This window comes from Panicum virgatum, chromosome 9N, assembly GCF_016808335.1.
Source record: "Panicum virgatum strain AP13 chromosome 9N, P.virgatum_v5, whole genome shotgun sequence".
NCBI classification, from domain to species: Eukaryota; Viridiplantae; Streptophyta; class Magnoliopsida; order Poales; family Poaceae; genus Panicum; species Panicum virgatum.
In genome coordinates, this window is record NC_053153.1 from 62,568,325 (window position 1) to 62,638,310 (window position 69,986).

The 69,986-nt window shown below is 48.0% G+C and overlaps 6 protein-coding genes and 1 pseudogene across 6 annotated transcripts; 3 read left to right on the top strand and 4 right to left on the bottom strand.

Annotated features, from left to right (window-relative positions):
- Positions 1-4,381: 4,381 nt before the first annotated feature.
- On the top strand, positions 4,382-8,874 carry LOC120692947 (heat stress transcription factor B-4d-like). The gene is made up of 2 exons (XM_039976335.1): positions 4,382-4,887; positions 7,956-8,874. The coding sequence occupies exons 1-2, from the start codon at positions 4,600-4,602 to the stop codon at positions 8,613-8,615; spliced, it is 948 nt and encodes a 315-aa protein (XP_039832269.1). The 5' UTR covers positions 4,382-4,599; the 3' UTR covers positions 8,616-8,874.
- A 749-nt stretch (positions 8,875-9,623) lies between these two features.
- Positions 9,624-10,874, bottom strand: LOC120689234. The gene is made up of 2 exons (XM_039971548.1): positions 10,107-10,874; positions 9,624-10,019 (listed from the first exon to the last, which is right to left on the bottom strand). The coding sequence occupies exons 1-2, from the start codon at positions 10,872-10,874 to the stop codon at positions 9,624-9,626; spliced, it is 1,164 nt and encodes a 387-aa protein (XP_039827482.1).
- A 593-nt stretch (positions 10,875-11,467) lies between these two features.
- On the top strand, positions 11,468-12,737 carry LOC120689235 (the record flags this gene model as incomplete). Its single annotated transcript, XM_039971549.1, has 2 exons — positions 11,468-11,821; positions 11,865-12,737. Coding segments are annotated over 2 exons (1,227 nt in total), but the record flags the coding sequence as incomplete, so codon positions are not given.
- Positions 12,738-14,010: 1,273 nt separating this feature from the next.
- On the bottom strand, positions 14,011-17,094 carry LOC120692108. Its single transcript, XM_039975336.1, has 6 exons — positions 16,727-17,094; positions 16,475-16,561; positions 16,150-16,383; positions 15,932-16,034; positions 15,032-15,261; positions 14,011-14,687 (listed from the first exon to the last, which is right to left on the bottom strand). Exons 1-6 carry the CDS (start codon positions 17,041-17,043, stop codon positions 14,477-14,479), a joined length of 1,182 nt encoding a protein of 393 aa, XP_039831270.1. The 5' UTR covers positions 17,044-17,094; the 3' UTR covers positions 14,011-14,476.
- Positions 17,095-20,898: 3,804 nt separating this feature from the next.
- On the bottom strand, positions 20,899-28,191 carry LOC120688357 (calcium/calmodulin-dependent serine/threonine-protein kinase 1-like). The gene is made up of 11 exons (XM_039970648.1): positions 27,092-28,191; positions 25,281-25,411; positions 23,552-23,593; positions 23,352-23,460; positions 23,063-23,141; positions 22,688-22,984; positions 22,483-22,595; positions 21,841-21,948; positions 21,707-21,769; positions 21,451-21,618; positions 20,899-21,377 (listed from the first exon to the last, which is right to left on the bottom strand). Exons 1-11 carry the CDS (start codon positions 27,611-27,613, stop codon positions 21,243-21,245), a joined length of 1,767 nt encoding a protein of 588 aa, XP_039826582.1. The 5' UTR covers positions 27,614-28,191; the 3' UTR covers positions 20,899-21,242.
- Positions 28,192-61,670: 33,479 nt separating this feature from the next.
- LOC120692204 (10 kDa chaperonin, mitochondrial-like) lies at positions 61,671-64,182 on the top strand. The gene is made up of 3 exons (XM_039975448.1): positions 61,671-61,870; positions 63,220-63,359; positions 63,889-64,182. Exons 1-3 carry the CDS (start codon positions 61,766-61,768, stop codon positions 63,935-63,937), a joined length of 294 nt encoding a protein of 97 aa, XP_039831382.1. The 5' UTR covers positions 61,671-61,765; the 3' UTR covers positions 63,938-64,182.
- LOC120692206 lies at positions 63,659-65,013 on the bottom strand (annotated as a pseudogene).
- Positions 65,014-69,986: the final 4,973 nt, after the last annotated feature.

Sequence of the window (69,986 nt, forward strand, 5' to 3'; positions counted from 1 at the left end):
AGGGGTAGACAGGGAAAAATTACCTCTAATTAATGATTCCTTGGTTACCACAACCATGTCCTAAACGTCAAGAATTATGGGTATGGAGGGAGTATAGCTTTGTATATTCCACTCCTATGATTATCCCTCTCTCACTTCTAATTCCTGTGTCTTGCATAGAAGTCACGGGTATGCCTTGAAACTTGAGAAAAAAAATAAAGACGTATGCCCCTTGTTCCTTTCTCTGGAAACAAAACAAGATACCTCTGAGGAACCATATAGCTAGAAGATGATGTGGTTGTGAAGAACACAATTTGGTCACAAAATACCACGGGGATATATACCATACCAGTCAGGACTCTGGGCCAGTATATAGTACACAACATATATGTTCATCTTCTCTGAAAAGAAAAAAAGGAAATTTTATATGTGCGTCCTCTATGAAATTTGATGACTCCAGAGTTGAGAACCCAAGCATGCATGCATTTATCCCCTCTTGTGTAACTGTACTTTGCCCTGGCCTTACATGCAAGCCAGTGTGCTATCACGTCAAATCATAGTGCTTATAAATGTAGCTGTGTATTTATGAAGGTGACTTTTGTATCTGTTTTAAAGAGGAAAAGGTTGTAGAAATAGGAATCCATAACCTCAGTTGTTGAAAATGATCTTCCTTTAATTTGCAGTAGTTATATATGTGTCTTGACATTATCCTACTCTCTGGTGAACTACTGAAACGAACATGGCACCATTTATGTCATTTCGAGTGATTTTGGTGATCGAATGACAACACAACACTTGGACTAATATGATTGTTAAGATGACCATTCTCAGGATTTTAGGTTCAAGTGATGACAAAGAGAAAGAGAAGATAGGTTAGCGGACGGGGGTCGAGGGGGAGCCGCCCCTCGCGGGTCTCAGAGCAGCGCCCTGAAAGCTCTTCGGATCAGGAGCACCGGAAGAACCGATGCTTAAGCATCGGTGCATCTGACGCTTGTCGGAAGAACTGACGCTATGATGTTTGGTGCAGGAGGGAGCCGAAGCCAAGTCAGCCCATAGGCACCGGTTGAATCGACAGTCCAAGAAAGGGCATCGGTGCATTGGGCGCACTGTGTACCAGAGACGATGTCAAGTGCCCAGGAGAAGTTTCTTCAGCACCGGTTCAACCGACGGTGCATCGGATCATACCATCGGTGTAATGACGTCAGCGCCCAGGAGAAGATCCTTAAGCACCGGATGAACCGGTGATGCATCGGTACAAAGCATCGGTTCAACCGGTGGTTACTGTGTCAGCTGTCAGGAGTTCAACGGCTACTTCGTCTTATGAGTGACCGGTTGAACCGATGCTACCCCAGCCAGAGGCATCGGTTCTTCCGGTGATACGCAGATTTTCAGCTGACCGTTGGAGCAACGGCTACAAGACTTGGTGGCCTATATATACGCCTCACCCCGGCCATTTGAAGCTTGCTGGAGTTGCTGAACATCCCACACACAACCAAGAACATCTCCAAGCCATACAAAAGCATCAAGATCATATCCTTAGCCTTTAGCACACTTTGAGAGTGTTGTGTATAGGATTAGCTCTTAGTGAGTGAGATTGCAAGGCTTCGAGCCTTTGTGCTGTGGTTCATTAGCGAACCAAATCAAGAGCTTGTTGCGCCGGCACCTTGGAGCGTGGACCTCGCCGGCAACGTCATCGACCCTCCGACTTGGTGTGGAGCGGCGACGACATCTTTGTGCGGGGGACGTGGAGACCCCCATCCTTTGTGGAGAAGCTCCTTAGTAGAACCCGGGGCCAAGGTGACCGTGATTGTGTTCACGGAAGAGACTTGGTGGCCGAGTAGCAATACTCTTAGTGAGTGCTACAACAACGTGGATGTAGGTGTGCCTGTGTGGCTAACCGAACCACGGGATAAACACCCGCATCAAGAGTTTGCTATCTCCTATCCCGCTCATTAAGCTTCCGCATTTCATAATAAGCAATTTGTGTTCCTTTACTTTCATAGAATAGTTTCTTGATAGGAAAGGCTATAGGTTGCTAAACTCTTTTGGGATAGGGGTTTTCACACTAGAACAACCTAGTTGCACATCTAGATAGCATGTTTTAGTTTAAGTTTTGTGCAAACTAGTTGGAGCTATAGGTCTAAGTTTTTAGAGTGCCTAATTCACCCCCTCCCCCTCTTAGGTTAGAGCACCCGATCACTTTCAACTACTATGTCTTTTTTACATAAGAACTATATACATTCATGGCAACTAATTTGTCTATGATGCCACCAATGTGTAATACTAATTCATATATGGAGTGGTATATAGCGTGGTAAGATATATATGGGGAAAAAACATTGCTGGGATAATAATGTACTCCAAATATATACGTATATGTTTCTATGGACATTAAGTACTAGAACCAGAATATAAGATTTAGGGTTGAAGAGGGCACCCACTATGGCTTCCACCTGCTCATAAAACAATGAAACATTGTTACTCCCCTGAGAACCGGTTCCAGGGAGTTTCATGGCCATACAGGTTCAGTACTTCCCTTCTCGTGGTTGAATTTTTTTTATGGACAGTAAGTCCAAACATTGAAATGTTAGCTTTGGAAATTCCTGTGGCAAGTTTTAGTAGGTTTAGAAGGAAGAAAATATTGGTCCCTTTGTTGGTCAAAGTTGCTTCAGTTGGAATACAAAAGTTGCTTAAATCGAATTGCTCAGCATGAGCTGAATTTCTGATTCACACAAATGGTGTTGTGTTTAAGATGTGGGCAAAGTTCATTTTTGACCATCCAACAATCCCCTGAGTTCGATTTTGGTTATCCAACTCCAATATTCTTGACTATCAAATTATCAAAACCGTTCGTATTTGGCCATCAGACATTTTTGCAGCGTGGTTTGGGTGAGGTGGATGCCAAGTGGTGGTAGTTTCTATGATGTGGACGTCTCATGGTGGTGGGACCGACCTATCAGCCCTCCACTCCCTCATCACTCTTAAAATTGAATTCAGGTGATAGTTGGATGGTCAAAATGGACTTTACTCTTAAGATGCAGAGACATATGAACCTAAGCTATATATCTCTATCTCGTTCAGAACTCCTCGGGTCCTTTAAAGAAAACTCTTCAATGCTAGCATCTTCTTTTATTAGAGCAATATAATAGAAATTTCAATCCTAGCTAGATCCCACATGCGTGGAAACATATTTATTGGTGACATTAATTGGAGTCATATATATTAGATCTTTTTGGCGTAAATATTTAAAAGAGAATCTTACTATTTCGGAGCACTAAATAAATTATATTTATAAAAAAATTTACACGGATGGGTTGTAAATCGCGAGACGAATCTAATAAGTCTAATTAATCCATGATTAATTCATAATTAGCGGATGGTTACTGTAGCATCACTGTTGCAAATCATAAATTAAGTAGGCTCATTAGATTCATCTAGCGATTTACAACTCATCTGTGCAAAAAATTTTACAAATAAATTTTATTTAGTACTTCATGCATGTGTCCAAACATTTGATGGGATGTTTTTTGATGTAAAATTTTGGGATCTAAACCAAGCCTGGCTAGCTTTTTACTATTTTAACTCTGTGACTGGTAGTACGGCATAGTACATTGATAATACATACTACTAGCTCTAGACCTGCAGCAGATCGATGATGATGAGCGTCATTGCCAATGTCTGGGGGAAAATCCTTGGTTTGAACAGTTAGGGTTCTGCTGGTACCATCAACGTACTATACTAGTGTTTGTAGTTAAGGCATAATCTCCTTATGTAATTATTACTACTCACTACAAAAATTACGAGCAGTTCCATTGCAGGAGCCAGGCATAGGTGCCATGGAATTCATTTCCTCGTGAGCACTGAGCAGCCCCTCCTAAAAAACAAGCGGTGCCTAGTACGTGCCAAGCGGGAGTGCGTGCAGAGGCAGGCTCGCACAGGTATCCATGCATATGCATGTATAACGATGAGAGAGAGATTGCAGCTCTAGGCCCTATTTGGTTGCGCGATGTAAAAATTTTGAAAAGGTATCTTTTTATATTTGAAGTATTAAATATAAACTAATCACAAAAATAATTACAGAACTCGTCTGTAAATCGCGAGACGAATCTAATGAGCCTAATTAATCTGTCATTAGAGGTTATTTACTGTAGCATTACTGTAGTAATTTAGCGTCTGATTACAGACTAATTAGGTTCATTAGATTCGTCTCGCCATTTACCGACAGCAGTCGCAATGCTTTTTTTATTTCGTTTAGATTTAAGTCTCCATGCAGGTGCCGGAAATTTTTTTTGGAATTTTGAATATTCCAACTGAACACGGGCTAGCTCGAGCTAGAGGTCGACAGTGACCCACCCGGCCACCCCAGCGAGAATATTTGAAGGTGGCGCCCTGTGCCTGCATGTGTGTGTACTCCAGTCTCAGTGTCTCACACAGTGAGACTCACTGGAGAGATATAGCTCTGGAGACAGTGGAGAGAGAGGAAAAGGCCTTCTTTCTCCTGTCTCCTCCCACCTTCTCGATCGATCTCTTTCTCGCTCTCAAGCTTAGAGATAATAAGCAGTGCTGCCTTGCTCTCCAGCTAGTTCGTCCTTCTTCTTTCCCTCCTCTATCTTCTCACGGATGGCATTCCTTGTGGAGAGGTGCGGCAGTGGTGGTGGAGAGATGGCGGTGTCCATGGACGTGGAGACGAGCTCGCAGTCGCACGCCGCCAAGCCGGTGGTGCCGGCCCCCTTCCTGACCAAGACCTTCCAGCTGGTGGACGACCCCTGCACCGACCACGTCGTCTCGTGGGGGGAGGACGGCGCCACCTTCGTGGTGTGGCGGCCGCCGGAGTTCGCCAGGGACCTCCTCCCCAACTACTTCAAGCACAACAACTTCTCCAGCTTCGTCAGGCAGCTCAACACCTATGTAAGTGATTGGCTACGCGTGTGTGTTCATGTGCGTGCCAGTGCCCTCGATCTTCATTGTACATTTATTTTTCTCACTGCTGACTGATTCTTGCTTGGTTTGATTTTGGGCTCCTGTGTTTCTGTGCAACTTAATGGGGGTGGTTCTGATGTTCTGATGAAGCTATTGTTTGGTTCTGGTTTTGATCCTAGATAAGCTTCATTTAAAAAGCAGAGCACTGCTGACATTTTATTTGTTTTGTACTCGGAAATGTGTTCTTTTGAAACGAACTCAGGAGTGTGTTGTAATAACCACTAATAATTTGGTGGCGAAAAGATGAGCGTGAAATATATGCATGTCTGAAGATCTTATATATTGCTGTACCTGACTATTACCTGTTGGTTGGACACAGATTCAGTACCTTTGCTTCACAAAGGCACATTGTAACTTTGGCTCCATATCCAACCATCCATTCTAAATCTAACGGATCCCATTCTTCCCAAAGCAAAGTTGATTCCCTTAATATTTTTCAGCTATTATGGCCTAGCAAATCCACTAACACAATATGTATTATCATTTAGACAGTGTGCATTAAACATTTAGCATGCATAACAGCGCAGATTTCATTAGAGACTAACATGCACATAACATAAAAAAAAGTTTGCATTTTGAACCATTCCAAGTGACATTCAAAGTACATCAATACATGGCACTTTCAATCACTTAAATTGATGGTCTGACACACCAAATGCTATCACTTGGCCACTTCATTTATACAATTAGGCCACAAAATACTATATTAACTCACAAAATACTATAGTTAGGTCTGTCCAAAATACTTGATAAGTTAGCTAAAGAAACAAAATTTTCATCAAAACTCAAATCCAACATAGGAATGGGTTCCCCTCGCGCTAAGAATGCTTGCCGGCCTCTTCTCTCTTACCGGAACCTCGCCGCCAGCGAGGAATCGGTCGATCAAACTAGCGGCCGACATTTTTGACCTTGACGCTTGGAGGCAGAGGAGGAAGAGAGCGGTGCTCGTGATTGGATTTAAAGAGATTGTTAGATTTCATTACTTTTTTTGCTAACTATTTTGTTTTACATAATAGCTAAATTAAAATTTTAACTATCATAGATACAAGAGCTCTTGGATGCTGTTAAGCCAATTTTTTTTCGCGCGTGCTTGGCAGGCGGGTCGCACGAGGAGCGGCCCGGGGAGCTCCGCAGCCGGCCTTGTTTGGTTCTCCCTAGCACAACTTGCGCTGCGGTCCCCGGGCCGCTCCTCGTGCGACCCGCCTGCCAAGCGCGCGCGAAATTTTTTTTGGCTTAACAGCATCCAAGAGCTCTTGTATCTATGATAGTTAAAATTTTAATTTAGCTATTATGTAAAACAAAATAGTTAGCAAAAAAAAGTAATGAAATCTAACAATCTCTTTAAATCCAATCACGAGCACCGCTCTCTTCCTCCTTTGCCTCCGAGCGTCAGGGTCAAAAATGTCGGACGCTAGTTTGATCGACCGATTCCTCGCTGGCAGCGAGGTTCCGGCAAGAGAGAAGAGGCCGGCGAGCATCCTTAGCGTGAGAGGAACCCATTCCTATGTTGGATTTGAGTTTTGATGAAAATTTTGTTTCTTTAGCTAACTTATCAAGTATTTTGGACAGACCTAACTATAGTATTTTGTGAGTTAATATAGTATTTTGTGGCCTAATTGTACAAATGAAGTGGCCAAGTGATAGCATTTGGTGTGTCAGACCATCAATTTAAGTGATTGAAAGTGCCATGTATTGATGTACTTTGAATGTCACTTGGAATGGTTCAAAATGCAAACTTTTTTTTATGTTATGTGCATGTTAGTCTCTAATGAAATCTGCGCTGTTATGCATGCTAAATGTTTAATGCACGCTATCTAAATGGTAATACATATTGTGTTAGTGGATTTGCTAGGCCATAATAGCTGAAAAATATTAAGGGAATCAACTTTGCTTTGGGAAGAATGGGATCCGTTAGATTTAGAATGGATGGTTGGATATGGAGCCAAAGTTACAATGTGCCTTTGTGAAGCAAAGGTACTGAATCTGTGTCCCTGTTGGTTGGTGGTGACATTTCATCCTTTGGATTTCGTGTCTCCTAGAATGTGACAAGGGATGGGTGGTTGTGGACGTACTGGAGTCTTGTTGCTAGATTTGAAGGCACTGCTAGTGTGCTTCCCACCTGCAGATTTTTTTTTATTTTTCGTGTCTTTCAAGAAGCCATCTTTTGTATTAAAAAAACTCTGTTACCTTTTGCCTTTTTTTGGTTTAGTAGTCACAAAGGAAGGAAGTCACAGAATGTTTTTTCCTAAAACATAACAAGGAGAGGGCACGCTGACGTCTATCTTGTTCTTCCATGCGGTTCTGTTGGGCTTCTCTTTTTTATCATTTTTTTTATTTTTTTAGGACTGAGTTTGATTCTTTTGAACTAAGCTCATCAGTTCGATTCTTGCTATTTATGCTTTCTCATACCCAGTTTTGTCCTCAGCTCCTCTTAATTACTTGCAAACCAATACTTTGCCACGAGTTCACAGCAAGCCATTATACATCACATTTACAACATCCATCATTCTTCACCCTCCTCTTTTTTTTTTTGAAAGGATCTTCACCCTCCTCGCATGTGCAGTTAGCATGCCATGTCATCTCATCAAGCACCAGTTAACAGTACATTTTCTCAGTGATAGTAATATTCACACTTGCAATGTAGGGGGCGTTTAGTTTTCAAAAAAAATTGCGCACTACCCGTCACATCAAATTTTCGAACACATGCATGAAATATTAAATGTAGTTGAAAAAATAACTAATTACATAGTCTAACTGATTCCTACGAAATGAATCTAATAACGCTAATTAATTCATGATTGGACATTAATTATCAAATAACAACGAAATGTGCTACAGTAGCCAAACCCAAACTTTTTCACCAACTAAACACCCCCTAGCATCAGTCCATGTAGCATCGATTTTCACTCTGGCTTCTCAGATTGTGAGTCTTGTGACAACTAAGTAAGCATTCATTAACATGGGTAGTCTTCCTGTGATTATCATGGCTTTTGCAGGGGTTCAGGAAGATCGTGGCAGACAGGTGGGAGTTCGCCAACGAGTTCTTCAAGAAGGGCGCCAAGCACCTCCTCTCAGAGATCCACCGGAGGAAGTCCTCGTCGTGCTCGCAGCCGCCGCCGCCGCTGCAGCCACTCCCTCCGCACCAGCCTTACCTCAGCCTCTTCTCGCCGCCGCATCCGTCCCCGCCGGCGTACTACCGCGTCCAGGAGGAGGACCACGGCGGCGGCAAGGACTTCCTGGCGACGCTGTCGGAGGACAACCGGGAGCTGCGGCGGCGCAACTCGCTGCTGCTGTCGGAGCTGGCGCACATGAGGCGGCTCTACAACGACATCATCTACTTCCTGCAGAACCACGTGGAGCCGGTGCCGCCGCCGCCGCCTTCGGCCACCGGCTGCAGGCTGGTGGAGCTCGGCTCTGCTGATGATGACGCGTCGCCACCGACAACGCGGAAGCCACGCGGTGACGACGACGACGAGGAGGCGCCGGTGAGGCTGTTTGGCGTGCGGCTGAACGACAGCAAGAAGAGGAAGGCGCAGGCGGCCGAGCTGCTGGAAGAAACCGGCGATGGTGACCACTGTGATGGGATCGGCGATGGCGAATTGGCGACGGTGACCACAATGGCCATGGCGATGACCAAGGAAGTGAGACGTAGGTGATTGCGCGTAGCACGTAGATTGTTTTTGTAGATACAGAGGTAGCACGTACGATTGCCAGTGGCTAGCTAGCAGCAGGTAGGCACGCATCCATTTCATGCGATCGAGTTGATTCTTGATTGGAACCTTGCTTAGAGATAGAGGAATCACACCATTACCCTTTTTTACCTTCGCATGGTCTCATTCTGCATGCATGTATGCATGCGTGGCATCATTAATCTTGCTTCTTTTTTCAAAGGAATGGCTCGGGTATTGGTGAAAATTTAGACAGGACCAGTAATATAACTCGCCTTTCCAAAAGGAATATCATTTTAGTTTGGAAAAAGTCCGGTTTACACCTTTAAATTATCGCAAAAGTCTGATTTTTAACATTAAACTACAAAACCGGACAAAGATGGGTCATTCAACTATCGAAACCGGATAAAGTTGGCCCTTAGGATAGTTTTATTTTTTTTAAAAAAATAAAAAAATTCTAATGAGATCTATAAAATCAAAACTAATTCATTTTAAAATAGAAAAAAATATGAAACTAGCTTCAATTTTTTTTAGAAAATGTAATCTATCTATTATTGCTCTATTTGAATCTTATTTATTCAAATATAATAGACATAACTACAAGCAACCAAATACTATGAACATAAAAAATGGATTTGAATAAACTATAAGTACAGTGCCAATGGATAGGTTACATTTAGAAAAATGTCCATACCCATTTTGTATTTTTTGATTTAAAATGAATTAATTATGAATTTTTTAGTTTAAATCTGAATATTTAATTTTTATATAATGGAAAACCATCTTCAAAACCACTCAAAGGGTCAAATTTGCCCGGTTTTGATAGTTGGATGGTCTATTTTATTCGGTTTTGTAGTTTATTAAGCTTGAAATTTTTTTTGACGGTCAACGGGATGGAAAGGTTCCCCACCTGATTTTCATTAAAACATGGCTCTCTAGTAGCCAAAGATACAGAGTTTTTGGGGTGTTACAGAGGGGTTTTTCCTAGTGTGTGTATTACATTGGAGACAGAATGTTGCACCAGGTCTCGGCGAGCTCAGCGTCAGCTCTTGGTAGTCGCCATGCCCACAGCCTGCTGTCTTCCTGGCAATTGTTCTTGAGAAGTTGCAGGGATGGGGGCATCTTATCAAACACGACTCGGTTCCTGTGTTTCCATATGTTCCAGCAGCATAGGGAGATAAACACTGAGAAATGGCGCTCCGGGATGTGATCTGGGCGCTTGAGCTTGTGCAGCCGGTGGACGTGGCTGGGCTGTTCGACGCCCACTGATTGCCACAGGCTGTGGGCGATCGAGCAGTGGAAGATCAGATGCTCGACAGTCTCATCTGCGGCATGGCATAGCTCACGGATCGCGTCAGTAACGATGGTCTTCTTGAGGAGGTTGCATCGTGTCTGCACACGATCTTGGGTCAGAAGCCACATGAAGAACTGGACTCGGGGGGGGGGGGGGGGGGGGGGCGGTTCAGGGTTGTTGGCTGCCATCAGCGTCTTGTATAAGAGTGCTGTGTTGAGGCGGCCATCTGTGTCTTGGAACATGCTGATCCTTGTATCTTCGGCGACGGTCAGCTGCACCGGTTGCAGCAGAGTGAGCAGCTGTGCGCGTTCTGTAGAAGCAGCCCGTGTTCGTCGCGAACGGAGGTGCTGGTCGAGGCCGCACTGGAGAACGTCGGAGACAGTGGCCGCTGGTTTGGTGGCATGGCTGTACAGAGCAGGGAACGCTTCCGATAGGGGGTGGTCCTGCAGCCAGCAGTCTTCCCAGAAGGAGGTTGATGCCCCGTTGTGCACATCCACAGTGGTGATCGCCCTGTACAGTGGCAGGAGTTCTTGCAGCGACTTCCAGTGCGGCCCCTGCAGTTCCCCGGCGAGTGTGGCGAGGCAGATCCGCTGCCTAGCCCAGCGCGCCCAGGACGAGGCACCAGGATTGTGGAGACGGTGGATAAGTTTCAAGAGCAGGCATTGGTTTTGGGTGGCTAGGTGTTTCAGTCCGAGGCCACCGAGCTCCTTTGGCAAACACACCGAATCCCACGCGACCAGGCATTGAGCACCACTAACCTTATCTTGGCCGGACCACACAAAGGCCCGGCGGCGGCTGTCCAGTGCTTCAATGGTTCCCTTTGGCAGTTCGATTGCACCCATTGCGTATATGAGAAGGTTGCCAAGCACCGCATCTGCAAGCACTGCACGACCCAGGGTGTTGAGAAGAGCAGCCTTCCATCCGGCCAGGTACTTATCTGCCTTACTGATCATCGGCGCAAAAGTGTTTAGCTTCAGTTTCTCATGTGACAGTGGGAGCCCCAGATATGATTGGGGGAACTGTTCCTCACGGCAGCCAAGGATGCTTAAGCTTGAAAATTAGACTTTTGCAATAGTTCAAAGGTGTAAACTGGACTTTTTTTAAATTTTATCCTAAGTCAAATAAAGATTGAGTAAATTTATAAAAAATACTAATATCATATTTATCTATATCTATATATCTATTTGTAAAGCAAGTAAGGGTTCAATCTATATTTTTGATTTGGTCCATTTTGTGTCATTGATATGTGGATCTTAGTCCATCCTGTATATATGCGAGTCGGACCAGCCCCCTCCATTCATAACTCGACCACGTAGATCACTACAAATTAACACACGGCAAATCCAACAATATGTAGTTTGTAAGTCATTACCACCTAATAATTTCACCTTAAAACGGCAAGGTGTATTCGTCTTGGCGGCGTAGGAGCTCAAACATGCATGCTCCGGATCGTGTCCACGTACAACTCACAAAGTTTGTGAAGACCTACTATACATCCGGGATATCCAAGCGGATCGGAAGCCTGTGAGCTCTTCGTTAACTGGAAAATCATCCATGGGGGGCAATAGGCAGCGCCCTCGGCCCCGGCGGCGGAGGAACGCCCGAGGCAACCAAGCCGACGGTAGCGTCGCGGAAGAATGACGACGAGCCCCCGGTAGGAGGGCAGCCGGCGTCGACGAGCGTGCACGACATCCCCGACGACGTCCTGGAGCTCGTCCTCCTCCGCCTCGGCTCCTCCGCCTACCTCGTCCGCGCAGCGTCGGCATGCAAGCGGTGGCGCCGGGTCGTGGCAGACGCCGGATTCCTAGCCCGCTTCCGCCTCCTGCGCGTACCCCTGGGCCTCTACCGCAACTGCGCCAGCCGTCCGGTCTTCTTGCCGTCGCCAACGCTGGACATCCCCGTCAGCCAGCAGTAGTCCTCCTCCCTCGACTTCCTGCCGGAAGTCGATGGCACCTGGGGGACCGTCGACAGCCGTGACGGCCTCCTCCTCCTCCGGAACAGGTACCGGACATCATCGCGGAGCCGCCGCTCTGACCCTGACCTCGTCGTATGCGAGCCCAAGACACGGCGGTGCCAGGCGATCGATCATCTTGCCGGACCGGCTGAGCGGCCGCATGTGGCTCGGCGTGTTCCTGCTCAGGGGCGGCGCGACCGGCCGGGGCGGAGGCAACCTCAGCACCAGCATGTCCAACTTCAGAGTCATGGTAGTCCTGCTCAGAGAACACATGCTGGATCGCCGCCGCGGCGTGCCGGAGGCCTGCGTGTACCAGGCCAGCACCAGTGAGCGCAGCTGGCGCGACATGAACTGCGCGTGGAAGGGCAACATCGATATCCCGAGCGCGACCGCCTCCTTCTACTTCGCCGGCCGCGCCGATGGTTCCCTCTACTGGGCTATCGAAGATGCCGGCGGCGCCGCGCTTGTTCTCGACGAGGCCACCGCGGCGGTGTCGCTGGAAGCTCTCCCGGTGAGCATCGAGGGGTGGTGCGTGGCGCGCTTCTTCCGGGTCGTCGGCGGAGAAGGCCGCGCGCCGCGTGCCGTCTGCTTGGTAGACCGCGACTTCAGGGTCGTCTTCTCTCGGCTCAAGGGCGGCGGCGAGTGGGTGCTGGAGAACCTGGTGCGGTTCCCCGGGAGAGCTACGATTGTCGCGGGGCACGAAACGTGCGTCGTGGTGGAAACGTGGAACAGAAAGTGGCGGTTCTTCGTCGACCTCGAGACCATGGCGGTAGTGGAGCGCGTCCGGATGAGGAACTCGCACAACTACACGGGGCCAGCCTACCCGTACGAGTTGCCGTGGCCGCCGAGCTTAAACGCCTGAGCACCATTGTACGTTTGAATTTGTAAGGTGTTGCTAATCTTTTGATGACGAAACACATGGTACTGGCGTACCTGAGACCGGTACGTTTATCTCTACTATTTCTATCTCTATATCTGTGTCTGTACTTTTTTCTCTTCTCTACATCTATATTCATCTAAATTTTTTGTTTGGTCTGTCTTGTTTTATTGACAAATCGACGTTAGTCCATTTCATATGCAAGTCGGACCAACCCTTCGTCCACGACTCGATCACATAGATCCCTATAAATTAATAACACACGGATAACTATACGTATCTGATATTTATACTAACTTTGTCCGTAGCAATGCACTAATATAATTAGCTAGTTTATTTCTAAAGCAAGTAATATTTCATTGGTTCATCAATCAGAGTTTCTAATTGGAATCCGAACAAATCAATCCAAATTCTAATCGGAACCCGAACAAATCAATCGCAATTCCAATCAAAACACGAACAAACAATGTCTCGCACAATCACATCATGGCCTGTACATGAAGTGGATGAACCCAAAGCTTAATAGTATTACATAGGTGTATTATATTGCTCGTAGCAACGTACAGACACTATTACAAGAATAGGTTGTCTAGAATCAACTTAGCATGTGACTAGGACTCATCTATGAGCTAGGGAAAGGAAATAAAGCAACTGTGCCAGATGCACAATACTAGTACAACGCTCTCTTCCGTCGCAAATGCTCAAGTTTTAGCATGGTTGGAAATAGCCCGCTATAGCCTCGCTATAGCCCGCTAATAGCTTTTTAGGAGATTTACCGCTACGCTATACAACATTTGTCCGCTATATCCGCAAAAGGAGGTTTTATGAGATTTAGCTATACTAAATGTCCGCTAAATAGGTTTTTGTGAGACTTAGCAGCGCTAAATGTCAATTGGGTACTGTTGGGTAGTTAAGAGACGTGCTAGACTCAAATTTTAAGTGTTAGACCAACGATACTTATAATTTGTATGAGATTATTTATTATTTTATCATTCAGCTAAATGATTTAGCTTTCGTTATAGTTCGCTATAGCTATTCTATAGCTTTTAGAGAAGGTTACCGCTAAACTTCATAGCCCGCTATTTCCAACTGTTTTAGACAAGATTTAGTTGAATTTTAAAACTTTAGCAATAAAAACGTTTAATATTTAGATTGAAGGCATAAAATTGATGTGTAGATTTCCCTAAAAAGAATACTTTCATAGTCCGTAAAGGCGTAAAAAATATTGAAATTTATATACTATAATATTAGAAACTGGTCAAAAGTACATATTAGAAATTGCTTCATGTCCAAAGGGTCAAGTGTTTTTGTTGACGGGAGCGACACCTCGAAAAACTATTAAATAAGAGATAACAACCAACTATTGATATTCTCCACACTTAAAAGCCTCGACTTGCCACTTGATTCTTACACATACTATACAGAAGAGTATGACATATATGCATCCTAAATCTGCAATCAAATCTTGTGATCTAGTCCCTAATTGCAAAAGAATGGAAAAAACAAGTCAACAATTTTGGCCTTTTCCAGATTACAAGGACACGTGGTAATATGAACAAACGTGCTGCGGTGAGGGGGTGAAGTTTCCGCCAGTGCTGGGCTAATTTCAGTTGTATAGCAAATGCTTCCTTGCCAGCTTCATGTTTAATAGGCCATGTCAGGCTGTCAAGTTGCTGAAAGAGGGAGCTTCATAATCATATTTGGTGGCCACTGGCTAGCTACCGTCAATAATCTGTATACACTGGCCTTTGCCAAACTTTGGTGTTCTTTTTGGGGTCATCACAAAGGGTTAAATCACTGTCAAATTCTCTCATTGTCTTGACAAATGTCTTTGCTCCTTGCATAATGAGCCTCTCCACCATGAATAGCTGGTAGTTATTCTCAATTACTGGCTCCAATATGCTACTGAAGTTGGACGAGTATGCTAGCTTGTACCTGTATTGTTGCCCAAATGAATGAGCAAACAATTTCAGTAAGCATCAAATGATTATATATAAAGACACATGGAGGTAGAAACCTGAATTCAATTCAACCAGCATACAGATTGAAGAACTGACATGACCAGCCACATGAGAACATCTTATTGCTAAAAATGCTTAACCATGGCAACATAAAAAATGAACGGAAAAAATATGAACAAAATAAGGACAGCTTTCCAACTGCACTTACTACAAAGTCTGTACCATGCATCAGGATGCAGGAGGAAGATAAATGCTAATGTAACCAATGCAAGAGATCCTGGTTGGACAAGAACAATGGGAAAAAAGTGCAGGTGGTACCTGTCTGACAGAGGGGAAAAGAATCCTGGAGCTCTTTCATTTGATGCAATGTATAGAGTTCGACCTGGTGGAATCCATGTTGCAATTCTTTTTCTGATATACTCAGGGCGGGTATCTCTGTCTAGATGAGGATGAAGGCTCCGTTCAACACCAAATCTATCTTTCCTATTTTTCAATAGATCACCTCGTCTCACATGAATAGCGTCATAGTCGCCAAGTATTTTTTTCATCTGAAACAGAGGGGACTGATTTAGAGGGCTGCACCTTATAGACTACAAAGAATATTACTGAACATGAGCTGGCAATAAAGCAATGTGATTTACTTAATTTAAGAACTCATGTAAGGAGAGTTAACATGTACCTACACTCATACTTCTAAAACTGATGCTGTATGCTTGACAAGCAACAAAATATAGATGTTTCAGGGCATGACACTTGAGCTAAGTTCTGTTTTCGCCCACTCAGAAGTCTGTGCAGCCGCACATCACTTTAACGACTTGGCACAGGAAAGTGCAATAAACTAGATACACTGATATCTATATCTCCAGGGTGCTGGTATATACTTTGCTTTATGGATGCAGCATCAAAACAACACAAGATTGCATAAGTTAGTGCATGTTTAGAATGATAAACAAGAGCCGTCAGGCATTTACACAATGTCAAGGTTTAGTTAGCAACGGTAGTTGCCACTTTATGACCACATCATCATCCGGTAATTTAAGTCAGTGAAGCTGAAGGAATGTATGAAAAACTTGGTCAAGTCATTGCAACTAGAAATGATAAACCCCCTAAGTATATAAGCATAAACAAAAGATGCAGGAAAAGAAACAGAAACACACTAGCAGCCCATTTCCAAGATATTAGTCAGACTGCAGATACAAAAAGGGCGAGAAACAGTACCTTATTTGCTGCATCCCTCAATTTTTTTGCTGGCATACTTGGTAAAAAGGTGTAGGATAACATAACAGAGCTGCGGTTCTTGCGATCCTTGCACTCCACAAACCTGAATTTCTTGGACATGAATGGTTAAAATTAGCAGAGGCAATTTGCTGAATAAAAGATTAAATCCAGAGGAGGGGCAAAACCAAATGCACTACAACAAGAACCTGTGTGCTTACCAAGCAAGAGGACTTGCAGTGCGGTTTAATATGAGAGCTGTTGAGTACAGGGGGTTTTGTTTGAGTTCGGCCCTACTAATTCCTTGCACATGTGACACGCCTCCCACTTCTAATTTCATACTTCTTGATACTATATCATGCCATGTCTTGGAATTGTCCAGAATAACCGGTACAGTTCTTGATATCTCATCTATATCATATAGAGATTCCATTGCACTAGAACTTTCTTCCCATCTACAAAATACTTGCTTTAGATATTGAAATACCAAAACTTTAGTAGTGCGCGGAGACTACAGAGAGACAGATGAGGTTAAGAAGCAAGAACCTTTGTTTTGAAGTTGCATTGCTTTGGAGGACCCCCTTTGTGTTATGTACTGAGCTCAGACACATTCTTGAGGGCATCACAAATATTCTACAAAGAAGCATGCCAGTAGCACAATTAGTAGGTTAGTAGCATGGCCATCTGCCTTCTAGTCTCAGTCTTTTAGTCTTCGCGCTCCGTATTTCAACGAGATGAAACTTTAGCCACTTCAAAAGAACTATCTTCGATGCATAAGCACGGGAGAGTAGCTATTACCTGCCGAGGAAGAGGGCCTCCTCGAGGGCGCAGCGGAGGCTGGACTCCTGGTGCCCGAGCCCGGCGCAGGAGCCGCAGTGCTTGCCGGGGCAGTCGACGCGGCCGCCCCAGTAAAGGTACTTGTCGCCGCTGCTGGCTCCGGATCTCCAAGCACCCGATAGCGATGCGGCGGGGGAGGGGGAGAGGAGGCAAAGGATGGTCAGCGCCGCCGCTGCGGCAAATGCAGTTAGGAGGGTCCTCGCCGGTGGGAGCGGCGGAACCCTCGGCTTGCGTCCGCCGCCGCCGGCCCCCGCGATCCGGGGAGGAGGGATCGCCATGGGAGGAGTGCGAGGGAGGGTTGGGATCCGGGGCTGCCACACTCGTGCAGACGACACTTGATGACTTGAACGGTAGGTAGCCATCTAAGCCGTTAAAAATCAATCCAACGTCTGAAACTAGCCGGGCCACCTTTCTGGTTATTTGCACTGCAAATGATTTCAGGAATTTTTTTGATCAAGAGGAAATTAAAAAAATCACCCAGTATTATTAGTTGTGATAATAGTAATGGGGAGACAAACACAATGCATGAGAGTTTTGAGAGTTTAGAGTGTTCAGAGTTAGAACAATAATCAAGTTGCACATGCTACAGAGGCGTTTGAGTATGGTATGGATGGACGTGTGATGGAATTGTTGGATACCAAATTAAAGTCTATTCATCAGGGGCTTCATGAGGTGCTGGAATTCCACAAGAAGCTTGCAGCAATACAAGTTATTGTCAAGGGAAAAATTCATATTTCAACTTCCGTCCGATTTTCAATCTTAAACTGCAAAACCACACAGCTTGCACCGTTAAACTGTCAAAATCGGACGAAATACCCTCTTAACCCAAACAACCCTAGTTTTGATCCGACGTGGCAGATGGTTTCGGTCCACGTCACCGTGCTAGAACCTCCCTGGCTACCTACCTCTCTCCCTCACCATGCCACCTTAGAGCTGCGCGCACCATCGCCGCGCGGTCAGTCAAAGCTTGGCTTGCAACGACTCGAAGCTACAGACCCTCCCGACGACGACATGCAACACCTACAACTCCGGCATGACCCACTGATCACGCTGCACACCCTGGCCGGGTCCCTGGATGGCTGGAGCACCAAGCTCCACGGCGGCGTCCATGGACGCGGCCCAGGAACATGGCGGCGCTCGCGTTCCGGCCACCCGGGGGCACGAAACTTGCTGGCAGGAGGCTTCTACACCACCCACGCGCGCTAACGAACCCCACAAACCAACTAGTGATGACCCAGAACCCTGGGAAGGCATGGCTCACCGGCGGTCTGCCCCTTTGTGCGCGGCGGCGGGCTGATGAAGGAGATGACCGATAACTCGGGGCTCCGGTGACAGATTTAGCTCAGGAACGACTCAAATGGATCTGTGGCTACCCAAGGGAGCTAGTGGCGCAAGGAATTGGATGGAGATGCTTCATCAGTGTCGAATTTCTCCAACGAAGCGAGGCTCGGCCATGGGAGTGATCTCGGCCTTCTCGTGCTATAGGCGGAGCATCATGCCCATGGTCTCGCTAGTGGCGCTGGTTGGTGGATAGGAGGGCGAGGAGCACGAGGAGGTTGAGCAGCGCGGGCGAGCAGAGGCCGGCGACCAACACCTGCGCGAGGCCGTCGATGCGGCCACCGTGGCCGCGAGCAAGCGAGGCCACCAGGCGGGCGGTACGTCAGGCCGGCACGGCTGCCGTGGCCGCGGGCCCGCGAGGCCTCTGCCGGGCTATGCGTGAGACCGGTGCGGGGAACGCGCGGGCGCGCGAGGCCACTGGCCAGGCCGCGCGGCGTGTGAGGATGGCGTGGAGACCGCTCATGCTGCTCCCCATCGGCGGGTGGCGGCGCCACCGAGCTGTGCGTGCGGCAGCTGTTTCTGCGCGTGCCCCTCCCCCCTGCAGCTGCCCCCCACAGCTCGGCAACGTCCGCGCGGCTGCTCGACGGTGGACCTCGAGCACGCCTGCGAGGTCCCAGAGGGGTGGCGCGGGTGAGCTGGGATCTATTAGCGAGGGCGAGCAGGGATCCCCGCGCAGGCCGCCAATGTGCGCACCGAGGAGCTAGGTGGGCGGAATCCGACGGTCGGTGCGCGGGGGCGACCGGAGCTAGGCGGCCGGAGTTCGGCGGCCAGTGTCCTTAGGGCCGGAGCTCGGCGGCTGGCGGAGAGCAGAGCTTGGCGGTCGGCGTTTGCAAGACGGACATCCGTGGCCGGTGAGCGCAGGGAGAGAAAGGGGAGTACAACCTGCATTGGTGACGTGGACCAAAACCATTGCCACGTTGGATCAAAACCAGGGTAGTTTGGGTTAAGGGGGTATTTCGTCCGGTTTTGACAGTTCAATGATGCAAAATGTCTGGTTTTGCAGTTTAAGATTGAAAATCGGACGAACGTAATAGTTGGAGGTTCAAATATGGACTTTTCCCTATTGTCAAAGGAAAGATCAAGCAGGTGCTGCAATACGCCCTTTTGTTCCATGGATCCAAATTCCAACCATGGAGTTGCTGGTGGGCTTGATGTTCTCCTCGGCTAGCAGTATCTATGCTGTTGGTACCCCGACGAACCATGTCATCAATCAACTTGAGGGGTGATGGATGCATGCATACATTGAGGCAAGTCATCCAACAATTGCTCCTGCATCATTCGTCTACCATGAGTTGGTTTGACGAGGCACCAGTGTTCTATTTGCCTGGTACTACTGTCTTGTGACCTCAAGGAAACGAAGGAGGTGCTGAACTGATGGCGCCATGCATCATACAGTGAGCCTCTTCGTTTTCCTGCCGCCCTGAAATGAAAAGATTTATCGTCTTCTGACCCGGACTAGGCAACTAGGCATTTAGCCCGAAGTTTTGGCGGCATCAAAATGCCAAACAGTGGCGTTTCTTCTTCAGAGCGTTGCTGACAGCCATCAATAACTGAACTGAACACAGTACGATATAACTCAACTCTGAAGATCAGATGAAGGACGATGTTTGGTCCTGAGCCGCAGAATCCGTCCCAAGTTTGTGCCGGTACCATTCTTCGAAGCGTGATCGTGCTGATCACCGGCCGGGGTGCACAAATGCCGGTGGTCGGGGATCGGATCGCCACCCTCGCCGCCGGCCGGCGGCGTTATGCTTGCTGCCTAGCTGACGGCGTCTCCGGTCGCCGCATTAACGGGCCACGAAGGCCAAATCTGCCTCAGCTCAGCAGCTCACGTAACTGGGCCTTCCTTCCCTTGGCCCAAGGAGCGTCCTTGCTTGTGAAGTCCTCAAGGTCGTATCTTCGGGGGGACCGAGCCGTAGCTCGGGTGGCGGGACCTCCGGGTGTGGAGGCCGCCGGTCACGGTTCGAGCGCGCTCGAACTCGTGATTTTCCCACCGGGAACAGTAGTTCCCTGTTGTTTAGTCTCCGCTTGGATGGATTCCAAGCGTTTGCCTCTCACGCGTGGTGCCACAAAGGGACTGCAACGCACCCGTTGCCTACGGAGCTTTGGAGGTTTCCGGTGATTTCCAGAAGGACGCGGTCTTCATATCTGTGTGTAGTTGTAGGTCTGCTTGTACACGTGTGGTGTGAGTGTGGTGTGCGTGTGTAGGGTGGTGCGTGCGTGTATAAACAGATGCTACAGCTGTACCCAGATGAGAGGCATAAAAAAAAATAAAAAAATAAAAAAAAAAAAGGTCGTATCTTCGGATCGAACGGCTCCAGAGACCTCAAGCCGGACGGTGTTTCGTTTACCGTCCAGCCCTGAAGCTGCGTTCGGCGTCGCCGGCGACCGCTGAACCGCCGCGGATAAGGGCTTCGTGCTCACCAGTGAGATTTTTCCAGACGAGGGGGACCTTCATTATTGTGAAAAAAGCAAGATGTGAAAGCTATAGCCTATTTAAGATTTATAAGAATCGCATTGGAGAATTGGGCTCTGTTAATTGTTCCTGAACAAGATTTCAGATGCCGCAGCTCAGCTTCTCTGTTCAGGAAATCTGTTCCCTCAGATTACCACTCCCGGACTTATTCAAAAAAAAAAATATATATCACTCCCGGAGCTAACAATGCAAGCTGTCTGATCCTTCTGTTAGGAAAAGTTCCAAAGCTGTATACTACCTCTCGTTAGAAGTATAAATACGATGAACAAAACATCAGATCAGATAGAATATGAAATTAAGGCAGTACGCGGCACAAGCACAACACAAGTGGAGGCAATGTCCTCAACCCATTTACTGAGACAAAGGGAGCACAAGATACGAACGTTGTTCATACCCACAAAGTCAGCCTCCAATCTTTTAGCCCTTCCATTCTTCCCCAAACCAAACCTATACATTCCTCTGAACATCTTGAGTACAATGTCAATAAATACCATCAGAGGCGGGTGACAGTATAGACCTAATGACAGCCTTTACCTCTTACGCTACAATCATCTGTTAACCTTTGTATTGGTTTCATGCAACTTCTACAACCAGCCATGCCATGCGCTAGCCAGAGATTAGCTTAGTTGTCACTTTTCTCCTTGGTTCATGCAAGAGGGTGTCTTAGACTTTAGGGATTGTGCGCGAAGAAACTCCATGCAATAGTTTCATGAATCCGAGCAGACTGAGTTTTCCATCCTGCCTGATCCAATCTTGGAGAACAACATGAAGTGGAACTGAAGGGCCAAGTCCAAGTTCCTGAAAGATGAACGACATCATAAGTCGCAGTTCATGTCCTATGCAGAAACTATGTTTTAAGATCAAACTATACCGATGCAAGTTCTTCTATCACAATTGGTCGGTTGCCCTCCTTGTCAAATAATTCATATGCTTGCTGAGCATGTTGTTCCCATGTCTCCAGGCCTTCCATTTGATAAACGCTAATAGCCGAAGCCGAGAACTCCTCAAAATCAAACTTTCCATACTGGATATTGCATATCTAGCACAATGGGTACAATTAGTTTATAGTCACTTGCTCATGTCACACAAGTATCAAAAGAACACAAGAAAGAACAGAGAAGACTCACTGAGTTAACAAAGTCGACCACCCCAGAATCATTCATTGCGCCCGAGGAATTCTTCATCAAGGCCTAGAAGTTTCATGAACATTTAGCAACTGCATATCAAAGAATTTTGACGGAATAAGGTAAAAATAACTAACCATCTTCATATTTTGCAAGGAGATTTGGCCACTCTTGTTTGGACCTAGCAAAGCAAACTGCCCTCTTAGGTAGAAGAGTTGATCTATCGTCAGTGTCTTTGCAAGAGCCTGAAAAACATAATGCAGCAAACCTGCATGACAGTTTCTTGAAATGGCCTCTGTTCACAATACTATAGAAAACAACAGTACCCCAACAAAAATGCAGTCACAGAAAATAAGAATGGAAAAAATGGAACACCCATATGATGAATTGATGATCATTGATTATAATTTTTAAGGTGAAAGACAAGCAAGGAACATAGTGAATAGTTAATATGTAATAACAGATACTGCAATCAGTTAAATAGAATGTGTGTACAATCATGACCACAGGCATTTCAGTGTTTTTATTTCCAGAGCAATACATATATTATATTGTATGACAAAAAAGCATGACAGGATCAGGAATCCAAAAACAGAACAGTTTGCTCGGTGATGCAGACGAATCAATACCAATACAATACACTTTTTGAAAAATGGAGATTATTCATATTATTGGCATCGTTTATGTAGGACAATGGAGGGTTTAGCTATTATATATCATCAATTACAGACAATAATGATGACTTGAAGAACAGTACAAACAACCTACAAAAGTATTACCCTCAATGCAGACTTCCGCAGAGAAGATGAACTTATGTAAGCCCTCATAAGCCGGTAGATAATCATGTCTAAATTAATGTTAATTTCCTGAGTACCACGGATCCATGGATGGCCTGTAATTGTCAAGGAATGCAAAAGCTGGTGTCACCTCATCCGCAAGCTGAAAAACAGGGTAAACCAAGTTCAAGACAGGAATGTTACTTACAGAGGGCTTGTGCAGCAGTCATCCTCTTGCGGTAATCCTTATTGAGTAGCCTTTTTACAAAATCTTTCGCTTCAGCAGAAAGGGTAGGCCATGGGGTTTCATCAAAACTAGGCTCTGCTTTTAGGACAGCTCGGAAAATCCCTGACTCAGTTCGTGCCCAGAAAGGGCGGCTTCCACAAAGCAAAATATATACAATTACTCCGATGCTCCACATATCTGCCTCAGTGCCGTAAGATCGATGGAGCACTTCAGGAGCAACATAATATGCACTTCCAACAATGTCATTAAGTCTTTCATCTGCATAATATAATGGCACATGCATTTTAATACAAAAAGTGATATGCAATGATCCAAAGAAAAATCTGTAAGACTAACCTGGTTTAACAAAGTCAGACAAACCAAAGTCTATGACTTTCAAGGCAGAATTCTCGTCCTTTGACATGAAAAGGAAATTCTGAAAAATGAAAGTAAGCAGACTAACATTAGCATCAGCATAAAATACCAATGTTGTCATAGCATTTCTCTTAACTCATCTAAGATCCACAGAAACAACAGAGATAAGGGTACGCTCAAAGGAAGTATGCTGAGGTTCACACAGTTTCACCAACAACTAGTGAGCTTCATGGTACTAAACATTAGTTGTGAATTGCGCGAACAATCTTACCTCAGGTTTAAGGTCCCGATGACAAATACCCTGAAGATGGCAAAATGAAGCAACACTTAAAATTTGATGAATGACCACCTTAGCATCTTCCTCTGAATATTTTCCACCTCTGCAAAAACAGGAGTCAGCTATTATCAGAAATTCAGAATCCCTGTAGAGTCAAGGACTTCAGTTTTAGAAATGAAATGTCCTGTAAGTACCTAGCCAAAATCCTGTCCAGCAGTTCACCTCCACTGCATAACCTGGATCAGGACAAAATACCAGTGAGTTATTCAGGTATAGCAACACCTTTCTAGACGAGTACAACATATTTGTACATCAAATGGGCTTTGTTCGGTAACCTACTTTGGAAGAAAAGTGTACAGACCTTAAAGAAGATACAAGTTAAGGCCAAATCTGTACTTGCACTACATTGTTATGAGTTACAACACATATAAAAAAACAATAACCGGTCCACGTTTATCTGTTCCAACAAAACATTCCTAACATATTGGGCGACTCTTATCCGGTCTCACCTCCATGCAAATATGTGACCATCCGATAAGAGTTGAATGTATAGCAAATTGACATTAACATCTAACCGCAAGCAAATAAAGCGGCATTATTAGAGCCAATCCTAGTTCTTAGGTGAGGGACAAGTCAAATATTGATTGCACAGGTTCCACCAATGTTAAGACTTAAGATGCTAGTTTTATTTTCCATGGTTGGTACGCTTGGAATGTAAGCTTTGCATGGATGGCGTAATAAAGCATCTCTATTAACAATTAGTTTCATGTAGATTGTATTGTATCCTGATAGCTATTTTTTTCATTCAAAAATTCTAATCTCTTGCAGATATGTTCATGAGATCAGAAATATTGATAGCAATAATGATTCATGAGGTAACATGTCTTTTTAACTAAGTTATCGTGTATGTATTCATAGGTTTTTTCAACATTTGAGTTAGCCAAATCCATCACGCTTATTTCATTTCAAGATAATACAAGGATATATAGGGTGTTTTGAAAGGTGCCTGAATTTATTTAGAAAAAAAAGTTCAAATTCTTAGTGACACATGTTGCCATGACTCATTGTATTTTCTTGCTTACTTTTTTTTCCTCGAACGCGCAGGAGAGCTGTGTATCATTGTGTTGATTCTTGCTTACTTTTAGATACCAGTATCATATCTAGAGACTTAATAGGCGGTTTGTTTCTTCTCAAACTGTGTAATGATGATCCTGTAGTAGACTGTAGTCTGTTGGCTTTGTGTGCAGGCTTGGCTGCTGGTCGGCCTGAAGCAGGTTAGTCCATGTTGTCCAGGGATGTGTTAGATTCGTTGATGTGTTTGCATGCCCCCCTCATCTGTCTGTTTCCTTTCTATGGCCCTGTTCGGATGGGTGATTCTGGCTGGGCTTAAGCCCAGCCAGCCGTCCAGCCGTTCAGCGGTCACCCCTCTCACAGTTATCTCAGTTATCTCAGTGTGCCGTTCCTCTCTCAGATCACCCGATGGCTGATTGGCTGGCTGGCCTGCCGCAGCCCCAGCCCAGCCAAACTATCCCAGCCGAACAGGCTGTATAATGGCCCCATTGTATTTCAGTTTCCATTTATAAGTAATGGAAATGGAGTTCTGCCTCGTGTTGAAAAAAAAATCTAGATGCTTAATCTTCTTTCAAAACTAGGAGTAATATGAGAATGATAAGATATAGCCAACCAAAATAATTGTGTTGTTTGTCAAGTTTACTTGGGAAGTTCGGTCAGCAACCAGCACATTTTAATCTTGCTAATATGTGAAAGAATTAATACATTAAGTATTGCCTTTTCTGAAAACGCATTACGACAAAAGGTTGGATGGTCTGTCCTATTTTGTTGACATAGTGCTGCATTGAACCCTAATTAGAAGTTTCAGTAAGTCATGAGAGTTACTAATAAATGAAACAAGTGTGAACTTACTCCATAACGACATATACATTTTCTTCATCCTCAAAAGCATCATAAAACTGCACTAGATTGCTGTGGCCTGTCAAAGAACTCAATATTCTGACTTCTCTTCTGACATCTTCAATGGCAATAGCAGTAGTCATCTGTGCAAAAGTAGTTAGATTGTGTGAGACTACAACATGTGCTTAGATTTTTAGTGGAATTTCATAAAAGGTAACAAAAAAACGGTGAACTGAAATCCATCTTTCACTAGCAACATATACTACAGTCTAAAGATATTACAACTATATCAATATAAGCAAAATGGACCATGCAATCAACCATAGAAAAGGTTAATATGATGAGCATAAGATACATAAGAGGGTCTATGTTTATGTTGGAGGCTGTTGCAAAAATTGAGATCGAATCCTAACTATGCCATGAAGTTACCAGATTAATGCATAAAATATCTCAAAACATTTAGGTCCAAACAACTGTGTGAGTATATTTTTTGTATTTCCCAGAAGCTATGAAACTAGTAACAGAAAATCCAAGTGACCTCCAACTGCAGGGGATCATTTCAACAGCCAATAATCTTTCTGGCTAAAACTGTACAATCAAAAATAGAAGCGGGGCAAACCCACCGTTCAGTTTGGAGATTCTGCTTCCCCTATATTTAATTCAGGAAATCAACATTGCTGAGATATTGATGAAACACAAATGTATGAAAAAGTAGTAGTAACCATCAAGTGTTGGACAATCCAGCCTTCCGTAAACTAAATAATTCACACCATTTGATCCTAGCCATTCAATTAGCTGTATCTAATGCTAATATTTGTTTTCTATCGTCTTCATCCAACAATTAATAGAATTAACTCCTTAAACATGACCCATAATCACCATATCTGCATTACAGCACCTAATTGGTGACACTAATACCACTAAAGTAGCCCTAATCACCACCAACTTACCAGATTAAAAGTACCAATTGCATGTGCATAGTAACTAAGATGAAGAATTGATAATTCATGTATCTCTGACAGAAGCCTTGAACCTCTGCATAAGTATTTATTAAAGAAAAAGTCTACTAACATAACTGTAAAGGACCCACAAGGGGTCAAGTGTGAATATTTCAATAAATGAAAATTGGGGAGTGACAGTACAGAATTTTTAACCAGTACAAACAGGACATAATTGCATAGCACCATACGCGTTGCTCCCTTTGATTCATAGCAATTTAACAACCATGATTGTTTTTGAGATAAGAAGATGGCATCACCAACAGGGAGTGGAGAATCACATAGCCAATGATACCATTATGATCACATGACACCAATTTAATGAGCAAGCTATCCAAAACCAGTTGGAAGATGTCGCTTACAGAGCTTTTGAACAAACGAACGAAACAAGCGTCGCTGGAGCACCATGGTCCCTGTCCCAACTAACAACCAGGAACCACCCCAATCACTCAAGAAATCAAATTCAGACTCCTCAATCTGTCCTTTCAATGCTAATCAAGCAACAGACTAACGCCTAACAATCTTATAATTGAATTATAGTGCCAAATTAAGTCCCCTGGAAGTACAGTGTACACCTATTTCATATTTGCAAGGTTCCTATCTTCTCCTAGTAGTGCAATTTGAAGCAACAAAATTTAAGAAGCCACAAGTATGTCCACTAAAAGCCTATGAACACAAGGTGTACTCAGTGAATACAGAAAAAAAAACCTTCGAGCAAAAAAATTGCACGGAGGGTCCAATCGAGCAAACAAAACTAGGTAGTGAAAACAAGTGAGGAACCGAACAGAAGAAATCACTCCACGGAAAGAGGGAATGCTCTCGCACCTTGGCCTTGGGAACGACCTTGACGGCGACGTCCTCTCCCTTGAGCTCGCCCTTCTTGGCCTTGGCGGCGCAGGTGTAGCCGAAGTGGCCGCGCCCAACCTCCCGGCCGAGCTCGTACTTGGCCGTGAAATGCTTGGAGTATCCGAAGGTCTTGTCCAGCCCCAGGTTCGGTTCGGCGCCCTCGGGGATGGACGCTTCATTGGGCTTGATCAAGCCATGCCGGCGCGCCAGGAGCGCGCGGATGTGCTTGGCGGGCGACGGCGGCGGGAACGGGAACGGGCGCTTGCGCGCCGGCGTGGAGGTGACGCTGGAGTTGGCCGGTGAGCCCTTGTAGCTGAAGGGCGGGAGCGGGCTCGGCAGGTAGAAGGAGAACTTGGGCTGCTTGGGTGTCGCGGGCGCCTTCGCCGGCGAGGCAACCCCGTCATCGCGACCCGCCGCCGGGGGCGCCGCGCCGGCGGCTACTTGGGTTTCCTCCTCCGCCGGCTCCTGGACCGCCACCGACTTGCCGTGGCAGAGGCCCATGGCGCCCGGCGGATCAAAAACCAAGGGACTTCAGCTCAAAATTCGGGAAATTCGGCTGGTCAAAGATTCACCTCGGCTTCAAGAACCCATCATTGCATCGCGGAATCCTCGCAGGATGCCATCAACCCGCACCAAATTCCTCGCCTTGAAAGGGGGGCCCTTCCCAAACCAAGAGCCGAGGCTTCCGAATCAAGAGATAGACGGCAACCCAACGCGAACAACGCAGCCCACCGAGGGGCGTTCTCAAGAAATGGAGGAGGGACGCACTGAACTCCCAGGAACGGACAAAAACCGCACCACCAACAGCACAGCAGCAAACAACGCAACGAAAACAAACTCCGTTGTTTTCCTGGACGGACCAGGCCGTAGACGCCAATTAAAACGAGGAAAGGTTGGAGCTTTGGGGGCGGGCGAAGACGACATATGTGGGGGCTTGGATCGAAGGGAGGCCAGGGGAGGAAGAAAGGGGGCCGAGCGATTGAAGAGCGCGTGAGTGCTGTGTGGACTGTGGAATGGGGGCCAATGGCGGAAAAGGAGAGGTTGGGTTGCTTTCCGTTGCGCTCTCCTTCTCGCTCCGTATCTTTTTCCTCTTCTTTTGAAGGTTTTTTTCCCCCTCGTTTCCATTTGGAGACCTCCGCCCCCTGACACAGGTCGTGGAATTTGACAGCTTCTGTTGCAATAGCGCGTTCTCTCCCAAGGTGAAGTAAAATATAATTGAAATAAATAACTCGTTCATGGTCTTCTTGATTTAAAGTTTGTACACATTTTGTCTGGTCATATTTTGTGTTTGTACTTTAAAAGACTGTGCGGCCATCGGGTCATAAACCATAACTACTCTCGAGTTCTCGGAAAGCTTTCCAAAAACTTTTCCCCTTCCAAGTGAGTTCTTACAAAAAAAAGAATGTAAAAGTTTTTTAGACGCTTTCATGAAAACTTTTCAAGAGAATTTCAAACATGTTTTCCTTGGAAAATTCACTCTATTTCCTCATACAAAACTTATTCCAACAGATTTTTCTAAAAAAGTTTTCGAAAGAACTTCTAGGAAATAGGAACAAAAGGGTACTAGAGAGACCAAGCATATTGTAAATCCATTTTAGGAGAGGTAGGAGTAAAAGGGCACGAGTGTGGAAAGAGGAAAAACAGGAAAAGAAACAAGCATTGTAATGGGATTCCTAGCACGCTTCCTCACAATATTTTATGCATCTGATATAGGTTTATATTTTTGAGCGCATGACGTGGGAGGGGTGTGTCGAATATGGTTAATTAGACCAAATCTTATAACGAGACAATAGTAATGAATGAATTAAGGCCCTGTTTAGTTGCCAAAATTTTCCCTACAGTATCCACATCGAATCTTCGAACACATGCATGGAGTATTAAATGCAGTTGAAAAAATAATTAATTACACAGTTCAACTGTAAATGACATGATGAGTCTTTTAAACCTAATTATTTCATAATTGGACATTAATTATCAAATAACAACAAAAATGCTACAGTGCCCAAATCCAAAACTTTTCACCACCTAAACACAGCCTAAAGGTTGGATCCATGTCGCGCATGTCGTAATTGGTGACACTACCCTTGCTCCAGTACACAAGCATCAACTTCTGGCATTACCTTCTTCTGTCAGACAATTATATATCCGAGACCCAACATTTTGTTTAATTTCAAATAGGACATGTCTGTATATACACACATCAAAACATACTAAAATATTAATTACACTTAAGGTATCAATCCCAAAATAGAAACATGCAAATAATATTGTTGGGTATGTTGTCTATATATAGACAGACATGCAGATAATATTTCACATCAGTAGGGGATAACACCCAGAAAAACTGCGGACGGTCCGCTAGGGATCGGCGGACGGTCCGCCAAAGTAACGCCTAGATATTTATTCTGGTTGTGGGACCCGCCTGTCATATCCTCTTTCCTCTTCTTCATTCTTCGACCAGTGACGAGCTCCGCTCGTCCGCTCGCGCCGCCGTCGCCCCCTTCCTTCGATCTCCCTCCTCCGACCACCATACCTCAATTCCTCGTGCGAGCACCTTCTCCAACACCTCCTCCACCTTCCCCAACCCCCAGCCCGGCTTCTCCCGGCCGGAATCGCCCCAGCCGCCGCCGGTCACCATTGGAGCCTTTTGAAGCTTGCTCCACCGTCGATCCGCTTCTCCGGTCATCCTCCGCCCGAACCGACCGCGGAAATGGATTCGGGGTGAGTTATTTGTGCTCCCCGGCCTTTTTCCCCTTCCGTTGTGCGCCACCGGCGCCAGTGAACGGCCGCCGCCGCCGCCGTCGCCGCGCTTGCTGCCGCTGTTGTGCGGTGTCAAGGGATATGAGTCGCGGACGGTCTGCCTAGGAGGGCCGGACAGTCCGCCGGTCAGGTTAGAAGTTGTCCAGAGACGATGTTGTCTCTGGTGTTTTCGCAGAATTGTATTGCGGACGGTCCGCTATTGGAGAACGGACAGTCCGCCGTAGAGTTCGAATTTGTCCAGAGACGATGTTGTCTCTGATGGGGTTCGCAGGATTGAACTGCGGACGGTCCGCTATTGGAGAGCGGACAGTCCGCCGTGGAGTCTAGGATTTTGTCTAGAGACGTTGTCGTCTCTGGTGGATTGGCAGAGTGAACTGCGGACGGTCCGCCAAGGAGGGCCGGACGGACCGCCGGTAGGATTAGAAATTCGTCCAGAGACGTCGTTGTCTCTGGTGGATTGGCGTAGGTGTGTTGTGGACAGCCCGCTAAGGGTGAGCGGACAGTCCGCAGTATAGATTTAAAATTTGACTAGAGAAGTAGTCGGTTCTGGTGGGATTGCAGAAGTGTGTTGCGGACAGTCCGCTACTGAGGCGCGGACAGTCCGCCAGTCAGTCTCGAAATTCTCCAGAGACGTTGGAGGTTCTGGTGGTCTGCGAAGTTGAACTGCGGACGGTCCGCCCTTCGGTTGCGGACAGTCCGCGCAGGACATTTCATTTTGGGTATAGTGATTATATAGTTTGGGTTGCACTCAATCATTTCATATGCATTCGTGTAGCATCCGCAGCTGAGGGCGCCGTATTTGAGGTGATTGCGGCACCGCAGGAGCAGCCGGAGCAAGCCCTGGAGGAGATGCGTGAGAACCCGGCCCAAGGCCCGTCTAACCCTAGCCTGAGCAGCAGACTGAAGTCAAGCCCCGGTGCATAACCTCTATTTCAAATTTATGCAACATTATATGTATATATATATCTATTCTTGTGCATTAAAGTCATAGGAGCTGAATGGAACCTTAGATGCATAACCCTTAGGTACCATGAGTTCTATACTAGTATATGTCAAATGATAGACGTGCTATGCTAAATAGGGTTCGGTAGAAGTCGAGTAATTTCCAGTTACTCGCGAGATATAGGATATTTTACATTCTCATACATGAGTTACTAATCTTGGAATTGAAAGGACAAATAGAAGTTGAGACCGGGCGGAGAAAGGATAGCTCCGTCTGTGTCAGTTAAGAACCGTACCGTTGTCGGCCCTGCTGATCATGTTTGAATTGTACTAACCGCATGCCGGGAGTAGGAGGTAGTCGAAACTGGTAAGCCTAGTACTGCCTCGCTTCGAAAGTACAGAACTTCATCACCACCCCTTAGGGTGAGTCGAGTAGTCGTGGAGAAACGGGATGCATATGTTTACTTTTGGTGGACTCTTGTTGAGCTCGGCTGACTATATGTAGGTGGGGCGGTTCTGTAATTCGAGGCGAAAAGGGGAAGGGTTGGTGCGTGTGGTCTGACGGGGCATACGCGTGCCGTGTTGGTTAGGTCCACCTTGCAAGGTTAAATCGAATCGATTCGCCGTCAGTCGCTCTCGGACATGGGCACCTTGATCACTGCGTCACTGCGTAGTATCGAGTGGGAGTATGTATGGCATATGGTTATATTCACTTGGAATGTTATTATATGCTTTACCATGTTTGCTCTAGATATGCCAAATTTAGATGATGGTCAAGATATATAGAATCATGAGCTAAAATATGGAAATAAGGATTCACTTTAGTCGTTTTTTCCGCAAAACTAACCACCGGCCAAAAGATTTGCATGTCTAGATATGTGGGCTAAGTTATACCCACTGGTAGAGTAAGTCTTGCTGAGTATTAGTTGCTCAGGGCTTTTGTTGAAACATTACTGCAGGACACGCAGACGTAGACTTCTGTCCCTGCTGCGCTAAGTTCATCCGTCGGGATGCAGAAGGATGGGAGGTTGTGGAGCCAGACGTTTAGTTAGGGATCTCCCTAGGATACACTTTTGGTAGTTGTAGGCCCTTTTCCTCTAGTTGAACCCGGATTTCAGTAATGCAAAGTTTGTAAATTATGTATTTATTCAAATTTGGTTTGTAAAACTTAAGGTAAAGTCTTATGAATATTTGCTGTATTTTCGAATTTCTGTCGTGCTTGTACCATCTGCGCTCACCTTCGCATGGGACTATCGGTGTTGTTTCGATCGGGACGTGGGCTGAGAAAGAGCTGTCAAATTAAACTATTAAGCTAATGTGCCCGATGTGTTCAAATGACGGCCATTACGCTTAAGTGAGAGTTTTAATTTGGCGGTTCTGTCACATTACCCCTCTCCTTTCCTAAAAAAACACTTTGCTTCGTTTCATCACAAGGAAAACAAATAAGAAACTTACTCTCATGTTCTCGGGATAAAGTCTAGCTACCTAAAATTGTTCTATGCACAACAAATAGATGAAGCATGCGTGAGGTGCATGTAAGATATCACTGTGTTGAAGTCTCCAAGAGTGAGTCAAGTGGAATCTCCAAGAAACTAAACTCTAATTGCCCTCACAAAACAACAAGGACTTCCAATTGTTCTCGACCAATGTTTGATCTAGTAGCCAACAATATTAATTAGCAGAAATATAAATTATACTGATTAACTGCCAAACGAGAAACACATTTACACGTGTGACCACCTAGAATTTGGGCAAAGTAAACCCAAAATTATATTTCTGATGATGCGGACTATTTCCTTAATTCTTCAGGCTTGAAGCATGAAATGGGATGCTTGGCAATGCTTCACCTCAAAAGAAAGATATAAGAAGAAAGACAGTAGTGGATTTGGAACCAAAATGTTCAATAATGTTGTTGTCACTTTCTCCAAAACTCACATAATGTAGGTTGGTTGTCGTTGTCAGTATTACTTTGATGTGCGGACAAGCTAGGCCATCTGTTATAAGTTCAGTTTACATGTACACATCCATCATCTGGTATACGTTTAACTTGAGCTACAATTAATATTAATCAAAAGTGGTTGTATGATGCAAAGCATTAATATATACTACAATGGTAACCTTTTCATGATAAAAAGTAACAAAATAATACATTACAATTATAATCGTGGTTTGTAACCGGAGCATGAGTTCTATCTAGAAACCTGGCATGTTAATATAATTGGTGACATTTAATAAAGCATTTTTGTTAGCATGCTTAATATTTTTTCTGCTTATACATAAAAAATAAGGCAGTGCGATAATGGTTTTATTTTCCCCTAAGAAATCTAATGCAGCATGTAAACAATCCATAGAATTTTCTCTGGATGCTGAAACAAGTGAAAAAGTTAGTATTTAGTTATTGACCTATGAGCATCATAACATGACTCGTCTAACACTGATGGTCTACAAATATTTATATGTTCATTTAAACTTCAAACTACCCGATCAGTCAAAGTAGTATGATGATACTATCATATATAGTGGTAAACTTTTTCTTGGAGAAGGTAACTTATCTATTAAAATGTAATCGGTTAGTGGGAGAACCTTACTTAGAACTTTGGCATTTTTTTAGAAAATGCACCTGTTTAATTTGTATTTTCTTTATGTTTTTATATTGTATCCTCCATGACATACAAAACCTAGTTCTCTCTTGTCGTGGTGTGGCAAACCACAGCCGGGTGGCGGAATGCACCTGACTAAGCCCAGAGGGAGAGTACTCGGGGGTTAGCTAGGACTAGTTCGATCTCCTGGAAGAACACGATGAACACAGCCAGTTTAGAGTGGTTCGGGCCGCCGGAGCATAATACCCTACGTCCACTGTGTGCTATATTGCTTGAGTCTGAGTGAGCTTGAAAAAAACCTCCGTGTGTGCCGCGAGCGCCTCCCTTTTATATCTCAAGGGAGGCGCGTACATGACCGTTGGGTCCCCGACATATGTGCCCAACGATGCAGTATAAAATAACGTACTGTTCTTACATTATGGCGTTGCAGGCGAAGGAGATCTCATCCCCGGATTTCCCTGGTTTGTCCGCGGGAATCTCCCGACCGGCGTGCTTTGCCCTATCTTGTCGAAACGGCGCCAGGGTGTAGCGTGCGGCGTTGCCTGCAGCGTAGCTGAACGGCCGTGTAGCTTGCGGCGCAGGCGACATGATGGAAAAGTGTCATGCCGTCGTATCCAATTAATGCGGCAGACGGGCTCTGCGCGGATGCAGCGCAGGCGGCTGCACTATGTACCTCGGTAATACGTGGTCTACAGTGCGGACTGACAAAGGCTGCCCCGCGAGCCGCGGCGGCAGAGCACGCCTCAACCACCCGCATTGAATGCGGTGGGTGGGCGAGTCCTCCAGCGGAAGACCCGCGCTCATGCCCGCGCCTGCGGGACACATGGCGACTCCGGACCCCCCCCCGGCGGTATGTTGGTTCTACGCGCGTGGGAGGTCTGGATGGACGCGGGAGGTCCCGGACCCCTATGGTTCCCTTCCTCAAGGACACGTGGCGTCTCCGGACCTGTCCCAGAGCGGGAAGCGGGTCCGGGGCCGTTGGCCCAGTGAGGTAAGAGCCTGACCCGTGGGGCCCGGCAGCTCCGCCCCTTATGGCATAGTTACGGATAACTACGCGAGTCCTGCCTTGCTGCAGTAGAAGTGGGTATCCCTGCTACAGGGTACCGACAGTGGCCCCCCGGGCCCACCTCGGGAGAGGTGTCGAACCCGCAGGTGGGGCCACTACTGCGATTTGGTTCTCGCATAACTCGAAGCCTGTAGCGTTTAGGCTATGCACACTGCAGGAGTCTTGTCCGGCTTTGACCATCCTTCGGATTTTTTGCTGCCTCATCACATCGCAACGGCTTACTGACTCGTGGTCCCCACCTTCAGTCTTACACCTAGTCACGCGAGCGATGCTCGGCATTGTTGCGGCCAGAGTAAACGAGATATTTACCACCGGCGCAGTTCCCGAAAAGTCTGGTCATGCCAGCGCTTAATGCACGCACGTCAGCTCGGCTTCCGCCTCTCTTCGCGTGCGGGCGACGGTTCAGATCCCACCTTTTCACACCTTTGTTTGTTACCCGCTCTCCCTGACTGGCGGGCCTGGGCCCCCTTGTCATGGACTGGGCGGTTAACACCAGGTACGGGCGTCGCTTGGGTTCCAGCGACGGTTCCGGGGCGCGCCGGTTGGGTCAGGCTTCATAAAGGGTCGAACCGCATACCGCAGTTACTTTCTCGCATTCGCCTTCTTCCTTCCAACCTTTGCGCCCCTTTGCCTTCGAGCTTCCTCGCCCCTTGCTCTCCTGCGTAGATTGCTCCTCACCTCCATAGCGAGATGGCATCCCTTGCTCGTCCCCGCCGTTTCCAGACTGGGGAGGAGCTGAATACGGTGCACCGCCTGCTTGGGTGGAGTGCACAGGAGACTGCTTGGGGGATTCGAGCAGGCTCGGTTCCCCTCGGCAATCTGCGCGTTGGGGAATTTGTGCTGTTCATTTCACACATTTCCACCGGCTTGGGGCTGCCGATCTCCTCATTCTTTCTGCTGCTACTGGAAGATTTCGGCCTCCAGCTTCAACATCTCACGCCGCACTCCATCCTCCTGATGGCCATCTTTGTCCACCTGTGTGAGATGTTCGTGGGGGTGCGGCCCTGCGTCATCCTCTTCCGCCACTTCTTTGTCCTGGTGAAGTCCGGGAAGGGCAAGGAAGATGTGGGGCGTACTACTTCCAGACGAGGAGCGACCTGCGGATGCCGTACATCCCCGGACTCACTGGCGGGAAGTGGGAGGAGTGGCGCAGGGAGTGGGTGATCGCCACCACCGAAGCCAACGAGCGCCTGGTCATGCCGACCGGGGGACCCGCTTCCGACCGTCTGTCCTGGAGGGCCAAGCCGTCCCTACCGTCGGAGTTCGACTCCGTGCTGAGCAAGATCAGGGTGCTGGCAGAGGGCAGTCTCACCTTGCTGCACATGCTCGGGGACTACCTGATGCGCCGGATCGCCCCCCTGAAGCAGCGGCCGCATCCTGCTTGGAGCTTCACCGGCCCCAACAACTGCAGCAAGACCCATCGCGAAGAGGGGAGCGACCTGACCCAGGAAGCCCTGGAGGTCCTGGTGCGGGCGGTGATGGGGGAAATCTTCATCCCAGAGCATCTGATCCTTCCTCAGGGTGTCGTCCCCCTCTGCGAGGACTCACGCCTGAGGACTGCGGTGCTGGCCACCCTGCCGACCCTCGATGACGGTGAGCTAGCAGCGCGCCAGACTGGAGGTGACCCGGACCGTGGGATCCGGATCCCTGGTGCGTCCGGGGAGCAAGTCATGCCGAGCGCCGCGGGGTCTGGCCCCACTGCCAAGGGCAAGCAGGCCGTGACTGGTAGCGCCGCCACGAGCGGTCCCAGCCAGGCCCGGAGTAGCTCCAGCACGTCGTCGGGGGAAACGGGCCGGCGCAGGTTGCACCGGGGCGACGGGACCCCTGTTATGGAGCCCGCCGCGAAGCGTCAAAGGACCGCTGAGGACGCGGGCCAGGGTAGCTCCCGGCCCCCCGGTCCTCACGGGACCCCCGGAGTAGCGGCGCCGCCACCACCACCGCCGGGAGATGCCTCCCCCCGGCAGCAACAGCAGCAGCAGCCACGGGTTGCGCCACCGCCGCCGCCACGGGAGCAGCAGCAACAGGAATAGCCACGGGTTGCGCCTCCGCCGCTGCCACGGTAGCAGTAGCAGTCGCAGCAAGGTGCGCCTCCGCTGCCGCCTCGGGAGCAGCAGCAGCAGAAGCAGTCGCCGAGCCTCCATGGACGCTGGAGACCCAGCACTTCAGGGTAAGTGTTATTCCGTTCACTCCCCATATTCTCGGTGCTCCACTTTCTGCTGAAGGCTTCTTTTCTTTGTTTGCCAGGGCCTCTCGCCCAAGCAATTCTTCCACCGCCGCTGGATCGTCAGCGGGGGTCCAGGCGAGAGGGGCCTCGGCGGCGACGGCAGGAGCGACGGCGGGTGCAGGGAGCCCGAGTGCGGCGGCTTCCGCTAACCCGGTGGTGCCCAACACAGCGGCGGCAGGTGCGCCAACGCCAGGCGCGGCAACGCCCGACGCAACGGCGGGAGCGACGGCGGGTGCGGGGAGCCCGGGTGCGGTTGCTTCCACTAACCCGGTGGCGCCCAACACGGCGGCGGCGGGTGCGCCAACGCCAGGCGCTGCTACGCCCGACGCAATGGCGGCGGATGCACTAGTGCCAGGCGCAGCCACACCCGATGTGGTGGCCCCCGAGGCCTCGGCTACGCCGATAGTCGCGCCGACACCGGGCTTGGCGTCGGCGAGCGCAGCGGCGATGGGTGCGGCAATGGCGAGCTCAGCGGCAGTAGGTGTGGCAACGGCGAGCTCCTCGGTTCCTGAGGTCCCGACGCCTGTACCGGACGTCTCCTCCCCTAGTGCTCAACCTGCGGCAGAGGAAGAGCTGGAGGAGGTCTCTGGTAGGTGGCTCCTACAGGGTCCCCCGGAGGAGGAAGCGGCTCCCCTGCCCCAGGTGCTGGTCCGGGTCCGGCAGTCGATAGAGGAGGCAACCTCTACTGCCGAGGCGGCCTTCCGGCGGGAGTGGGCTGCTCTGGAGAGCGAGCGCTAGTGCCTCGGTGACTGGCACACCCGCCTGGAGGCGTGCACGAAGGCCGAAGCCTCCCTTGCTGCGCGTGTCCGGTCCGAACTCAAGGCCGACCAAGAGGCCTACCGAGCCAATCTTCGGAAAGTGTTCGACCGGGAGTTTGCTGTAGCAAGCCAGGAAAAGGCCTTGGCGCTGCGGGAGGAAGCTTTTGCCAAGGAGGGGACCAGCCTCGCGGCTCAACGGTCTGAGCTTGAGACTCGCCTCGCGGCTCAGAGGTCCGAGCTTGAGACTCGCAGCCAGGGTCTCGAGATCCACAAGCAGGAGCTCGACAAGCTCTCAGAGACCCTGTAAGGATGGCGCGAGCAGCTGCAGGAGACCACCAGCAAGCAGGCTATTGCTGAGTTGGAGCTTAAGGAGGATAGGAAGTCCCTTGCAAAATGGGAATCCCTCGCTACCAACATGGAGCTCCAGCTCGAGCGCCAGCGCGAGGCCCTCAAGTCCTTGAAGGAGTCGGCGGCGAAGAAGGCGGCACAGCTCGAGGAGAGGACCCGCCAGGTGGAGGCAGCCAAGGCAGCACTGGACGCTCGGGTGCAGGAGGCGGTCCAGAAGCTGCTGGAGGACTAGCTCAGGGGGGCTCAGCGGATCGTCGACTGGGCAAGCGAAGCGAGCTTAGCGCTGGTGCCGATTGGAATGAGCCCAATCCAAGTGGCAGAGCTGCCAGCCTCGATTGTTGATGCCCTCCCAGTGCTGAACTCCGCTTCGGATAGGCTCCGGCATCTGGAGCCAGTCCTTGCTGGCCAGCTTGAAGCCGAGGGCCGCGAGTTGATCCGGATGGTGGCGGAGCACATTCTGACCTGCCTCCGGAGCCACGACCCAGCTATCTCGCTAGCCCCCGTGCTCGATGGTCCAGTGGCGGAGACGGAGGCCTCTGCTCGAGAAGGCGTGCGGGACGTCGTCGACTTCGTCAATGCTTACTTCAAGCGCGAGCCTGTAGACTCTGGAGCTGGGCAATCACAGCAGTAGCACTTTTGTTTTGTTTTTTTGTGTTATGTAACAAAACATTATACTTGTTGAAACTTAATAGAAGAAAATTTCAACTTAGCTGTTTGTCAATTGTTCTGGTTTGCGGTATGCAGCACCCCGGCGCCCTGGCCCCCTGGCAGATAGGTTCAGTTGTTTGGACCTATCTGCCATCCGAGCCGTAGAAGACACTCCGGACCCCCGTATGAGGTTGAGCAAGCGTCCTTGGGCATAGGTGTAGCATAGATTGCAAGTCGAAACGAGCGTCTTATTCCCTGTGTAGCAGAAAGAACTACAGAGAGGAGAATTAAACTCGCTTGTATGGTAGTAATGATACTGCAACTTAGCTATTTGACGTATGGAGAATCGATCCCTGATGTCTGGCTCAAAGCGAACGCTCCAGGCCCCCTGGGAGACAGGCTCAGTTGTTTTGAGTCTGTCTACCACAGAGACTAGACCTCGATCTGCATGAAGCCTTAAAGCGGATGCCGAGACCCCCTGGTAGGTAGGCTCAACGGTTTGAGGCTAGCTACCACCAGTCAAGGCTTAACCTGTGTACCACTTCAAAGTCACAGCTTAGTAGCAGGCCCACGGGACTTATTCTGGATTGGCCCCCAGGCTAGTACGAGGTCCGGAGCTCCAGATGCACAAGTCCAGGCAGTACGATGCTTGTTATAGAGTGGTGGAGTGTATAGGCTTAGGGTGCGGAACCAGACTAAGGCGCTACACAGGACTCCGGACCACTCCAGGAAATAACACAACTTTACCGGACCTGGCTCCGTCGTTCCAGATCCCTTCTAGCAGTGGGTGAGGTCATTCCGTCGTACTCGATCCTTTGAGATATGGAGCTGGACCTGCCGTGTAGGACTTAGGAAGCCAACCCTTGAGCTAGAACGAGGTCCGGGCCCCCTAATTACCTAGTTCCGGGTACTAGAGCACTCGTTACAGGGTGGTGGAGTGTGTAGGCTTTGGGTACGGAACCGGCTAAGTGGCTACACAGGACTCCGGACCACCCCAGGAAACAAGCACCCCCTGTCCAGAGTAGGTCCCTAGGGGTCCGGACCCTTCTCCCAGCAGCAAGAGGGTCCGAACCTGTACGGCAGTCCAGCAACTCAATACAGATCTTAGCTGTAGCGACCAGAGTGGAAGTCCGCGCGGGGGTTAGAAAGGTAAAAACTCAAGAATCGAAATGCGAAATAAAATTTGACACAAAGACAGAACTGGGGCAAATTTTTCCTTTGCAACTTGATATACATGGCTTGCGCGATGGATGCCAGAGGTCGGGTTTACGAGGGAGGACCTCTACCGCTCTGGGCCGCGCATTATTGCTAGCCTGTTGATGCTCCTTAGCGCCCCAATTTATGTACCGTAAGCGCACGGATCGTGGTAGCTTTTCCCTTAGAGTATTCCCCCAAGGTTTATCAAACAGTGGATCGACAAAGAACTACCTAAGGTTTTCCATCTAATCTAACGGATCTATCCTAACATGAAGCATGAATTGCACATGTAGAGTAACCTTTAATAGATATGAGTGTTGTGTAAAGGTTGATCTCATCCATGAACATAGGCGTAACCATAGCAAAACCAAAGACATGACTAGGCCTTTTGTCATCTAGTTGTAGTTCAAGCTAACGAGCAAATAAATCATGCATCTCAATCAATGGCATCTTTAAATCAAAACCTCCAATCCAACCCCTCGGGAACCCCCCCTACTCAGGCCACGCCCTGTCACGACACTCCCTTTGGACAAAAGCACCCTGAAGCACGCTAGACGTGTCGAACCCCCTTGGGTAGATCAGGTATAAACTCCTAGCCACCATAGCTACAAGAACACCCCATGCAATCTATCTCGAGAATAGATCTTGGAATAAGCGCACCCAAGGCAAGAACGAAATAAAAAAGAAGAGACATGATTGCTAATAGATTCGGAAGACATGATTATCATTACTCACATAATAGATTCGTTTGGATCGTCACCACCGAGTACATACCATTGACGACTCCAACTAGCTCATGAACTCCACCATGGCACAACCACGCAGGGAGGCCATGGCGGCTAGGGGCGGCCTAATCCATCTCCTAGACAACTTCGAAGACTTGCGGCGGCCGTCGTCTCCCTCCGGTCTTGGCCCTAGGTTTTCGTCAAGTTCTGGGTGGATGGATGCCACGAGTTGAATAAGGTGCGAGCTATTTATAAGCCGAGGAAGCCACTGGTCGAAGGGGAGGCCGAACCGCCTCAGAAACGGGCTAGGCCGGCCGGCTCATGGGCCTAGGCCGGCCGGCCTACCCTCTTTCGGGCCCGCCTCGGTCTCATCTTTCGCGTGTAGACTCCTCGCATCTTCTAGAGTTTATGTCCTTCACGATTGCACCCCTTTGGACGTCGTTATCTTGGAGATATCTTCAAGGAAAGGATAGAATAGGGAATCCTTCCTTAAATCTTCATTTGCTTTGCTTAATCCCGAAGTATCTTGATCTCATCTTCATGGGCTTGGTCCTTTGGGCCCTCTTGGAGGATGGATGTGCATGAATGAGCTTCGAATCAACATGGGCTTTGGTCCTTCCTTTGGGCTTTGGCCTTCGCCTTTCTCCATGTGAGCGCTCGATCACGGGCCTCGTCATTTCATGCTCCAAAATAGGCAAAAAACCTGCAAAAACGAAGTTCCTCCAAAATATATGTGCAAATGTGTAAATGATCAATAATTAGGACGGGGTTAGGACGGTTAGTGATTTTGATATTAAATTCATACCATTATCAATGATAAACAAGGGATAAAATGGGTACTTAAGGAGCGCCAACATAGCCGACGGTGCGATGGATGCCAGAGGCCGGGTTTACGAGGGCGGACCCCAACCGCTCTGGGCCGCACGCTGATTCTATCTTATTACAAAGGAAAAATTCATTTGTCTGTTCTGCCTAAGTATAAAACTTACGCAGATGCTCTATATTCCATGGGTTGGGCAGCGGCACCCCATCTTCTGTGGCAAGGCGAACGCATCCGGGCTGGCATACTTCTGTAACCTTGAAGGGCCCCTCCCAGCTGGGGGAGAGTTTGTGGAGCCCTGCTCGGTTCAGGATCCGTCTCAGGACGAGGTCGCCAGCCCGGTGCGCCTGGTTGTTGTGTGCATTTCGGATTGCTGCTCGCCACCTTCGTTCGTCAACGAAGTCCACATCGTCACACCGCAGCTGTTCCTGCATGGATTCGTCAGAAGCCTGGACCCGTGGTGAGCCCAGGTGAATTTCCGGGGGAAGGCATGCTTCAGCCCCGTAAACCAGGAAGAATGGAGTCTCCCTGGTGGCTCGGCTGGGTGTGGTTCGGTTGCCACATAGCACGCACGGAAGCTCATCAACCCATTTGGCACCATGCTTCTTCAAGCAGTTGTAGGTGTGGGTCTTGAGTCCCCTGAGGATCTCTGCATTCGCTCTCTCGACCTGTCCATTGCTGCGGGGATGTGCCACGGATGCAAAGCATAGCTGGATGCCGATGTCCTCGCAGTACTCTTGGAAGAGTCTGCTCTTGAATTGGGTCCCGTTATCCGCGATGATACGGTTTGGGATGCCAAATCTGCACACAATGGACTTGAGGAATGCGACTGCTGATTTTTTAGTGATGTTTACCATAGGGGTAACCTCCGGCCACTTTGTGAACTTGTCGATGGCGACGTAGAGGAACCGGTACCCGCCGACGGCCCGGGGGAATGGCCCCAGGATATCCACGCCCCATACGGCGAATGGCCATGAGGGCGGGATCATTTGCAGAGCTTGAGCCTGTGTGTGTATTTGCATAGCATGGAACTGGCATGCTTTGCAGGACTTTACCAGCTCAGCCGCATCTCGGAGTGCTATCGGCCAGTAGAAGCCATGCCGAAAGGCCTTGCCAACAAGCGTGCGAGATGAGGAATGACTTCCATACTCGCCTCCATGGATCTCCGCGAATAACTCATGGCCCTCTTCCTGGGAAATGCACCGCATGAGGATACCATTGGCACCACGGCGGTAGAGATCCCCTTCTACCACCGCATAGCATTTAGCCAATCGTACTATGCACTTAGCGGACACATCGTCATAAGGAAGGATATTGTCTTTCAGGTAGTCCCGGATCTCGGAGATCCACGCATCGGGAGCTCCCAGAGCTGGTGAGAGTGGCTCTATGAGGTCTCCAGGATCCTCGACAGAGCTCACAACCCAGGGCGGGCACCACAGGTGGAATGCCGCCGGGACCTCTAGCTTCGAGGTGCTAGATTGATCCCTTCACCCAGTTCGGCAGGCTGAGCGGTAGGTCTCAGCAACCATCTTTCAAAGATGCCCTCGGGCACGGATGCCCAGCTAGATGCTCTCGCGGAGAGTTCATCTGCTGCTGAGTTGAGTTCGCGGGGAACATGTTGCAGTTCCAAGGCGTCGAAGTCCTTCTCGAGCTTCCTCACGTGGATGAGGTATGCCGCGAGCTGGGGATTGTTGCAGCTGCAATCCCCTCGGACCTGTTTGATGATTAGCTGAGAATCCCCCTTCACCAAAAGCTACCGGACTCCCAGAGACAGGGCTTGTGTTAGGCCAAAGATTAGAGCTTCGTACTCTGCCATGTTGTTGGTGGCATTGAACTCGAGGTGCACCATGTACTTCAGCTGATCTCCGTTTGGGTCGATAAAGACCACACCAGCTCCAGCCCACTTCTTGCGGACGGACCCATCGAAGAAGAGTGTCCAGTGGGGCTCGGTGAAGACTGATGTCCTGATTTCCGGCTACGGGGGTCCGGCGTTGAGGTCCGGACCCCCCAGAATTGCTTGGGGGAAGGAGTCCATTCCGCTATGAAATCAGCCAGGATTTGTCTCTTGACTGCATGGTGAGGCTGGAAGTCCAGCTGGAACTCAACCAACTCTGCTGCCCACTTGGCGATGTTGCCCGTGGCATTGGAGTTGTGCATGATCGCTCTTAGTGGGTAAGAGGTCACTACGACAACTCGGTGTGCCTGAAAGTAGTGGCGCAGTTTCTTGGACGCAATAAGTATGGCATAGATAAGCTTATGCGTCTCAAGATACCTAGCCTTCGCCTCGTGGAGGACTTCGCTGACGTAGTAGACCGGCTTCTGGACAGTCCGGACCCTGGCGACCAGGTCCGGCTCGCCCTTGTCCACCACGTCAGGCCCTTGGGCCTCCAACGGTTCTGGGTTCCCATTGTGGCGAGGCTCCTCCAGACCCCCTTGTCCGGGGTCCGGACCTTCAGACAGAGGAGTGGCCGCCGGACCCTCCAGACCCCCTTGCTGCGTCTCCTTGGCCGGGGAGACCCTAGTGTCCCCCTGGCGAGCTCGCTCCATCCTCTCTGCTGACCGCCTCTACAGACGCAGCAAGATACAGAAACAACGTCTCACCTGGCTCTGGAGCCACCAATACTGGCAGTGAGGTGAGGTGTTGCTTCAGTTCCTGGAAGGCTTGTTCATCCTCTTCGGTCCAAGAGAATGGACCGGACCTCCTAAATAGCTTGAAGAAGGGGAGGGCCCTCTCAGCCAGCCTCGATATGAAGCGGCTAAGAGCGGCGAGAGATCCAGTAAGCTTCTGGACGTCCTTGATGTGGCCAGGAGGCTTCATCGCCTCGATCGCCTTGATCCTGGCTGGGTTTGCCTCGATGTGAGACTTGGAAACCCAGCAGCTTCCCTGCCGAGACGCCGAAGATGCACTTCTCGGGATTCAGCTTCATGCGCGTGGTGCGCAGTCGGTCGAAGATGAGGGACAGGTCCTCAACTAGTGTTGACCCTACCTTAGTTTTGACCACAATGTCATCAACATACACCTCAACAATATCTTTGATTAGATTATAAAAAGTTTTGTTCATAGCTCGTACAAATGTCGGTAAGGCATTCCGTAGACCATATGGCATGATAATATAGCAATAAAGCCCATCCACTATTACAAAAGCAGTATGCTTCCTATCCTCTCTAGACATCTGAATCTGGTGGAAACCAGAGTATGCATCTAGGAAAGACAAAAAGTCACACCCGGAGGTGGAGTCCATGATCTGATCGATACGTGGAACAGGATAGGGGTCTCTAGGACATGCCTTGTTGAGGCTGGTGTAGTCGATGCACATCCGAAGCTTCCCGTTGGCCTTTGGGACGACGACCGGGTTGGCCAACCACTCGGGGTGGTGGACCTCCTCAATGAAGCCAGTGTGTAGCAGCTTGCGGACTTCTTCACGGATGAAGTTTTGCCGCTCCACGGACTGCTTCCGAGGCTTCTGGCGCACCGGCGTGGCGTCGGGGTAGATCCTCAAAGGGTGCTCGATCACTTCCCTGGGGATCCCGGGCATCTGTGACGGTTTCCAGGCGAACACTTCGACATTTGCCCGGAGGAAAGTGATGAGCGTGTCTTCCTATTTCTCCTCCAGGTTTCCCGCGATGTGGGCGGTCCTGGAGGAGTCCACTCCGATCTGCACCGTCTTCATGGGAACATCGTCCGGATCAAACGGCTGAACCTTAGGTGCCTTTGCAGGCGTCCTGGCTTGTGAGGTGGATGGGTCCTCCCCGGAACGTGCAGCCTCTGCCGCCAGAGCATGCAGTCTCTCAACTGCAGCGACGGCAGCGGTGCGGTCACCCCGCATGGTGAGGACACCGGCAGGGGAAGGCATCTCAGCGAAGGGTCTTCATGTCCCGCCGGGAGACAAGCTCCCAGCTTCCGCCGTACATTACGTACAGCTTCTTGCGGCGCTCCTCGTTGTCGGAGTTGTCGTGGCGGTAAACGCCCTTCAGCTCCCTAGCGGGGGATTGGTACCACAGCTCCTTCTCCCCATCAGCGGTCTCGTTGTCGGAGGCCTTGTCCTTGCCAGGCCGCTGGCGAGGAGGGGGTGAACCGTCCTTGGAGGACTGCTCACGCCGCCCACTGACCCGCTTCGCGAATTTCTGAATCTCACGGCAGTCAGCGGCGCTGTGACGAGCGGTGGGATGCACTGGGCATGAACCTCCACTGCCACCTTGCGGGCGCGGGCGTTTGCCATGCGCATTCTGGCCCCCAGCCGCTGCCGCGGCAGCTGGTGCCGCTGCTGCAGCGACTGGACCGCCGGGATGTGGCTCCCCGCGACTCCGGTTCTTGTTCTTCTTTTTCTTGCCACCGCCTTGGGCGGTAGCCCCGGAGCCGCCAGCCTTGGCGTCTCCGTCTTGGGGGGGGCTGAGTGCCATGCCAGGGAGAAAAGCGTGGTAACGCTTTCCACCTCGTGCGTCGCCAGCTTCTCGAGCATCTTCTTATCACGTACCCCCTGACGGAAAGCAGTGATAATAGATGCATCAGAGATACGAGGAATGGTACCCCGTACCTTGGTGAAGCGCAAGATGAATGCCCAGAGCGTTTCTCCGGGTTTTTGACTCATGGCGTGGAGGTGAGCCTCCACACCATGCTGCTGGTATGCACTGGCGAAGTTCGCAGTGAACCTCGCACAGAGCTCTTCCCAGGACTGAATCGTCCCAGGGGTGAGGTTCATGAGCCAAGTCCGGGCTGGCCCAGTCAAGGCTACATGAAAGTAGCTTTCCATGATGGCGTCGTTACCACCAGCTGTTGTGATGGCGGTAACGTACACCTGCAGGAATTCCGATGGGTTAGTGGTACCGTCGTACTTCTCCGGTAGGTGCGGGCGGAACTTGGATGGCCATGCCATCGCGTGGAGGTGCTCTGCCAGCGCAGCGCAGCCTACCCCAGCCACCGGGGTGCCCGCCTATATCCGGGCGTTCACCGGAGGCTTGGGTGTCACCACGTCCAAGTCGGAGTTGAGGTTGCGGCCCTCAATGTTGAGGCGGCGCTCTCGCGCCCTCTCCACAGAGATGCGGGCGTCCTCACCCGCGTGCCTGCGGTTGAGCTCCACCCGCAGGTCTTCTGTTCGTGCACCCCTCGCTGTGGGGGAGCGCACGGACGCCGACGCACCGCCTTGGCGCCGGTGGTAGGGTACCACCGCATTGCCAGGCGGAGGTTGTTGCCCAATCCTTGTAGAACTGGGGGAGGCCTGAGCCAGATGGAGGAGACGGCCAATGTCGTCCCGCCACTGCCTCAGGGCGTCTGGCGAGGCCGCAGCAGCCAGAGGGTTGCGAAGCAACTCCCTAGCCGCCGCCAGCGCTCCGCCGCTCGCAGCTTGAGAGGGGGGCCTTGACGGGCGCCCTAACTCTTGCCGACGTGCAGCGCACGCGCCGCCGACGGTGGCTGCTCCAGAGGCACGGTTGTCCCTAGAAAAGGAAGGCGAGAGGCGTGTGGCGCGGAGGACGCCACACCCTCTGTCATCTCCACGTCGTCCACCCGAACCATGGAGCCGAGCAAGAGATGAACTGAAACTAGCTAATGCCCCTACCTGGCGCGCCAAATGTCGTGGTGTGGCAAACCACAGTCGGGTGGTGGAATGCACCCGCCTAAGCCCAGAGGGAGGGTACTCGGGGGTTAGCTAGGACTAGTTCGATCTCCTGGAAGAACACGATGAACACAGCCAGTTTAGAGTGGTTCGGGCCGCCGGAGCATAATACCCTACGTCCACTGTGTGCTGTATTGCTTGAGTCTGAGTGAGCTTGGAAAAAACCTCCGTGTGTGCTGCGAGCGCCTCCCTTTTATATCTCAAGGGAGGCGCGTACATGGCCGTTGGGTCCCCGACAGATGGGCCCAACGATGCAGTATAAAATAACATACTGTTCATACATTATGGCATTGCAGGCGAAGGAGATCTCATCCCCGGATTTCCCTAGTTTGTCTGCGGGAATCTCCCGACAGGCGTGCTTTGCCCTGTCTTGTCGAAACGGCGCCAGGGTGTAGCGTGCGGCATTGCCTGCAGCGTAACTGAACGGCCGTGTAGCTTGCGGCGCATGCGACATGATGGAAAAGTGTCGTGCCGTCGTATCTAATTAATGCGGCAGACGGGCTCTGCGTGGATGCGACGCAGGTGGCTGCACTGTGTATCTCGGTAATACGCGGTCTATAGTGAGGAAGACCCGCGAGCTGTGGCGGCAGAGCACGCCTCAACCACCCGCATTGAATGCGGTGGGTGGGCGAGTCCTGCAGCGGAAGACCCGTATGGGGGTCCGAGGCCTCGGCTGTTGGCTCGGAGCTTCCCTTCCTCAGGGACACGTGGCGTCTCCGGACACGTCCCAGAGCGGGGAGCGGGTCCGGGGCTGTTGGCCCGGTGAGGTAAGAGCCTGACCCGTGGGGCCCGGCTGCTCCGCCCCTTATGGCGTTGTTACGGATAACTACACGAGTCCTGCCTTGCTGCAGTAGAAGTGGGTATCCCTGCTACATGGTACCAACATCTCTCTAGCATGCACCTTAGGCCTTTCTTCTTTATACATAAAAGAAGTGGAAAAGGAAACATGGTAGGTCTTTCGTTTGCAAAGTAGAAATTAGACGAACCAACGTTAATCCATAGAATTCCGTTGGCCCGCTGAAGCACAAGAAAAAGCTAGTGCCTTTTTATTGACCTAAGAGCATCTCCAAGAGACTCTTTATATCTTTTCTTGTTTATAGGAATAGAGATTTTGGTGAAAAATTACCCTCCAACAGCCTCTTCAATTGGATATGTAAATATAAACATACTCTATTCCTGATTTCTCGCTAGCTAGAGATGGAGAGCGAGAATGACTCTCTAGACTACACACAAGGTATAGAGAAGCTTTGGAAAGTACAAGGGTATAGAAAATGAGTTTTACTCAAATGACTATCTAAATGATGATTTACAGAGCAAATTTTAGAAAGGCTCTTGGAAGCATCACGACCTATCTAACATTTAATACATGGTTGTCAACCAATATATATCCAACTAGGCGTATAGTCCGCACATTTGCGCGGTTAGTATTGAAAATTTAAAAATTGACATGTCATTGTATCCTTACTTAAAGATTATACTATATTTTACCATATATCACCATGTTCATTATAGTAAATTATGTCTTATTATTGATTAAAATAATTCAAATATGATCTACCAACAATAACAATTTGATTTGTTGAGCTTTGATAATATTATGCATATAATTATTCTTAGTTTTGTTTTATTTTGATTGATTGTTATTAGCTTTAATTTTTATTAATAGTATATGTTTGTAATTTATACATAGCTAAATGGTATTTTATATTTAATTTTTCATAATGGAATCGGTGGGTGATTTTTAATTAGACACAGGGGTATTTTGGGCTAATTTTTATCATAATGGTAGTGGTGGGTAATTTTTATTTTTTTTATTTTTCTCCTATTAACATGGAAATTTCTAGGCCTTGAGAGCAAATGTGGAGGCTCCGTTTGTTGACCAAATAATAAGATAATAGATATAATTGCATGTAAACTTCAAATCAGTCTTAAATATCAGTCAAACTTTTTTGTGAGAATGCATAGTAGATATATCTCTTGAGAATATAACTGTAACATAATTCATGTTTGGAGCAGGCGGAGTACTCTTAATCGGAACTTTGGCATGGTTATCTGGCATACTTTTCTTTTTAAAATGCAAAAACTGTTCACCTTTAGCATGCTCCGTTAATAATATAAAGTAGCATGGCAGATTTTCTAGAAGAAAGCAGATAAAGCACATGGAAATTCATAGAACTTTCTCGGGTTGCTGTAACAAGGTAAAGGTTAGCGCTTTGTTATTGACCTCAGAGCATGATGGCCTGCCTAACATTCACGGTCCACCAAGTCCTAAATCAACCAAGCAAAAAGTTACCAACACCCCAGTCTGACCATTTTGATGATGAAGGAATCAGGAGAGGATTAGAGAATGACAAAAAAAGGGCATACCCAGTGCCGTAGGATTAGAGAATGACAATGACACTTTTTTTTTGAAAGGAAACAATGACACATATATAAGAAGAATCATTCTTACATCATCAGTTATGTACTTAGACTTGATCAATGACTTTGTCATCATCACCTCTGTACTTAAACAACTCCGATCACTAGATTGCCCTTTTGGAGTCCAACTTGGGAATTTCCGAAGAAAATAATAGGGATTACATGGTGACAATCGAGGTGGTACGAATTAATAAACAATGGAAAGTTGTACTGTATACCAGTTGATCGATCACTGATCAGTTTGCAGTTGTAATTTATCTTCAGAAAAGATCTTTGCGTTTGTTCTTTGCAGATAATCTGATCAGATTGCAATTTCAGTTGGCCAAGTAGTTCCCTAGAAACAGGCAGGTCACTTTTTTTGGCATGAAAAACTGAAACTTGTGCTCGACAACAAATATAATTCTTACACTATCACATAAAAATGTCATTTTTATTGGGCATTACGTGTCGTCTTGAAGGATACTACAATAACCAGAGCCAAACAATAGTGCAAATCAGATTTGTTTTGTAATAACCGTTCGGTTCTCAGGCTATTCCGCAGCCTTCCTTAGGATTTTTGGATATTGCTACTGGGCGCATGCATATTTTGTGCCCAGCAGTATTCCAAAGAGACCAATAAATAAATTTCTGATTCTTAGGGATACTGGTACACAACACAAGCACAGATGATGACCTTGTTTTGTGCAACTTTTCACACACATGAGCTGAGATACTGTTTTCCTTTTGGTAAAATTCTGACCAAATGTTAACTCGCTTAAACAGCATGTATGTATCAGGGTTAATCACTTAATCTACGTAACGTGAAAGAGCCTATAGTCTGATGGTTACCAAAGCCTCAATGGCACCTCAGATCTTGGGTTCGACTCCCCATGACAATATTCCATAATTTAACGGTATTGTAGCCTGTTTTTCGCATTCCCACTTCCAATAACTTCCAACAACTTTATGAAGGGAAAAAGGTTTGACTAATAATGAATCGTCCGTACCTCGGCACCATGGAATTAATCATACATACCACTACAAAAATCATTAAGTGGGATAATAATAAAAGCAACCAACCAACCAAATAAAAAGTATATTCAAAACCTGATTAAGTAGTTGGAAAGGAATGTATTGGTTGGAACAAAGTTGCATTGGTGGAACATGGTCCAGGGGTGTGCATTCTGCGTGCTTTTATTATGCGATTATTGCAGGAAGCAAGGTCTCCAATCCGCTAGCTGCAAGTTAACCCCCAAATTAAGCATGATCTCGCACAATCTGCTAACGTACACCTTTAGATGACAACCATCGCAGCCCAACTAGACAAGTAAGGTGTATATGCGCAAATAAACTTTTGTCTTTGTCATCGGCTAGCCACCACATACTAAGTTGAATGCACCAACCAGTTCAACACAAGATTAAATGGATAGGGAAAGACGACGTGCATGCAATAAACGTATAGCTCAATCATATCATGGTAGATGCAGATGTGTAGGGGGCTAGGGGCTTGATGCTCCTCATGGTCCTTGTTGACTCCGTGTTGAGGAAGGAAGGAATGGTTATAGGCTGGTGCGGTCGGAGGGCCCGGATGATCAAGAAGAAAGAGACCGTGTGCTGCGCGTCGATTATTTTTTTATTTGCAGTGGAAGAAATAAGGACACATGCATGGCTGGCGTGCTCGATCCTGCTGTCCGGCGCGTCCTCTAGCAGCAGTTTAATTTCACAAGGATTATTATTACCTCGATCAGGAACTGAACTTGTTGGCATCATGTGGTACGATTGCACGAACGAGTCGTGGCCCAACTACTCGCTAGCTATCTGGATCTGCCGATCTGGTACTTGTGCTCTAGCTAGTACGTGCCGAGGTAATCAGCAGCTATAGCTCGGTCGATCTAGCTGGTGATACAAACAAATTAAAGTAAAGCAAGAAGAGCAACTAGCTAGTTTAATTTAGGCCTCGTTTGGTAGGGTTTCTAAGGGCTCTTGTCACATTCGGTTTTAAGGACAAAATCGAATACATATCTATATGTATGTCAGGATCAAGTTTCATACATATAAAGACATTATAAGTGAATAATCAGTAACAGTATCATGAAAAGAGAAAATACAACAAATAAAAGACTATCAGAGTTATGCAGCTTATCCCGGAAACGGAGACTCCAAACTTCACAGGCAATCGACTGGGGGTTGCGTACGCCTAGAACTCAGCATCATCTTCAAAAGACTTCACAGCAACTTTCCCTTCTGAGCAGCAGTAAGCAAGGGTGAGTACACTTATGGTTGATACTCATCAAGACCACAAGAAATAACCACAATATGATTTGAATCCATCTTTAAGTTTATTAATCATGTGAGGGTCCAAGCCGCTCTTTACCGTGAGCACGGCTAACCGATTAGTTTTAACTCTGCAGAGGTTGTACACTTTCACCACAATTCGCGTAAAAGTTCCGAAGAACTTTGAACCCAACCACGCATATGTGCTTATCAGGCACAATACCACACTTCTGAGGTGTGATTGCATAGGGACGCTATGAGGCTTTTCCAAAGAATCACTATATGTACGCACTGGTCCCTTGCTTTCTACGGTACCTTAGAAGACGAACCTTCCTTCACCCGCTCCTCAAAGCTCGATAACTCAAAAATCCACCAATCAAACGCCCCAGGCACGACATATAGTTCATCTAGTTACTTAGCCAAGACCAGAGTCATATAATATTGTGGTTGTACGGTTTTCTTGGGTGGTTCTCCATGTTCCAATTAAATCAAGTACTCTTGTAAATAAAGCATAGATAGAAAGATGGTTGGGGTCACTTGCCTTTCTCCAACGAAAAGCTACTCTTACTGCTCTTCAGCTTTTGCTCATCTGGAACTCTTGATCTTCAATCTTCAAACAACGATCCTTCTACTCGGAGCAATCTTCGAGCAAACATACAAAGCAAACCAGAAGATATATCTAAGAACAATACACCAAAACAAAAGAAAGGCTTTAAAAGAGTGTACCAAAGGATAGGGGTCACTGCTACGGTTATGAGAGTGCAAGAAACGCGAAAACGGAGCTAAAACGGCGATTCTATGGGATAAACGATGCTTCAGAGATCTAGTCGCGATTAACTATAGAGTTAAGAGCTAGCGGAAAAGATTTGCAGGACACAAAAAACTAGGGGCTAAAACGAAATTAAACCTAAACTACAGGGGCTAGAAAACAAAAACTAAAGCTTTGGACGACGGGTTCTATTTTCGAAAAGCTCAGGGGTTAAAACAGAAAAGAAAGGACATTTTCGCAATTATTTTTGAACTGCAGTGGAGTGCGGGATAATTTGCACTAAACTGAGGGGCTTCTTTGCAAATCTGCCACGATTGACCGGTATGGGAGTGGGTTTGACTCGACTGAAATGGATCTGATCCGTTGGATCAAGATCCAACGGCTCAAGGCGGGTCGGGCGGCTCGGACTTGGCTCAGCTGGGTCGGCGGCTCGGCTTGGACGGCTGGAGGCTCGGAACGCGCGACTTAGGCGAGCGGGACGGCTCGGCGGGTCCGGGGGGAGCCGGTGGTGGCGCACGGTCGCCGGCGGTGAGGGGCGCGGCGGCGGGTCGCCGGCGTAGGCCAATCCCGGCCGTCCGGGCACAAAATCGAACGCCGTTTGGACTGGGAGCAAGCGGAGGCGACGACGAACTCATCTAGGGCATCGGATCGGGGCTACGATGATCGAAGCGGGGCACACCGCGGCGGCGCGCGGGCACAAGCTCCGGCGAGCGATTGGGGTGGCGTGGGAACACGAGAGAGAGGGGAAAAAGGGAACACGACGTTGCTCACCCTGTGGCGGATCTCCGGGAATTCTCGGGCGTCGAGGGGAGGTGGCGGAGCGGCGGCTCCCGTCGAGTCTGAGCTCGGGCGGAGCTCTAATGGCGGTAGCGCTAGGGTTTGCGGGAGAGAGCGGTGGCTGCGGCTTCGAAGAGGTCCAGCGGGGTGTCGCGGGCGCTATTTATAGGGGCTGCATGTGGCGGAACCACCCAATCTAACTGGGCCCGGGTGCACTGATCTTTGTTGCTAAGCAACTCTGACCCAAATTGGCACTCACCGGTAGTTCCTCGAGTGAAACCTCGATAAAAGCCACGCTATTCCAGGATCAGCAGACAACATTCACACGAAGGTAAGCCCAGAGATTACAACACAGAACATTTTATACATCTCAGAGTGATTGCAGCGGAAAGGAAATTTATTACAAACCATGTTCAGAATAGTAAAGTACTATAGAGTTCCATCTACTCAAATTATTTAAGTCCCATTATTCAGCGGAAGCATTAAAAGATAACTAGCGAAATATGTGACGCATCGATAAAGCCCATACGAAAGCGTCACTCAGCAGGAGGGCGATCAGCACCAGCTGAAGGGCCATCCCACTCAACAGACCAACCCGGAGGTAAGGTACACGGCCAAGTAAGACTCGCAAACAGATCTTCAAAGTTAGTACATGAAAAACAGTGCCACAAGCAAGGCTGAGTATACTAATACTCAGCAAGACTGACCCATCACCGGATATAACATAGTCCGATAACTAGACATGCAAGGTTTTTTGGTTGGTGGGGTTTGTTTTGCCAAAATGCCGCTAAATGTTGATCCTTACTTTCAGGTTTTACTTAGCCATATTCTAGTTGGATTAATCATTCTAAATTTGCAACTAACTCTACACAAACATGGTAGAGAAACCATTTAATCAACCAGCAGTATTATCATCATCAAGTTGCACTTGTTACTCTATGTGACCAAAAACATTAAGCAATCTCATGCCGTGAGAGGCGGACGATTCTGAATCGAATTTCAACCTGGCCAGGGGAACCTAGACCACACGTATGGGAACCAAATCACCCACACAACATTTCCCCTTTCTTTCCAGTCCATGGATCCGGCACACCCTCCCCGACTACTGAGCCCGACGTCTCTGCACCCGTACGTCCGGACAAAAATAAAACCTACTTCTAACAAGAGGGTGCGAGATCGTTCCACTCGCTGGTCCAATCAGGTACTTAAACTTACCGATTACCATATTTCTCGGTATGTGGCTAGTACTTTCAAACGCTTAAGAAATGAGCCACACACCGCGACCTTAGCCATTTTTGACTACACCAACGGGGTATCACAACTACACAACCCCGCCCGTTGTCCTTATATTTCAGCAGGAATTAAAGTCAGTAAAATTCCTATTTGCTCGCGAGAGGCAAGAAACCTCTCGACTTTTACCGTACCTAGTTAGCAGGGCAACTAGTCGAGAAAAAGATCCGGATAACAAACATAGGTACCTAGGGATCATGCACCTAAGGTTTTCGATCAACTCCTAGAAAACGTAAATGCACAATAAAATTATTACAACATATACAAATAGTTGGATGAATATAAAGCGTAAAATAATGGGATTATGCACCGGGGCTTGCCTTCTTGGGTACTTTTCAAAAATAGCCTTGGGCTCTTCCGAACATTGGTTCGGGTCTTGATTCAAGTCAGTATAAATAAGAGAGACACTCTCCGGAGTGGTAGTATTTGCGGGCACCAATTCGTAATCACCGTCGAGTAGATTTACCGTTTCTATATGCATGCATAAATGATATTGTTACAACACGATATAACATATTTCTTTCCTTCACTATAAAGTTGTAGTACAGAATAGCACGTGTTTGTTGTGGTGGTCTTAGTTAACTTTATTTTCTGGGCAATCGTTTATAGAGTAGTTCTTAATTTCACTTTACTTCATAAAAGAGTTGTGTGGTTTGGTTTTCATTTTTATCATTAAAACATAGCATACTTTCTCTATTTCATAGCAACCAATTTACTTATGAGCTAGTGATGAAAAACTAAAGTAACACATATCCCAAACTTTAACATCTATGGTATAAAATTCAGCATCTAACCATAAAGCAATTTACCATAACTAGTCATGTAAGTAGATTACTCTAGTTGCTTCACCTTTTTGTACAGAAAGTTTGACATGGTTTCTGGTGCTACAAATTTTACGGTAGCATCTACAAAGCATCTACTCAGTACTGAAATTTTTCCAGATTTTATATACTTATACATCAGAGGTGATAAAATGTACAAATTTAGCAAACTATTAAATAAGATTAATTATACAGAGAGTTATACTAGGGGTATGGTTCTCAAATTTTTACCAAAGTATAGTCATGGACTAATAATGTTTCAGTAAAATTTTCAGGCATTATTTCTAGAATATGAATTACTCATGCATTTAAACTAGATATGAACATGCATATTCATTTTGACTTTAATATGGATAGTACTGCATGTGAAACTTTTACCATAGCTATACCTCATTCAAACTAGTACCCTGTACAAATATGAAGGCCAAAAATGACAGATTTCTTCCAGAAAAAAAATAGCAAAACTAAACATGATATAACATACATATTTTACATCTACAGTTCTGTTCATCACATGAAGCTCAAACTTTACAGACATAAGTATATGACTAAAATAGAGTTCCACACATATTATTAGATTTTTCTAAGCAAAGGAACTATTTATCATAATTAAATCTTACTTAACAAGCATTAAATCAAATATATATTTAGACTGATCTAAAATTTCTCAAACTTGCTCAATTGTAAGGTTTTAGGGACATGAATACAAGGAAAAAGTTTCATACACAGACACTCATTATTTCTACCAGCATTAATACATGAGCAATACTAGTATATTTAGGAATCTTGGAACTTTGACCTAGTTAATTATGTCACAAGTCATTCAAATTTTTACCAGGTACTACAAACATTGCAAGACATCACCTAGCCAAAAACCAGCTATGGTTACTAAGCACAACACCTAGAACAATCATAGCCCATTTAATCTAATCATTTTTGTAGATTAAAATGTATACAGATTCTGAATATGTTCATGTAACAAAACCTCTAGATCTTGTTTCAAGTATTCCAGAACATTTTAGTTTGCATTTTTCTGATTTTTATACGATTTTCTAGGCATTTTTGAAGTTTGCTGTTTTGAGTTTAAGCACATTTTGCAGTTTGACCCCTGAAAGTTTCGTGTCTTTTAACTTGGGGTCCCTGGACGGAAAACTCAGAACAGAGGAGCGGCGGCGCTGGGATTTCCGGCGATGGGGTTGGCCGGCGGCTAGGGGAAAGTGGGGGAAAATGTAGAGGGGATCGAGAGCTACCCTTGGGCGGTCGTGGGAGGAGCGGAGGTGGTCGGAGTTGGGCTCTCCACGGCGGCCGGTGGCCGGGGGTGGAACTGGGCGGCGGTGGCGGCGCTCCAGCGGTGCTGGGAGGGCGAAGTCGGACCGAGGAGCTTCGGTGGGGAGAGGCAAAGCTCGTGGAGGATTCGATTTGGGGAGGGAAGGGCCGGGACGGTGGCTCCACGCGCGGCCAGGGAAGGGGCGGCGCTAATGGCGCCGACGGTGGTTCTAGGCCGCTCCGACGGGGCTGGGAAGGAGATGACCGGCTTGGGAGCTTCAGCAGTAGCTAGGGAACGTGGTGTGGCAGTCGATTTCGGCAATGTGGGGGCGGAGCGGTGAGTTCCACGGGGAGCCGAGCTCGGCGGTGACCATGGTGACCATGGCCGACGTTTCTGGCCAAAGGCTCGTGCGCGCAGGGGTTCTGCCTGGTTTTATAGGCACGGGGAGAAGGGGAGGTCGAACTGGGGAGAGCGAGCTGGGGGAGTGCGACCGGGATGGCGGGGGCGCGTGGCGAGGTCGGGAGCTGCCAGGGAAGGCCGGGTTCAAGTAAACCAGGGGCGCGGGGCTGGTTTTGGGTGGAGGCGCGGCGCGTGGCCGGGACAAGTGGACGCGCCGGCGTACGGACGCCGTCGTAGGCGTGGTGCAGGGAGGCGAGAGGAGGGAGATGGAGGCAGTGGCAGTTCTGTGATTTTCTCGAAGTTCAAAAATCCAGTTATGTAAACTCTAATTTTCTCCTCCATCTTGGCCTCAAATGAAAAAGTGTTGAATACCAATTTTGCTTAGTTTTTCGAGATCTACAACTTTTGTGTTATGCACTTTTTCATTAGAGCAATGGTATGAGAGTTATTTAATTATTTCAAAAACTTCCATCTAAAGTACTTATAATTTCATGTGAATTTTGGCACTTTTACTCCTAGGCTTCAACAAGGCTTTTGTTTAACATGACATGGTGAATATGTCTATTCATTTTCATAGGCTTCTTTGCATTGGTTTGAAGTTATTTTAACTTCCTTATTACTAGAAATAGAACTCTTGTTTATTTGAATGTTTAAATCTTGAATTTGCCAAAAAAAAGTCTTTTAAATTAAACTATGTGTCACAAAAATATGAGTGTGTCTTTATACTATATTTTTATGACAAGTTGAGCATAAAAGTTCAAGAATATTAAAGGAACAAGTTTTATATCCACACATACTCATATACAAGGATGCATTCTTGTTTTCTATAAATATTTATTATTATTGTGTGCTAAAGGAATGTTTATGGTTCCTTGTTCAAAATTTCAGTTTGTTCACAACTCCAATTTGTCATTTAAGGAAGAACTAAATATTTTCTTACTAGACCTCCGAAGTAAGTATGTTTTATGTCTTCTTTTCCTTAAATTTCAAGATTTCAAACTACTTGTGCGTTGAATATTTGTAGCCTTATTTTATTATTTTGTTTGTACTAGTGGCTCTTCACTAATCAAAGAATGGTTCCATTAATCATTTCAACTGATGGTTTTCTAGTTTAAATTTGATTTGCATAGAAAGTTTATAGCTCATTATGAAAGGTGTATTTTATTGCCTTATTTACCACACATGTCAAGTCAAGATTAAAAGGGTACCAATTATTGTTTTTCAAACACATTGCACTCAAACACATGCACTCATACATTTACACACAAGTTTGCAAAAACTAGATATAGGGTTCTTATTTAAGTTTTCTTAGTTCATTTGTGTGTGAAGTTATGTTAATGGCCTGGCTTTGGTTAAACTGGCACCAGAGGTGTCACACTGCAGAGCCGCCTTGGCGTGCGGGCCAAGCCGCGGGGCGGCGGCGCGTGTTCGGGCCAGACTCCATGAGTTGGAGTCCCGCTCGGACGGGAGGAAGGAGAAGCCCCCGACGGGCGGGCCCCGCGCGGCAGAGAGAGGAGAGGGGGAAGGGGTGGCGCCGATTTGGGCTGTAGAGAGGGAAAACGGGCCGCCGGGTTGGGCCAGGAGAGGAAAAGAACGGGCCGGCGATGGAGAGGTTTTGGGCCGCGGGAAAGAAATGAAAAAGAGATGGGGTTGGGCCGGCTGGTCTGAAATGGCTTAGGGGAAAAAGGAATGTTTTGCATTTTCTGGAAACGACTCAAGCACATTCAGTTCAAATTCGAATTCAAGAATTCAAATTCAAACTGAACCCCAACAAAAAGAACAATGCAGTGCGCCATGAATGCAACACAAAAGAACAACCTTATTTAATTTTAAAAAAACAACTAATCTATTTTCTTTTACACTAATTTTTTTGTAAAGAAAATAAATGTTGGGAAAATTTTAAAATTATAAGAAAATTATTGTTTTATTTTTATTTTTAATCACATCCTGAAATTCAAAAATTTCAGGGTGTGACAGCTCCAAAGAGGAGCCGGAGCCAAACTGTGGCTTCTCGACTAAAAGTAGCTCCTTATATAAACATTTGGTAGAGCTTCTTCACATAAGCTAGAGCCAGTAGAAATCCTGCCAAACAAGGTGTTATCCTATTACTCCCTCGGTCCCAAATTATTAGTCCTTTACTTTAATTTTATTGCGCATCTAGACATGATACATATCTATATGCATATGCATAGCAGCTCGATCGATCTAGCTGGTCTATGAGTGATAGTAGTGTGATACAAATTAAACAAATTAAAATATAGCAAGAAGAACAACTAGCTAGTTTAATTTATTATTACTACTATGCATTATCGGATTCCTGGCCGGCCGCGCCGGCCGGCTGCGCCGTCCCAGGTAGTCTCACCCACGCATAGTAGCTTGGCGACCGATCAATGAGGCTGACAGCCTTCTTCGATGGATCGGCGACCGACGACATCCAAGGATCGGACGGAGGTTCCAAGGGCTTCAGGAATCAGGAGGCTGGTGGAGCTTGACCGGGCAGTCAGGCAGAGGGTCCTCCATCCATCGCTACATCTATCAGCTCGATCGACCAGTAGGATGAAAATGCGTCCTGAACTCGATCAACAACTGTGTGAACGGGCCACATGATCGTGACTGCATTTTACTGACTCCAGGTGTAAGTCTAATAACAAGGACGGCCACTGTGTGGCTATTCTTCCTGATGTGCAGGCCAAGACAGATACAGGAAGCTTCTAACACCGGACTTGTGAGCTGTGGCTGCAACACTGCTACACATCGACCACTAAGACCTTATTTAGATGCACCGTGTAAATTTTTTGAAAGAGAATCTTTTTCTATTTGAAGTATTAAATATAAATTAATAAATATAGATTAATCACAAAACTAATTACAGAACTCATCTATAAACTACGAGACGAATTTATTGACACGAAATTAATCCACCATTAGCAATTACTATAGCAATTTAGAGTCTAATCATGATTTAATTAGGCTGATTAGATTCATCTCGTAATTTACAATCAAACTATGTAATTAGTTTTAAATTTCGTCTAGATTTAATACTCCTTACATGTGCCGCACATAGTAGATGTGATAGTTTTGAAATTTTGAATTTTGCATCTAAACCAGGCCTAACAAGTCTGCTAGTGACCTCCATTCTTTAGCCATTTCTTCACGAGAATCAATGGCAGTTAATTGCGTGCTTTGACTTGCAGTAAATGACGGAAAATTTTGGTGCAGTCTCCAACGAGCCCGGGCAGAACCCGATCGGTTGCAAACGAACAAGCACACAGCTCAGCCTTGTCTCCGCTCCAGGGTTTCAGCGCACCTAATCCATTCCTACACACCAGCTGAAATCGGTCGTCTCTGTCTAACTGAACCAACTACTAGCCAGCCAGAGCGAGTGATCATCAGCTCGCCGTCCATGCACTCCATCCTGCAGCTAGTTAAAGAGATGACGCTGTACAGCAGCAGGAAGGAGCTCATCAAGCTCATCGTCCCTGTAGTCTTGCTCGCATCCCTGCTGCTGCTGCTGCTGCTGCAGTTTCAGAGCGTAAGCTGTTCCTCTTCCTGCTGGTTCGATCAGCGGGGAGTGGGGCTGCTTCAAGGGAGAAGATTGCTGGTAGGTCGCGGTGAGGGGATTGCCAAGGGACTGATGAAGCCAGTGGTCGCCAAGGAAGCAGCAGCTGGACAAGCGCTTGGTGAGGAGGACAAGAGGGAGGTCATCACAGGGCCTAATCCACTTCACAACAGAAGATAGGGGTGCGGGGATCGGAGCTGCTTATTCACTTGAGTTCTTCAGGAACCAGGATTTAGTTTATTTCGTTCTTCCTCTTTCAACCTCTCTTCTGGTCCTCTTGTGTTCAAGGTTCTTTCTTAGAGATGTAGCTACTCATGGATGTGATAGAATGTTCCATGCAATTTTTCATTTTATTTTTTTATTATTTTCGATTTGACGTCAAAGATTAGCTGATCTCCCCCAGCATTTGAGCTATGTAACCACTCCAATGCTGCATCTGTATGTTCTCTGTCAGAGAGTCGCGGACGAAAATAATCAAGTGTTCTTCGTTCTTTGCTACTCCCAATTGACATAATTGGGAGCAGCCTAGGAAAAAAATGAAGAACTACCGTGGTGAATGGAATCATAAGTTACTTCTAACGTATCAGGGTGGTAATGGGCCACGATCCTAATACTCTCTTCATAATCCTACTTAACCCTTAATATTTTTAGCTTAAAATTGTATAAGATTAGATCTGGTCCCTTTTAGGACCCGGCCCTTAGATTATCTAGATAAAAAAATTAAGATCTTTTACCACCCATTATTAATGATATAATTATTTGCTACATATATTTGTGATTATGATTTAACTTGTATAGTTTTCCGTTCGCGTTCCATTTCCGAAAAACTTCTAAATGTGCATAATACAATGTACTGGTAGTAGCCTTGTTAAAAAAGTAGCCCTTTCAAAAGAAACTTTAAAAAATTAAATACATTTCAGGGCTTTATATGCAAAACATGCACCGCATTCGATAATGCAGTATGCATCTACAGCTTTTCTCCGCAAAATGAAAATCCGACAAAAGAAAAACACAAAGATTTTCTAGTTGCAGCCCAGTGTCCTTCAACTCAACTCTCTGGCCCACAACCGCCGAGGTTCTCCACCATAGGAAACCAGCCCATCAGCTTGCACGTTGGGCCGTTAGCCCAACAACGAATGAGTGCGCACCGACCCGACCTGGAACCTCCTCTCTCTTGGAACCTTCTAGACCTCCCTCGAGACACCCATTCCCCATTCTACCCTCAGCCGCAGCTCCGCACCCCGCCCGCTTTCCAGGGGCAAATCTGTAAAACGTCCTACACCCGCGCCGTCGCCGTTATCCAAAAGAACCCTAAACCCTGCGGGCCGCGGCAACCGGAGAAGCAGGAAGAGCCATCCCCCCGCTTCAACTTGCTCCCCAAGAAGAAAACAGCGGCGATGGCGAAGCGTCTGATCCCGTCGCTGAACCGGGTGCTGGTGGAGAAGCTGCTGCAGCCCAAGAAGAGCGCCGGTGGCATCCTCCTCCCGGAGACCACCAAGCAGGTACGCGGCACACAGATCTCGCTCGTTTCTCTCCGCTTTCGGTGGTGGGCCCTTGCTCCATCCGCGCGCGATTGGTGCGGCATTTTTTGCGAGAGCGGCCTTCGTGGCGTGGGGTTTGGGTTTGTAGATTTGGGCCGGGGAAGTTCAGAAGATTCCTGTTGCGGAGGGAGGGGAGAATGTATAGGGAGTTGCTTGGGGGAAAGTTGTATAGGTTTGAGTCGGTGACGTGTCGTGATTATTAGGAATTGATCAGATTGGATGGGAGTGTAGTGAGGGTGTTGAGCATTCTGTAAACTAGTCGACTGAGGAGAGCTAGCTTGGTGTGATTTGAGCTTGCAACTAATCTTCATTATTCATGCGTGAATTTCAAAATTGTGCATTTGTATTATCCCGTGATGGTATCTCTGGTCCTGTGGTAGCGCTAATTCATGAACCGGTTCCAAGGTCAAATCTTTTCAACTGTTTATTCAAAGTTTAAATTGGAATTCTGTTTCCATGACATGGGTTTTTTCCGCTCCTTGTGAATCCATGTTAAGGCAGGGTTAGAGAACCCATAACAGGCTTCAAAATATTTACAGTTGAATAGAAATTGGGTTTTGATGCTGCATAGCAGTTGCCACTAATTAATTGTTATGATAACCTTCTGTACAAGCATCAAGAAAGAAACATTTGATGTGGAGTGATGTTGCATAGATTTGTCTGTATTGTGATTGAAACACAGCTCACTTAATGCAGTGTTGTTTGGTAAGTTTGTTCTTGTCTATGTGGGTCTTTGAAGTACCAAGACTATCTGCTATTTTATATTTACGGTCTGATTCATGATTATGTTGACTTGTTAGGCCGTTTTGCTGTTGGCCAATGGTTTCGCCTAGGGTGCTGAATTTGATGATTTCGTTATCTAGTCTACAAATGACATTGCTGATATATGTTCAGGGGTAAATAAAATACATTATGATCTTCCTTAAGATAGTGCAGTTGTCCTGAACCTACAGAAGACACTACTATCCTTGTGAGATGAATGCTAGTACTAAGGTTATTTTGCATTCTATGATTCTTATTTGGGCAGTGTTGCATACTACTAGGTGGTAATGTATTTTCTGTTACCACAAAATTTCCATCAAGCCCTTTGCAGATCAATCTTGGCACTGTGAGCTTGCATTTCCCCCCCTTTTGTGTAGTGCTGTATCCACAATTTTGTGGTAAATTCATATAGCTGTGGGTGCACATTGCGTAGGGTGAGTTCGAGTTGAAATGTATTTAATCAGGTTAACTTAATCTATTGTAGGTCTTGAATATTTTTTTCCCTATGCTCCTTTGGGGCCTAATATGTACCTTCTATTTGAATCCAGCTGAATGCTGCCAAAGTCATAGCTGTTGGCCCAGGTGATCGTGATAGGGATGGAAAGCTGATCCCTGTATCTTTGAGTGAAGGTGACACTGTTCTACTTCCTGAGTACGGTGGAACAGAAGTGAAGCTCGCTGAGAAAGAGTATGTAGCATTTCTTTACCATATTAATTTTGTACAATGCTCTTTCGATTTCCCTTTTCTGTTCCTTCGGTTGTCAGTCTATAAGCTTAGAAACATTCAACTTTTAAGCTTGCATTCTGGAAGGTAATTTAGTAGTCTGGAGTGTCACTCGGTGACCAACAAGTGAAATGGCAATTTGGTTTTTTCTGCTAAGACATCATGTGGCTTAAGTTTTTTGCTATTTCTTTTAGCTGGTTATATATCCAACTAAAACCTGACCAATTAGGATGTAACAATTCTGTGCATGATACTATGTACTAGTATGGGATTTTTTTTTTCTAGTCTGCTCATTTTTTCAGGTGTGCTGCCACTATTTTTCTCCACATGGTATATGAATTTTGAACACTGGGCGATGATTATAAAGTTATTAGCTAAAGGCTACTTCGATTCAAGACTCAAGCAGTTCTTTTCTTTTATAATCAACCGATGGGCTGTTCTCTCAGGTTTGTTAATCGCAGAGTTCTAACCTGGCTGCTTGAACTGGTCTCAGGTACCTTCTTTTCAGAGAGCACGACATACTGGGAAAGCTAGAGGAGTGATCCTGGGCTTGTCAGGATCTGAAGGATGGAGTTGTGTTTGGAAGTGGAGATGCATGAGTGTAGCCACAGCTACTCATTTTAACCTGTGGAGGACAAAAACAAAGCCCATCCATTGTTTGAGAATTCGATTGATCTTTGCCTCGTCCTAAACTTTTTGAAGATGCCGCCTAGTAATCGTGCCCTTTGGGATGAGTTGTACCTGCTGGGTGCAGGACAAGCATTATCGTGCAGATTTATTTCGTGCTGTTGCTGTTGCACGCGACTCGGCAGCTGTTCAGTTTTGGGATCAGCATCCGCATGTGGACAGTATGGGCGGCGCGGCGTACGGCCCGTCCAGCACGCCCCGCGCCACGAACCGGTACGCGCGCGGCCTCGGTGAGGTGCACGCCGTCCCACGAGATGTGCTCCGGCGCGTCCGGGCACAGGACCGAGGTGGCGTTGCAGGAGAAGAGCACGCCGGAGTTGTGAGGCCCGCCGTCGCCGCAGCACGCCGTCAGCGCCGCGTCCTTCCTGAACCCTGCATATCCCATCATATCATCATCATCCATTATTTGCAGCTGGTGGAGCCTCGCGTTCTACTCTCGGTGGCAGGCTCCGTGCGTGCGTACCGTGCATGAGAGGGTCGCGGGTGATCTCCAGGACGGCGGCGTAGACGACGGCGGCGGTTGAGGCACCTGGCGGCGTCGTAGTCGCTGGGGTCGTCGCTCGGGAACAGGGTCAGGAACCGCGGGACGCACCCCAGGGGGAAAGCCCCGGGGACGACGATGTTCTTGGCTCCGAGCCCGATCAGCACCTGACGACGATGTGATCCAGCGTCGGTCAACGTTTCTTCACGGCCCTAGCTCGTGGGGATCGGAAGGAATTAGGACTGAGATGGGTAGCTTACCTTGGTGGCGTTCTCGATCTTGTCGATGACCTTGGGGACCAGGGGCCGGATCTCGTCGGCGAAGGACCGGTTCTGGAAGAAGGGGTGGTTGTAGTCGTTACCCCCGATCTCCCCCAGCAGGAACAGCGAGGTCGACATGATGTCCTGGCGCTCTGCGGGCACAGACACGTGTCACGTTGTCGTCACTGCTTGGTCAGTAGATGGAGTAGGATCAATTGCTCCCGGGGGATATCACACATCCAATATGCTGACGACATTGTTATTATGATTGATTGCTCAGAAAAATCAGTCTTGAACCTTAAACTGATTCTCTACTGTTTTGAGTGGTTATCTGGCCTCAAGATCAACTTTCATAAAAGTGATGTTTTTGTGTTTGGGGTTTATCAGGGTTCACAAGAAACCTTAGCCAACATGCTGAATTGCAGATTAGAGGAGTGGCCAATGAAATATTTAGGTATACCTATCTCTACCAACAGACTAGACATACAAGCTTTTAGTGGTATTGTTGACAAGATGAGGAACAGGCTAGACCCATGGAAGGGCAAAAACCTATCCTCGGGAGGAAGATTGATCCTAACCAACTCCTGTCTCTCGAATTTGCCCAACTATACCATGGGCTTTTACCTCCTCCCAAAATCCACTCATAAGAATTTGGATCAGATTAGAGGGAATTTTTTTTAGCAAGGAGCCAGTGATGACTTTAAATACCACATGGCGAAAATGGACACAATCTGTAGGCCTAAAAACCAAGGGGGTTTGGGCATGATAAATACCAAGCATATGAACGATAGCCTTCTGGTAAAATGGATTTGGAAAATCCTGAAAGCTCCAAATACAACCTGGTATAAACTCTTGAAGGCAAAATATATGCCTAGTGGGAATTTTTTCTGCTCTAAAGTTAGAGGCTCTTCCCAATTTTGGTAGGGTATACATAAAGTTAAACACCTCTTCAAATGGGGGCAATTCACAAGGTAGGAAATGACCTAACCACCTTTTTCTGGTCTGATATCTGGCTCAATGATACTCCCCGAAAACACAATTTCCTAATCTGTACAGCATGAGCAGATTTCCTAATGCCTTGGTGGCTGATAACTAGATGGAAGATGAGTGGCAGGTGGAGTTTAGAAGAAGCCTGACGCCAACAAAATATGATGATTTCTTGGCTTTGCTGTCCTTGCTACAACCTTGTCACTTGACTCCCCTGGACGATGTCATCGAGTGGGCCTTGGAGAAAAACAAATCTTATTCAACTAAATCTTTATACTCCTGCCTTACTGATCGTGGTGTTAGGATTAGAAGTTCTGATTCCGTGCAGAATGTGAAAGTGCCGCTCAAGATCAAGGTGTTCTTGTGGCAGATTGATGACAACAGACTACCGACAGCCCTTTCCCTTAGACAGAGGGGCTGGAAGGGGAGCTCCCTCTGTTGCCTGTGCGGAAATACAGAAGATTCCAATCACATCTTCTTTGGGTGTTCTCTAGCCTGTTTCCTTTGGTGTGGCATCAGGGATGCCTTGGGCTGGTCGGATTTTCCTTTCTCTTGGGAGGACTGGCGAGGGCGCTGGATCCATGGAAGGTGCAACATGCCTATTAAGTTCAACATGCTTCTATTTGCAGGAATCGCTTGGGCTTTATGGAACACTCGTAACAAGATGGCTATTGAACATATACTCCACAATCTCCGTTACAAGTGTTTCACCATGGCATCATTTTTGTGCAGAAGTGGTGCCAGCTTCTAAAGGCTACTGATCAAGACAAGATGCGGGAGGTGTTTGAACGTCTGAAGGCCTGGGCACACACCTTTTGTCGGGTATCATAATTAGAGGCACCCTAATCTAGGGACTAAACCGCCCTAAAAAACGCAAAACACAACTAAGCAATCGGGCCTGCGGTGCCTACCACCTTGTCAGACTCTGCAGTCACGACGAGCCAAGGCAAACAGTCTTCCTCTGATCCGAAGGAGAAAAATGACTACTCGATGGCGATCCTAGAGAGGAAGAAGCCACCAATGATGACAACTCCGTCGTCGCTCTGCACCCAGATACCATGGAGTTCCTTCAACTCTCCTACAGCACCCAGATCATCTCCAGGTCCCAAAGAGGCCCAACGATCACTCAACGCACAGCCCAGTTCTGCGGTACGGCCCATCTGAGGCTCCCCTCGGACCCGCAGAACGACCTCCGCCTCGCTCGAGGCCTCCCCGCCGAGGCCTCCAGCGGCGCACTGCATCCCTGCCTCGCTCGAGGGTAGCGGACCTACCCTCAGGGAGCAGGCCAACTCCGTCTCGCTCGAGGCCTCCCCTCGGCAGATAGAATTAGCAACTCATCTGCTCACCCGCCCATCTAACAGAGGCATTAAATGCCAACCACCCTACCGCAGTGTGTGGGGTAAGACGGCGTCAGGCCACCATGCCTCACAACAGCGGTGACCGGAGTCCCGTCTGCCAACTCCAGTTGTTGTTCCGCCATCCCCGGCGCTGTTCCGATCCTGTGGGAACCTGCAACGCCCTGTGCAGACGTGCCTGACACTGCTCTCGCCACTGTGCTGCCAACTCCCCGTACCCTCCTCTACTGCAGAACCCTCGGCGAGCATGGGCGCAACCCTCGGACGAGGTACAGATCTTGACCAGAGCGAGACCCCCGTCAGCTGAACCCTCGGCACTCCGCTAGCTCAGGCATGGAGGACGGTACCTTCCACAGCAACCACCACGACGCCCACGGGAGCCACCAGGACACCGGCGTAATCTCCGCAAGACTAAGGGACTTCCCAGGACGACTGCCACGCCTGGCGCCATGCTCTCCAGTGCGCCGCAGTGTACCTCCAACAGTAGCCAATCACTACACACCCCCGATTCGGGGGGAAGACGACGACTTCAGGGGCCTCCCCGTACATGTACCCCGCCCCTCCTTGTGTCTATAAAAGGAGGAGGCGGGCTCCTTGTGTCTTCAGGGGGAAGACGACGACTTCAGGGGCCTTCCATCCGCTCATCTCCTTCGGCTCATAACACACACACTCGCTCACCCTCTCCTGATATTGGCACTCACCTCAATCACTTAGCAGAGACTTAGGAGCTTCTCTCCCTCTCTCACCTTGCTTGTACTCCCCTACTATAGGCACTTCGGTGCAAGATAATACAGTGCGCTCACACACCCCTGCTGAACGTACGGCCCCGCGGCCGGAACCAGGATAAAACCCTTGCGTTACTGTGTTACCTCTTGCATCAACCATCTAGGGTTAGAGAAGCACAGCAGCATCGTTACTAGTTGGTGCCGGGCCGCCGGGTCTGGACACCGACACCTTTGCTCCAAGCAACACTATTGTTACAGATATTTTTGAGCTCTAGTTTTAGCTTTTCTTTGTAATCGGATTGCTGTTTGCTTTAGCTTTCCTGTAAAAATGGCAACCCCAGTTCTGAACTCCTATTCGCTTTCAATATAAAGCAGAGTTTTCTCCTTTAAAAAAAAGTACGCTTTCAATGTAAAAGTATGATCGTGTCCGCGCTGCCAGTCCGATTCCCCTCGCCTCCACGTTCCTCTCCCTGAGGCCATGGACGAGGTTGGTGAACGCTGAGCAGGACACGCTGTTCTCTAAGGTCATTATTGAGGTCGATGGCATCCCGGCGCATGCCTGGGATCCAAGGTTGTAAATAGCGGGCTAAGGGGTTTAGCGGCTGGACTCTGAAAACAGCTAATAACGGGCTAAATGAGGCTATAACGGCTAAATTACATGTGAGTTCAAATAGTGGCACCATACATAAATAGCTATAGTGGTCTATAGCCGAAGCTATAACGGGAGATTTAAAACTTTGCTGGGATCTCGATACTGCAAGCAAACTGCTCGCCCCCCAGTGCTGGATCGAACGCCTGGATGGGCTACTTCCAGCAAATCAGACATGTCCACATTCAAGCTGACGGCCTGGACGAAAGACCCGGCGTCGATCCCAGCGGCCAAGAACCTCCTCATCGCTGAGCCGGAGGCCCAGGTGATTCACTCCGATCCGATCAACCAGCGCATCTTCGCCAATGTCACACCGTATCTGAGGAAGAAACGTGTTCTTCGGTATCCCGTGGCTTTCCACCTCCACACCATCTTCGACTTCGGGCCGCGGACGCCTTCCTCGTGTGGCGAGTCCTCCCTCGCCAATGTCAGGATGGCAACCCGGAGCGCTCCTACGGCTTTCGTTAGGGTTCGGCGCGCGCCCCTCGCGTCGCTGCCTTTCCTCGTCGTGACGTTGGCGCGCCAACGGCGACCGCGGCGCTGGCGGCCGCGCCGGCGGCGGTGGTTCGGCGGGGCACCCTGCGGATTGGTCACATGGCGCTGCGACCAATGGTGGGCCCGCCCCCCAACGGTCTGAGTCCACGATCCCGAAGCGGAATGTTGCTCGTCTGTCCGCCGGATTGGCCCGTCATAGTGACTTTCCCTCCCTGACAGCGACCACTAAGTCGACGACAAGGTCGACTCACGGGCCTGTGCCGGAGGCCCCGAGGAGTGCTGCTATTGTGGCTAAAGCGGGACTACACCCAAAGTCACCCCATCCCCTGCCATGTCGCGTGATAAGGTTGTCGGGCCGCTCCCTATCGATGAGGCAGAAGCGCTTGTCCTCACCCTTCTGTCATCAAGAGCTGGCCGGGTCGCAAGAGATGATGACCCAATGATCGCTGAAGCCACCCTCCGGCTACCCCCACTCGGCGATGCATGCACACTACCGGCAGGAATCTGCGCTGCGATGATTAACGGGGTCTGCTCCCCGGTGTCCATGCATGCACATGTTTCGGAGAGACCCCCTGGTGACTTCACTCCACCAGGCGAACTGATAGCGGCACCGGCAGCGGACACCGCTGCGACGGTCGCCAGGAGCGCCCACCCCGTGGGCTCCCATACTGCACCGATGGGGGACCACGTTGGCCTGGAACTCCACGAGCCGTCCGAGCCCGAGGAGAGCGACCACATCGACCGATCCATGCCGCCTCCTGCCCTCCCATCCACCCCGGTGCACCGGCCACGCGTTGACGTCGTCATGGTGACCGGTCCCATAATGCAATGATGCGCACTCCTCCTGCGCATTCGAGGGAAAAAAAAGTACGATCAATTGCTTCTACCTTTCTCTGTAGGGCCGAGCAAGTGGAGCACGCGCTTGAACCACTCCAGCTGCACGTCGAGCGAG

Excerpts from the sequence above, each read along its gene's own strand:
- LOC120692947 (XM_039976335.1), top strand. The coding sequence starts at position 4,600 with ATGGCATTCCTTGTGGAGAGGTGCGGCAGTGGTGGTGGAGAGATGGCG. Across the intron at positions 4,888-7,955 it reads TCAGGCAGCTCAACACCTAT|GGGTTCAGGAAGATCGTGGC; the intron begins GTAAGTGATTGG and ends TGGCTTTTGCAG.
- LOC120689234 (XM_039971548.1), bottom strand. The coding sequence starts at position 10,874 with ATGATCAGTAAGGCAGATAAGTACCTGGCCGGATGGAAGGCTGCTCTT. Across the intron at positions 10,020-10,106 it reads TCTTATACAAGACGCTGATG|ACACGATGCAACCTCCTCAA; the intron begins GCAGCCAACAAC and ends GATCGTGTGCAG.
- LOC120692108 (XM_039975336.1), bottom strand. The coding sequence starts at position 17,043 with ATGGCGATCCCTCCTCCCCGGATCGCGGGGGCCGGCGGCGGCGGACGC. Across the intron at positions 16,035-16,149 it reads ACTGCAAGTCCTCTTGCTTG|GTTTGTGGAGTGCAAGGATC; the intron begins GTAAGCACACAG and ends CAAGAAATTCAG. Across the intron at positions 15,262-15,931 it reads TGAGGGATGCAGCAAATAAG|ATGAAAAAAATACTTGGCGA; the intron begins GTACTGTTTCTC and ends CCTCTGTTTCAG.
- LOC120688357 (XM_039970648.1), bottom strand. The coding sequence starts at position 27,613 with ATGGGCCTCTGCCACGGCAAGTCGGTGGCGGTCCAGGAGCCGGCGGAG. Across the intron at positions 22,596-22,687 it reads GACTGCTGCACAAGCCCTCT|GCCATCCATGGATCCGTGGT; the intron begins GTAAGTAACATT and ends TGACAATTACAG. Across the intron at positions 21,949-22,482 it reads TGCGGAAGTCTGCATTGAGG|GCTCTTGCAAAGACACTGAC; the intron begins GTAATACTTTTG and ends TATGTTTTTCAG.
- LOC120692204 (XM_039975448.1), top strand. The coding sequence starts at position 61,766 with ATGGCGAAGCGTCTGATCCCGTCGCTGAACCGGGTGCTGGTGGAGAAG. Across the intron at positions 61,871-63,219 it reads TCCCGGAGACCACCAAGCAG|CTGAATGCTGCCAAAGTCAT; the intron begins GTACGCGGCACA and ends ATTTGAATCCAG. Across the intron at positions 63,360-63,888 it reads GTGAAGCTCGCTGAGAAAGA|GTACCTTCTTTTCAGAGAGC; the intron begins GTATGTAGCATT and ends AACTGGTCTCAG.